This window comes from Nuphar pumila, chromosome 6 (assembly GCF_984573655.1).
Source record: "Nuphar pumila chromosome 6, dmNupPumi1.hap1.1, whole genome shotgun sequence".
In the NCBI taxonomy this organism is placed as follows: domain Eukaryota; kingdom Viridiplantae; phylum Streptophyta; class Magnoliopsida; order Nymphaeales; family Nymphaeaceae; genus Nuphar; species Nuphar pumila.
The window spans coordinates 2,508,180-2,569,168 of record NC_143254.1 but is presented as its reverse complement, the minus strand read 5'-3'; the positions used below and the strand labels follow the sequence as shown (position 1 = coordinate 2,569,168).

The 60,989-nt window shown below is 39.0% G+C and overlaps 3 protein-coding genes across 6 annotated transcripts; 2 read left to right on the top strand and 1 right to left on the bottom strand.

Annotated features, from left to right (window-relative positions):
- Positions 1–19,094: 19,094 nt before the first annotated feature.
- Positions 19,095–24,113, top strand: LOC149833657 (uncharacterized). 4 transcript variants are annotated; one of them, XR_016432466.1, is made up of 6 exons: positions 19,095–19,337; positions 22,856–22,931; positions 23,009–23,071; positions 23,425–23,634; positions 23,746–23,802; positions 23,910–23,956. XR_016432466.1 is itself a non-coding variant. In XM_090009800.1 (6 exons), exons 1-6 carry the CDS (start codon positions 19,156–19,158, stop codon positions 24,000–24,002), a joined length of 516 nt encoding a protein of 171 aa, XP_089865926.1. In that variant the 5' UTR covers positions 19,095–19,155; the 3' UTR covers positions 24,003–24,113. The 4 variants fall into 4 exon arrangements, 2 of the variants coding, with proteins under 2 accessions (XP_089865926.1, XP_089865927.1); XR_016432467.1 differs by having other exon boundaries at positions 23,899–23,944; XM_090009800.1 differs by having other exon boundaries at positions 23,590–23,634; positions 23,910–24,113.
- Positions 24,114–32,437: 8,324 nt separating this feature from the next.
- Positions 32,438–45,998, top strand: HEB2 (condensin-2 complex subunit H2-like protein). The gene is made up of 11 exons (XM_090009192.1): positions 32,438–32,609; positions 32,697–32,796; positions 34,564–34,667; positions 34,749–34,894; positions 35,066–35,504; positions 35,616–35,776; positions 35,855–36,028; positions 36,109–36,201; positions 44,996–45,097; positions 45,177–45,335; positions 45,426–45,998. Exons 1-11 carry the CDS (start codon positions 32,438–32,440, stop codon positions 45,801–45,803), a joined length of 2,028 nt encoding a protein of 675 aa, XP_089865318.1. The 3' UTR covers positions 45,804–45,998.
- Positions 45,999–47,532: 1,534 nt separating this feature from the next.
- Positions 47,533–48,066, bottom strand: LOC149833655 (putative invertase inhibitor). The gene has a single exon (XM_090009191.1). It carries the CDS (start codon positions 48,064–48,066, stop codon positions 47,533–47,535), a length of 534 nt encoding a protein of 177 aa, XP_089865317.1.
- Between the last annotated feature and the right edge of the window lie 12,923 nt (positions 48,067–60,989).

Sequence of the window (60,989 nt, the reverse complement as noted above, 5' to 3'; positions counted from 1 at the left end):
ATTATAAAAATATGTTACACCTCCCATGTGTGACATTATAATTTACATACATAAGACACAACTCATTTATGTGTTCTTCTGCAATCAATACATATTCTTATTTCATTTCACATAAAAAAATTAACTGAGCTGCATATAAATAGTTGTAATTAATTAAATGATCATAAAAAATTGTTTGCATCTTACAATCTCTTATGAGTTATGTATATAATACAAAGAATTATTTATACAATCAAATTAAGCAATTAATTAAAAAGATTATTATGTATCTACACGCATATCATATATGCATGAATCATATTATTATTTTTCAAATTAAATTGCTTTTGCATTAATTGTCATGCTATCAAACATTTTACTGAAGCACCACTATCTCGGTACATTGTGAGCATTTGTACCTCTAGGGAGTGCCCATTCAAACATTTTATTTTATAATTTTAATTCTAGCTAGTAAGACGTCGACACCAGAGTCAAAAAACCTTCATCGAAATTCCTATGTAGCATTTCAGACATTTTAGAAATAACTCACAATATATTTATAGGCAAACATTAAAAAAAAGACTGACTAAGGAGGAGAGGCTGGCAACAGTGAAAGCATGAAGAGAGGAGAGAAGGAAGTATCAAGTGTGATCTATTGTTAAATAGAAAAAGGTCCTTCCATGAACTTTGTTAATTTGATATGATCAATGCTCTATCCAACTGTCTAGGGATATGATCTATATCTAGTAAAAAAGTAGGAGCTCAAAATTTTCTTGGCAAAGCAGTAATCTTAAAGCTCACATATAGAGCATTAATGATTTTCAATCATTTTTTTTCTCCTGGCCTAAATTATATACTATTGTTACTTCTTTAAACACTCAATTTGGTGGTTTTTCAAGATATGTTTGCAGATGTCTTTGTGATCTTAAGGGATTCCATATATCTGACTAAACTTGTGACTTTTGAAGTCACAACTTTTACTTTTTATGCCTGCATGCTCATCATTGAAATTGTTTTCATTCAATTTCACCTATCATTTTTGTTATCATTTTCAAACTGGAGGATTGACCAATAGGCAAAAGGAGCACAAGAAGACAATACCCCTAGCAGCAAAAAAAGCCAAGGTTGCACATTCAAGGGATGAGAAGAAGAAAAGGCAGAGGCAATCTGGCAAGCAATCCAGAGGGAGGAAAGCTTGGAAGTGATATTGACCTCAGCCTTTGGTTTAATGCCCCCAAACAATTTTCAGTCCAGTTTATCAAGGGCATCAAACTTATTGCATAATCTAATTCAGTTTAAAAGCCTTAAAACAGTAGTTGCAGAAAAGAGCTTTGATCCTATCTGCAGAAAGAGTGTAGGCTATGCATTCACAGCAAACAAGAAGTACCTGGTTGAGCTTTCGATGGATCTCGAGCTACACCTTTTTTTTTTGTTTTTCTAAAGACCAACCATAAAAAGTTTGAGTTTTTGTTAAAAGTGCCTCTGGTTGATATTTTCATCCCTTGAGCACATGACCTTTTATTTTTTAATCTGAGAAGCAGTGGACAATTTTAAATTAGGACGTAGTTTTCTACATTGGTGATCAAGCACCTCTTATGGAGTTTTATAAAGTTTTTGCTTTAATGTTATTCTTTGAGCTTGACTTTATCAATTTTTGTTCATATTCAAGGTTAGAATGTTCTTGTTCTTTTGATATTTTTCTTTCTATATGACAAGTGGAGATTTGAGAATAGTTGCCCAACTTACAAGTGTTGTTATAAATCTGTTTGTAAACAAGGTTATGCAAACCCGAACTCGACCAAATACTAGCGATCATGTATAACACAGTGGTTGTCATAGCTGAGTACTTTTTTTTTGGATAATTGAAGAGGAAAATGTTAGATTTAGAAATCAACTAAAGAATAAAGGATTGCAATGCATGTTCTTGCTAAATCGTTGAAACAAAAATGGAAATCAAAACATGATAAGAAAGCGTACCTGAATCCATAAATGCTCTGGTAGATCGATAATGTATATGATCTTTCAGAACCTATATACATAGCTCTTTTCCTTTCTTTAAACCTAATGAGAGAGGGACTAAATTCTCTTTCTGATAATGCAGGGTATGAAAAGATGACCATTACATAAGGTTTGAGAACCATAACCTAATGTGATTAGGAGTCTGTCTCCAATTCAGCTCATTACAGAATTATAGACCAAATAGGTCTCTCCATATGGTATACCATACCATATGAGATATCACATGGCCCAACCGGATTCAATCACATAAACCAGGCCTGAACCTAAGACAGTCTTACAATGTGTGGTTCAACGTATATGGGCCCACACATTTTTTCCAACAATCTCTCATTTGGGCTATATACGTAACTTATAATAACATATTATAACTTTATGAGCTCAAAACATTGTCTTATCAATTGATATCTCTACCAATCTGGTCCATTGGTCATGTCAACATAGAACTAAAGTGGTCTTTATTACAAATAACGTAATTGGACTCATCAATGATCACGTATATCAACATAACCAAATGATATGGATCAAGTATGGATGTAAAGCATAGAAATTACATGCAATATGATCAAACAAGCCTATTTTGAATCGGTCCTACCTGAAAGCTTTAGTGAGATCACAACATAATGAGTATAGAATGAAACTGAAACTTTAACTTTATACCAAAGTGGCAAAAAGAACTTTATTATATCATAGAGCATTTAAATACAAACTCTCACTAAACCAGCATATCATAAAATGATAAAACACCCATTCGAGTAGTATGCTCATAAAAGACCTTGAGTGGCAAACCTTTAGTAAGTGGATCTGCAATCATAGAGTTTGTGCTAATATGTTCTATCGATATCTGACAATTCTGCACTCTTTCTTTAACAAGTAAGAACTTAATTTCAATATGCTTCGACTTCGAGAAACTCCTATTGTTATTGGAATATAGCATTATTGAATTATTGTTATAAAATAACTTTAGCGGTCTTTCAACATTATCCAAAATCCACAGCCCTATGACAAAATGATATAGCTATATTTCATGGTTGGATGCCTCATAAAAAGCTACAAATTCTGCTATAATGGTGGAAGAAGCAATGAGTGTCTGCTTGGCGCTTCTTCAAGAAATAGCTCTTTCATCCAACAGAAAAACATAATCTGATATGAATCTGCGAATGTCTTTGCATCCTGAAAAGTCAGAATCAGAATACCCAATGATCTTCAACTGATCTGACTTTCTATAAGTGAGAATATACCCTTTTGTTCTCTGTAAATACCGCATAACCCGTTTGACTGCTTTTTAATGATTCATACCTGGGTTACTAAGATATCTGCCCAACATTCCAACAATGTACGTTAAATCTGGATGCGTACATACCTGAGCATATATAAGACTCTCCACAACTGATGCATAGGAAATTTGTTTCATAACCTTAATGTCAGACTGGTGTTTGGAGCACTAAGCGAGACTAAACTTGTCTCCTTTACTAAGAGGAGTATCTCCTGGTTTGTAATCCATCATGTCATATCTTTTCAGGATCCTTTCGATATAGCTCTTTGGTGATAATCCAAGAGTACCCCGAGAACGGTCTTAATGTATTTGGATTCGTAATACAAAAGAGGTCTCCCCAAGATCTTTTATTTCAAATTTTTTTGTCAGAAATCTTTTGGTTTCATGCATTATGCCTATATCATTAATGGCAAGCAATATGTCATCCACATATAAAATCAAAATAATAAATTTACTCCCACTAAACTTATGGTATATATATTCATCAACCACATTTATCTCAAAACCAAACGAGAGGACAACTTGATGAAATTTATGATATCATTGATGAGAAGTTTGCCTAAGTTCATAGATAAATTTTTTCAGTTTACAAACCATTTTCTTGGCATCGCTTGAGACAAAATATTCTGGTTAGATCATATATATTGTCTCATCGATGTTCTCATTAAGGGATGCAGTCTTAACATCTATCTGATGCATCTCTAAATCATAATAAGCCACAAGTACCATCATAATCCTAAAAGAGTCTTTCGTAAAAACTAAAGATAAAGTCTCTGTGTAGACAATGTCTTCCCTTTGAGTAAACCCTTTTGCAACAATACGGGTCTTATATCTTTTTACATTACTCTTTAAATCTCTTTTGATTTTAAATATTTATTTGCAACCAATGGGTTTCACACCTTCAGGTAATGGGACAATATCTCATATGTCATTTTCTCTCATGAATTTAATCTCCACATGCATTGCTTCAATTCACTTTTGAGAGTTAAAACTTTTTGTGACTTGATGAAAGTTAATTGAATCATCTTCTCTTATGATACTATCACCCTCAGGTTCTTGTAGAAAGATAATATAATCATCTGAAATTGTCCTTCTTCTCTCTTGAGTAGATTTTCATAATGGCACTAGTTCTTGAGGTATTTTATGAGGTTGTTGAGTTTGAACTCCAGACGTAAAAGCTTGATTTTGAATAGGAAGATCTGAAACATTGTCTTGATCCGAATTTATAGAAACAATGTCAAGAATGAAAATCTGATCATTATCATCTACAACTGTAGTAAGATAAAAAAAATTCTTAAAAAATAATGTATTTTATTTTATCACTCCTCCCAATCTCAGCACCCTCAAAGAAGCATTTACCGTTTCGAAAAAGAACTTATTCATAGGGTCATAAAACTTATGGTTCCTGTATCTTTCAAAATACTCAATGAAATAGCAGCTAACCATTCTGGAATCCAGTTTCTTTTCATATGGCCTGTAGGGCCTAGTCTCAACTGGACATCTCAAAATATAAAAATATTTCATACTAGGCTTTCGGCTTGTCCATAATTTATATATGGCCTTGGCTATTGCTTTAGAGGGTAACATATTAAAAACATAGGCTGCAATTTTTAATGCTTCTCCCTAAAGGGATTCTGGTAAAGTAGAATGAGAAATCATACTCATTACCACGTCCTTAAAAGTCATGTTTCGTCTCTCAAGAACAACATTCATGATAGGAGTGTCTGACATGTTATACTAAGGGACGATCTCACATTTCTATAGAAATTTAACAAAAGGCCTTGGACGTTGTTTACCTGATCCATCATATCTACCATAGTACTCACCACCACGGTCAGATCTGACGGCCTTAATTCTTTTGCCAAGTTGATTTTCAACTTCGATCTTAAATGATTTGAACACATCTAGGGATTGAGACTTTTCAGGAACTAAAAATAGGTACACATAACGAGAATAGTCATTTATGAATGTAATAAAATGTTGTTTACCACTCCAATAATTTGTAGGGAAGAACCCATAAATATTTGTATGAATTAGTTCTAAGATGGTTTGTTCTCCTTTCTGCACCTAATTTCTTTATGTTTGTTCTTTTTCCTTTTATACACTCAACACAAACTTGAAAGTCAATGAAATCAAGATAATCAAGAATCTCACTCGACACAAGCCTTTCAATTTTTGATTTAAAACTATAACCTAAGCACTTATGTCATAATAAAGTAGAATTCTCATTTGTTAATTTTTGTTTTATACCATGAGAACTTAAATGCAAGGTTTTATTAAACAAAACAACAGTATCAAACATATAAAGGTTATCAACTGTAGATAAAGAAACGGTCCCAATAAGATTTGAATCAAGAAACAATTTAAACTGATTATTTTCAAATAAACAAGAATAATTGTATTTGTCTAAAATAAAAATAGAAATGAAATTATGCATCAAAGATGTCACAATAAATATTTCTTTCAAATCTAAGTAATTTTCACTCTTTAATAGCAACCTAAATGTCCCTATTGCTTCAACTTTAATTGTTTTGTCATCACCCACATAGATGAATCTTTTAGCATCAATTGGCGATTGGCAACTTATGCAACCCTGCATAGACAAATTTATGTGAGTGGTAGCACCAGAATTCATCCACCAAGTGTGTTCGGTCAGAAAAGTTAAATTAACTTCAGAATAAACCAAAGTAAAGAGCATATCTTTCTTCTCATGTCAAGCATGATACATGGTACGAACCTTCTTCATGTGACCCTCCCCTTTACAAAAGAAACAACTAAACTTTAGGTCTTGATGTCTTTTATATTTCTTCTGCGATTAAGGATCAATTATAGCTTTCTTAGTCCTTTTTTCTTAACTTGTCCTTAGAGGTTACTGTTCCTCTCTTGCTTCATCAAATCTTCTTTTTATACACAGTGTGAAATGAGCTCATTAAGAGTCTATTTTTCCTTCTAGCAGTTATAATTGACCTTAAAATAGTTGTATTATGCAGGAAGGGATATCAAAACCAAGTGTATGAGTAAGTCCTCAGAAAACTCTAACTTTAATACCTTGAGTTTTGAAGTAAGATGGAACATCTCCATGATATACTCCCTAATGTTCAATTTGCCCTTATACCTCATTGAGACAAGACTCGAAAGTAGGGTACTTGTCTTATCCTTTTTGTTTTTTGTAAAACGCTTTTCAATTTCTTCAAGAAAATGTTTAGCATTTACCTCTTCGGACGTAGTGCTCCTAAAGGATTCAAGAATTACATGTTTCATGATCATTAGACTCATGCAATTAGATCGATCCCATTGCTCAAAGTTCTTTTTATCCTCAGTAGAACTCATATTCGTAAGAGTAAAAGATTTATCTTCTTGTAGTGAAAGATCCAAATTCATACATCTGAGAACAATCATAACGTTCTCTTTTCAGTACTTAAAATTGAAACTACTCAATATAGGGATGGAATTAATGTTTGCATATATCGTAGAAGCAGAGGTATTAATTGAATAAAGCATAAACAAGCTCATGATTAACATAAATTTTCACATTGAATAACATAAAATAACATATTTAAACAATGGTGAACTCCGTTACAAGATACCCAACACAATATTGACACTTAGTCTTTGGACAGAAGTGTTAACTTTTAAGTGGTACTCTTAATATAATAATTAAAATATGGACAATTAGTCTTGTCAAACAACGAGTCCTTCTTTAGACTGACTCGTTATTCAGATGAAAAACTGAATAACTGTCTCATATTTATTACTGAAAGTAAATATTTGAGCTCAGCCAAATAGTAATCTTCCTTTGGGCTAATCACTATTCGCATGAACCACAAATATATAAACATCACAATATTCCAAAATGAACTAATCTACATAACAAAGGTTACTTTGACAACATATTGATTCAACTAATTCAATTTAGAATATTGGACCCAAAATCAGAAATAATATCAATGTTCAAATATGTCAACACAAGTATATTAATAAACACAATCATAATTTGTATAAAGCTGAAATATAACCGAAGATGACCCTATAAAAAGACTCATAATGTGCACCAAATAGCTCTAAATAATAATAAAATTCTCATAATTTTTTTTATTAATATCAGAGCACATGCAAGGGTCTGGTCTATGGAATGGGACCAAGCCCAACTGTGGGTGTAAAACCCTGAAAATTTTGAGACTTTTTGCAATAAATAAAATAATGATAAAGGATTGTTGTGTTCGTATTCGTAGTGTGTTAGTTCAGCTTTTTCAGAGAACGAAGTCATAATCGAATGAGAGGACTATGAAAAACAATCATACCTAAAGGGGAAAGAGTTAAGAAGCAAAAGAGGAAGAGACGTCTTAGGATTTGAGACCCTTATCCGCGGAAAAAGCCCAAGAGAAACGTCTATGTCAGGGATTTAGACGAATGGTCATAAGTGGATAAGAGAATTTTAGTTGCAAGAAAAAACAACTAAAGAGGAGTTGGTGCAGTGGTCAGGACAATAGACTCACAGGTTCAATTCCCTTGGGTGACATAACGTTTTTATTATAGAAAACATTTTTGTGTAATTGGGTCATTTCGCCATAATGAAGATAAATACATTAGTGTTGCAAGATATTATAACGAATCACATCCCAGTGCGCTAGTGGGGCTCGTTGCCCCGTGGGAAGAAGGACCATGGTTTGAATCCTTCTGTGCGCCAAGAACTTTTGCAAAAACATGGGTCTTTTTGAAACCAAGCTACAGGAGAGAAGAGAGGTAAATAGAATTTGGTTGCAAGGAATTGCAATGAAATCAATACTCGCGTACTGGTGGGGCTCGTTACCCCTTAGGGAAGAGAACCCCAATTCAAATCCCCCTGTGCGCCATTGCATTTTTTGCCAAAGAAAGCTTTTAAGAGAATTTTTGAAATTCGAGATGGCTCATAATCCTCATTTAAGGACTTAAATGGAGAAATGCATTTTTCCAAGAGAAGGGGAATGAACAGATGGTCTTGATGAGAAACCCAACAGCCAAAATGGGAAGGACCCCCTTTCCCATGATTTTCGAATGGGGAAGGGGAAGACTCTAAAGAGGTAATAAAGCCTCCCATGATTTTTGAAGTCAATGAGAGTTACAAGACCTCAATTAAGGAAGATGGTGGCTAAGAACAAGGAAATAAATACCATCATTTTCTGAAGAATCCACCTGACGTCTAAAAGAGGATAAATATAATTTTAATTCAAAGATCTGCCATGAAATAACTAATAGTACATTGGAGGAGCTCTTTACCCCTTAGGGAGGAGACCTCAATTCAAATCCCCCTATGCACCAAGCATGAAGATTATTTTTACAAAAAAATATATTTTTATAAATTTTTGAAAAGAGAGGACGTTACACATTCCCATTTAAGACGATTTTAAATGTGGAATGGGGTGACGTGATCATGCATGTATTTTACATTTTATTAATCATTATTTATGCATGATCCATGGTAAAATTGCCTTAAAAAACTATTTTTATCGTTAGTTTTGAGAAACTGCATTGAATTGAATTTTATCAGAAAATCATGTTTTTCAAAGCTTTCCCTGCATTTTTAGTGTTTTTATTAGATTTAGAATTTCTTAATTATAGTTTAGTTAGCTTAGGTTTGCATTGGCAAATTTTTAATTAGTTTAGGAAGTTTGATTTTGAGAAAATAAAACATGTTTTTCTAAATAAGGTCTTTTTGGAAATTATTAAAAACTTTTGGACTTGTTTTGAAAAATCTGTTTTAACCTAATATTATATTATAAACAGTATAGTCAGCAAAGAGAAGACGTTTTTCCAGCCTAGGGAAACATGCTCCCTCTATCTTGCCTCTCTCTTCTCTCTTCTCTCTCTCTCTCTTGCCCTCTCTCTCTGAAAGTCGATTTCTCCTTCTCATTTCTTCTCTTCTTCTTCTTCTCCTTTTCATCAAGCTTCGGATCTTCTCTTCATCGACAACCTCTTCTTCTTCATCGGAATCGTATGCACGTAGCTGGAATCACCACCCTCTTGTTCCCAATCCCTCCATCGGAAGCAAATCACGATTTGCCCCTTTTTCTCCTCTTCCCTCCATCGTAGCTAGATTGCATTGCATTCCATCATCATATTTTTTTTTTAAACTCGCATATTGCATCTGGATCTGCATGTTAGATTAGTTTTATCATTTGAAAATGAAAAAAAAACTAAAAAAAAAAGATATGTTGTTTTGATAGTTTAGCCGATTAGCAAGTTGAATAGTGTCTTCTCATTTTTATTGCTTTATTGATTGTAGAACAACATTTTAATTTCTTTTTATTAGTCAAGTTTAGATTCGACATAGTATTGATGATTCGTGTTTTATTAGTCAATTGTCGTTTTAGATTAATTTAATAAATAATTTTTAGTCGATGTGCCTGCATTGATCTCATTATCATTTTTTTTTTCTAGAATAACCTAGATTTCATTCTGTGTAGTTTCTATTATCAGTCACATAGTTAATTTTTTTTGTTCAAAATTTTTTTTGTCAGTAGATTAAACGATAGGCATATTATTTCTAGAAATAGTTGTTTGTGCTTAATTCAAATCGGTGAGTCATTTTTTTTTTGTTTTCAGCATACAACGTCTTTTTCATTCACTGCATTCTAAATTTTGTTTAGTCGGTTGACCTTTAGCCAAGCTGCATGTTATTCTCTGTATTCGTTTTCCTTCCAGTTGGTTCATCATGTTTCTTTTTGATCTTTAGTGATAATGACATGTAGTTCTATTCGGTTCTTAATACATTAGCGTTATTTGATTCTGTTGCTGGGTATACATTAGTTGGGTTGTTTTTGTTTATTGTATTGACGTAGCTGCATTAATTAGTCATTGTTTAAATGTTGCATTGTTTAGTAGATTCATTATATTGATTCATCATTCAATTAGTTCCTTAGTAGTTAATGGCATTAGTATTTATTAGTTACATTGCTTCATCCCATTGTATTAGACATTAATGTGATCAGTTACTAGCTATTTCATTTATTTCATTAGACATTTAGTTATTTTATTAGTTGTTGATTGTCTTAGTTGTTTATTTCATTAATTATAAGTTTGAGTTATTTTAGTTCATTAGTCATAAGCCATATGAGGTAGTTTAATTTAGAATAGTCACATAGCCTACGTAGTGTATGCACGTCTTTTCTTAATTACCATTAGATTGCTCGTAAATTTAGTATTAGTATTTTATAATTAGTTCATGCCTTTATTTCCATCTGTTGTGATTTTTCTTCATATTTTTGTTAATTTTCTTGTAGATTTCTCATTTTTGCTGCGTGTTTTGTTTTTGTGTTTTGCAGAAAAGCATTTCGATGTGCGGGAGAACCCTTTTTGTGCTCTCAAAATACCCTTTGAGGTCCCCTTAAGCCCTCAGAAGTATCCTCAGAGGGACCACAAAGTGATATGCAAATAAGAAAAGCAGAAGAAGGGAACACATGGGAACAAGGACTCAAGCACTGAAGACACCTTTTTTTTAGTTTTAGATTAGGTTTTCATTTTTAATTCAATTCAATTATTGGGTCTGTAATAAAACTATTTATTTATTTTGTTTAAGCCCTCTACATAGGGCCATACTCCCTTAGTTAGTTAATTATTGAATTAATTCTTTTTATTTTGGCAATAAAGAGTAGTTTAGCTTGTGTGTTTGAATACAAGTATTTCTCATTCCCTGAGATCGACCCGGACTCCACCACTCATGCGAGCCGGTTTTTATTATTTGGTGTCTGGCTTTCACTTAGTTTTCATTAAAAATATTGGTTTAAAATTTATTTTTCAAAACTCACACCATGGTGCACAATGAAGGTAGGTTGGGCATTTTTCCCAAACGGGAAGCCCAACCAAGAGCATTGAAGAGGACTCTTGGAATTCGAATGGTGGGCTGGACGGTTTCTCAATGAAGTAACAAAGAAAAAAAATGAATTTTTTTGAAGAGGCTACATGGGGAAATGAAAAGGTAACATACGTTAATAAGGGGGTTAGAAAAATGAGTTTTTGGAAACTCTCCCCTCCTTCTCTCGCTCTCAAGCATTCTCCCTTTCAAGCCTAATCTCTCTCAATCCAAGTGTGAGATACCAGTTCGCTTCCATCATTGATTCTGGGGAGAAGCTTGTGCGAGAACACTACATGTCACTAGGCATATGCATAGGAACATAATGCTCTTACCTCGTGGACGGTTTCTCAATGAAGTAATAAAGAAAAAAAATGTTTTTTTTGAAGAGGCTACATGGGGAAATGAAAAGGTAACATACATTAATGAGGGGGTTAGAAAAATGAGTTTTTGAAAACTCGCCCCTCCTTCTCTCTCTCTCAAGCATTCTCCCTTTCAAGCCTAACCTCTCTCAGTCCAGCCGTGTGAGATACTGGTTCGCTTCCACCATTGATTCTGGTGAGAAGCTTGTGTGAGGATATTAGACGTTCGCAAGGGGCAACACTTCATCCTCGGATTCACGTCTACACGAGGTAAGAGCATTATGTTCTTATGTGTATGCCTAGTGACATGTAGTACCTTTCTTTCTATCGCGTACAACGTCGTTGACTGAGTATGCTATGAAACATACCATTTCTTTTGGATACGTATGTGTGTAATGGTATTTACATTCCATCAAAATTGTTATGTAGACAGGGTAGGGTAAATATCATGCTATGGATGAACACACTCATCTACAACGGGTTTTGATCGCGATGAAAGTAGATCATTGTGTTTTCGCTCCAGTATCCTAAATATAGTGTCGTTCTACTGAAAATTTATTTGGATTACATACCTATCTTGGTTGTTGTCCGGAGGTTGGTAGGGATAAGATGTTTCATTTTTTTTAAGAACGAAACCAATGAGGAGTAGGTATTTTATCCTCTGTACTATGGAAGTGCATGTTTACAAACCTAAAACCCTGAACTCCATATACACGACTGCATATTCTTGAGTTTGGTTGCCCTTACGGTGAGGCACACGGGTCCTACTTCAACGACTTGTACGCCTCCTGTTAGGGAATAGACAACCGTCCTTGTTAAAATGACGATTGAATGAGAATACACATTTTGGACCCATGTCAGTACAGTCCGAGTGCTTAAAACGTTTTCTCAGGGAACCGTATGACCCTGTAAACCAAGTACCATCCATGCAGAATAGATGTTAAACCTTATCAAATGTTAGTTTTTGTAAAGTCTAGAGTTTTTATGACGTGTTTCAAAAAAAAAGGAGAAAAATGTGATATACATATATTAAATGATGGAATTGAGAATGGGTTGAGGTTCCGGATTGACCACCATTCGATTCATTTTCCTACTGTGGTATTGTGCTCAGACCGAACTATGAGGATCGGTCTGATCCAGTTGAGGGTCGACAGACCTGGTCTGACGACAGTGGGTGGGCTGAGAACCCTACGTTCGGCATGTTAGTGTTGTTGTTACGCAGCAGTCTGGAACCCCTCCAGCGTCTGCACATTGGTGCTGGTGCAGTCTGTAGACGACTGATGGTCTGCTAGTGTTGTTGTTACGCAGTAGCACTGGAACACCCAGACGTCTGCACGCTGGCATATTCTGTGGGAAGCCAATGACCTTGGTGCGAAGAGGGGCACCTTGCGTCCTGTTGTACCTGTGTGACTGGTGGGTTGCAATGACTCCAACCTGGTCTCGTCGCACCTATCAACGAGTTACTGCAGGTCTGGCCTGACCCGACTAGGGTCTATTGACCCTACATGGGGTGCACACTATCGTGCCATTGGCATACAACCCATGCAGGGTATCCCAGCTAGAAGTTCCATGCTCAAAATGAATTGCATTGTTGTCCTAATTGGGGTCTGCCGCAACCCCCAATTTGCTTTTAATATATATATATATATATATATATATTCAAGAAAAAAAATATTGAGGGCTAACCAGTTGGGCCTATCAACATCCAACCATCTACTTGTGCACACATATATCCCTGATCACGCCTTGTCAATCACAACAAACCTGTGATGCTGCGTTGAATAGGGGCAATACCAGTTGCACACTACGTGGGTGCAGTTGATGATTGGCACTACAAGCACATTGAGCATATGGAGGTTGCTAGGAATTGTCAATATAAGTCCCCTTAGGGCGAGACATTTCATGTTCAAAACTGCAACACGCGTCATCTTGTAATACACATATAGGGGTCGGCTTAACTTTAACACACAACTCGACAAAGACTATTGTTGTTGTCCTTCTGTCATGTTGTCTTATTGAACACCATAGTAACCGATTATGGTATGTAGCAGTGGTAGCAGTTGTAACCATGGATGTATAGTAAATTGGGTCTATCGACTCTACCAAAGCATCACAACCCCGACAAGTCATTCTACCCATATACAACTCAATTACTCTTGGAATTTCATAAATTTTATTCATAAATGCCATACCCCAACACATGCAAATCTATTAGAATTATAAATCAGTCATCGCATTAATAAGTGTCATACAATGACAAATCCTAATATGTTATGAATGTAAATTGTCACTCCACTTGTGATTGTTCTACACCCGTGTATTCGAATCTCCTATGGTAGTTATATAAAAAAGAAAAAAAGAAAGAAAGAAGAAAATTCACTTTGTGCATCAACAGTATCGCATTGGCAATTCACTATAGTATACATACCACGAGATGGTCGAAAACTCCTCATGGTCCACATACATGGGTCACGGCAAAGCCACCATAGTACTCATGTTTAAATGGTATGATTAATTTCTTTATTATCTGTTTATGAAAATATGTGTTGGTGAATAAGCCAAATGAATGCGAGGTTAATGACATAATCTTGTTGCATATGGTTTTGGGGTGTGGTTGACATAGGAATGATATAACCCAGGTTGAATGAACCGCCTATGGATAAATATAGGATTTTGTAATAATTGCACAATATATATATATGTGTGTGTGTGTGTGTGTGTGTGTGTGTGTGTGTGTGTGTATAGGGGCATGATGGTCCAAGGTTGAAACTGAACACACACAACTATTGTAGTATCGTACGGACACTTATGATGCTAATCGATTTGTATAAAAATTGAATTATGATTTCATGTAAGTGTTAGGACATGTTCTGTGTCAGGTGATCTATGCTTGTTTTACAAAATTTTGCAAAATAAAGGACATTTGGCACGCCATGGTCATGTGAAAACTTATAATGTAGCTGGCAGTTCCACATAACTCTAAAAGTACCATACGAGTACTTATGAATTATTGGAGTTGGGTTATGCCATGTTGTGGCACAACCAGTGGGGTACGATAAGTATACCCTAGCACTAAAAACAAAAACTAAATTAATACATGACGTAAATGAAAAATCTATATTGTGGGTATACCGGAAAGACGATATATGTTACCAGTTTTTATTTTGGATTCTGGGTATACCTAAAAGATGGTATATGTTACTGGATTTTTCTCAAAGTTCTGGGTACACCTTAAAGATGGTGTATGTTACTGGATCCAAACAAAACAAGAATGAAAAATATGCACATATAAAATAAATAAAAGATTCTGGGCATACCTGAAAGACTGTATATGTTACTGGTTTCTCGGGATACTGGGTATACCTGACAACAGTATATGTTACTGATTTCTCAGGGCTTTGAGTACACCTGAAAGATGGTGTATGTTACTTGACCCATGGTCTACCTTAGAGAGGGTAGATGGTACAAACTCCGTGGGACATTCTGGTTTTTGTGAGAGCTAGGCGTCTCACCCAGTCCCCAGTCCTCGAAGTTAGGGGGGTCAAGACTACCAATGCGTCCTAGGTGGTAGGTCCAAGTCTTCTGCAGAAGTACAGGGTGCATCATAATTCTAGTTCTAGCCTTTGGGGAATGCTCTCTCGATCACAAACTGTCCCCTTTGGATCTTCGTACGGCTAGTCACGCAGGATATTAATTGAAAAAGCATAACAAACCTCCGTATGGTCTCGATCTGCTACTATATCAAATGCATGTGCATACCCATAGGGTAATTAACAAGATGAAACATAAAGTGAATGCATTTATGAAAAATCTTCAAGTGGTTGCATAATGCTTAATGTTGCAAGTGTTAGAGTATGTTGTGAATCATGTAGTGCATGGCTCAGATCATTTTTTCTTATGTGAAAAATGTGATAACTTAGTATGTTGAACCTTATTGGTTATGTTTTATGCAAATTTTACATAACATGCTTTAATTAAGTCAAGTGTACATCCACATTAGTTCCAAAGTTGTTATTGCTTATATAACTGTGTAGCACATATACTTATATACATGACACTGAGCACATTCATATGGATATTATGCTTCTTACTCAGACGGGGTAGTTTGACCCCTTCTGAATTAATATTTTTAGGAAATAAAGAAAGGCGAGCGATTGCGGTCGTCGCTGCGGACAGTGCCATGTAACCATATCTTATGCGGATGTTCTGAGGAATTTTAACTTGTAATGAATCATTAAGTGGTAATGAATAACTTGTAGTATTTCAATGCAAGAGTTTATTTACTTAATGCAGTATGTGCTATTGCTTGTAACCCGCCCAAATAAAATGGCTAAGGATTTGATAAAGATTTTTCGCTGATGTTTAAAAAAAAAATCCAAATTTTTCAAGTTAATTATTTGGGGCGTTACAGTGGGTCATATTCGGTCTGATCTAGCATGGGCCTTACCCGAAATCAAAATAGCCTAAATGGGTTTGGCTACCTGCAGGTCGGGACCAAGCCTGACTCGCGGCTCAAGTAGAACCCGACCCTACACGGGTCAAACCCATGCTTGAACTAGTTTTGTTCTCGCAACCTGATGGGGAACTGAACTGGTTCGGCTTCCTTATGTTGTCTTGGCATGGCCATCGACTGAAGGGCCGAACACAGCCTGGTTGTGAGGTTGATCTCAATCTGAGACCACCTGTAAAGTCGAAAATGACCTAGCACCAATCTATGAGGCCGATCTTAGTTTGACACCACCTGTAAGGCCGAAAATAGCCTGGCGCCACTTTGATGGCTGAAAATGGCCTAGCGCCACACCGTGAGGCTGATCTCAGTCTGACACCACCTGTAAGGCCAAAAACAACCTGACACCACTTTGATGGCCAAAAACGGTCTGGCGCCACCCCATGAGGTCAATCTCTAACACCACCCGTAAGGCCAAAAACAGTCTTGCACCACTCTAATGGCTGAAAATGGCCTGGCGCCACCTTGTGCGGCTGATCTTAGTCTGGCACCACCCGTAAGGCCGAAAGCAGCTTGTTGCCACTCTGATGGCTGAAAACTGCCTAGCACCACCCTGTGAGGCCGATTTTAGTTCGACACCACCTGTAAGGCCGAAAATAGCCTGGCGCCACTCTGATGGCAAAAAATGGCCTGGCACCACCCTGTGAGGCCGATCTTAGTTTGGCACCACTCGTAAGGCCGAAAACAGAGTGGCGCCACCCTAATGGCCAAAAATGGCTTGGCGCTATCCCCGTGAGGCTGATCGATGCCAGCTTGGCCTTTGCTGGATGCCGAACCCAGCACAGACGATGGTGGAGACAGAAACTCAGCCTCGATTGCTTGCCAAATCTCTCCCTGGGTACCACCTCCCTGATCACCTAACGATAGTTAGGCTAACCTGATGCTTAGACCACCATCGTCGAATGTCGATCGGCATCCAGCGAGGATGATCAGATAGAAACCTGTGGGCACTCAACGAAAAGAAACAACGGGAAGGGTCAAAACGGCCTTTACCCTTCAGTTCTGCAGCTATCGGGTGGAGATTGAACGTCTCCAACTCCGGAACACCTGACGATGGTGACTGAAGCGGACCAAATGCCCCAGACATCATCAAACATCATTCAAAGAGCGACTCCAAAGGAAAACGGTGAAGGGCTGAACGGTCCTTCCGTCCGATCAACAATAAATACAAGAAGGGGCCGATGGCCCTTCCCGTCCGACGGTCAGAATAGGGGCATGCCCCTCTGCTGCCCGACGGCGATCTCGCGATCAGAATAGGGAGGGATTATTGACCCTCCCACCCATCTGAAAACCCCAAAGGGAAGGGTCGATCGGCCCTCCCTATGTTTGAGCATATCTAAATAGTGCGAGAATAGCTGATTGACCCTCCTCTATCTGCGCCCGAAGTCGATCATGATGGATCGTCGCCCCAAACAGAAAAACACAAAATAAACAATAAGATTGTATCTTTCAATGATTCAACTGGAACATGATAACTCTGATACCAATTGTTGGATTTAGAAATTCATCGAAGAATAAAGGATCGCAATGCATGTTCTCGCTAAATCAATGAAACGAAAACGAAAACCAAAATCAAAATATGATGCAAAAGCGTACCTGAATGCATAAGCGCTCTGATAGATCGAAAACAGGTATGATCTTTCAGAACCTATATATGTAGCTATTTTTCTTTCTCTAAACCTAATGAGAGAGGGATTGAATTCTCTTTGTGATAATGAGGGGTCTGAAGAGAGGGTCGTTATATAGTGTTTGGGGACCATAACTTGATGTGATTAGGAGTCTGTCTTAAATTCAGCCTATTACAGAATTGTAGGCAAAATAGGTCTCTCCACATGGTGTATCATACCATATGAGATATCACATGGCCCAATCGGATTTGATCACATAAATCGGGCCTAAACCTAAGACAATCTTACAATATGTGGTTCAACGTATGTAGGTTCACACGATTTTTTCAACAGAAAACCCTTTCATCCCCGACCACACGTTGGCTGGCCTTCGGTTGATAAAACCCTTTAGGTCTCCAATGCCCACAGGAGAGTACAATCAGCTTAGGCCTTGCAGCCAAGGGTTGCGTTCCATCAATTTGATGATTCACAAGTCACCTCTACCAGATGAGCGAAACCCTAGTGGGCATAGCTAAGCACCATTTTGCTTTAACCCAACAATGACTCATACGTAGAGCGTTTTCACACGGGGAGGGTGCGCCTTTACCACCTTTAGTTTGCCGCAAGGGAAGGCAACAATGTCAATGCTTCCATATGTCTATCGTGGTCCTTCAAAGTCTGGTTCTTATATGTAACTTTATCAGATTTTTATATATGCTGATAAGTTCGCGAGATTTTTCTTTTAAAAGCAATTTTTCAATTAGTTGTGAAATTTTTTTCTTTATCAAAAAAATTTCAATAAGGTATTGTGGCATTTCTATAAAACAGATGTCACTAATCGGGGCTCCGATTGTCTGGTAGGAACAGCTAGTGCACGTCACCTTGTGTTCGGACTTTGCAAGTTCAAATCCCAATGGTGTTTTTGTATAGTTCAAAAAAAAAGAAGAAGCTATCTCCAACATTGGGACTTTTCATTGAAAGATTGTGATTATTTATTTATTTTTAAAGTGTTGTCACAATATCGCCTATCTTTTAATATATTTAAAATAACAAAAAGTTCTCATTTATTGAGATATTTTCATCGCCAAGATTTTCCCCATAACGGGATTCTGTCGTAGGGCATTCATGTCCAAGTCCCGACCCGGTTTGCTTTAGGACCTGTCTAAGGATGTAAGCAATTCAGATTCAGATCGGATGTGGCCAACACTAGGATGTTGGCTTGACGGATTTGAAATATAATTCGGATTATGATGGTGAAAAACTCATACCCGATCTGTTTTTTTACATATAAGCCGATTCAGAATATCCATTAAATTTAGATATTCGTCGGAAGCAAAAAAAAGCCAAAACCATATTTGGCATCGAATTATAGTCGGATATGGTTTTGGCTTACCAAATGCAACTAAAACGGAATCGAATTCCGTCGGGTATCGGATAAAATCCGATTACCCGTTTGGCAAACAAATTAGCCAAGCCCGTTGTCGTAACACTAGCCCTCGAGGCCTCGACCCATCTTCCCCCGATCGCGGCTTTAGAAGGAATTTTGGGACGCCGTTTCTCTCTTTCTCTCTCTTTCAGAGATGGCGGTGTCGTCGTCGCCATCGCCGTCGTCGTCTCCCGATCGGAAGCGCCGGCGCAGTGACAGAGAGAAAGGGCCGTCCAAGACGCGCAGCAAGCAAAGGCACAGGGCGAAGCGGAGCCGCAGGCACGACCCTTCCTCCTCTTCCTATTCTTCTGCCTCCTCTTATGAGACGGATAACAGGTTATCCTCCCAAGAATTAGGGTTTTCTTGTTTTCTTTTTCCTTTCCGTTGTCTTGAAGAATCTGGCTCCTTCTTTCTCGTTATTTTACTGATTGGCTTCGTCGATTCGTTTGTGTTCTTCGTGGACTTATCTGTGCGAGGATCTGATGCCTTAGTTTTTTCCCTTTCTCTCTGAATGGTTGATCCGCGGTGGATATTGGGATTGTCGTGTGTCGGTTATGCGTTAAGTACTATGTGCGCCATAAATCGATAGCGGCCATAGAAGGAAATTTGGGTAAATTTTGGTTGGGGGGTGGGGGTGAGGTTATAGAGAGATGGGAAAAGGTTTATGTGGTTTGATGAGAGAATTTGGACTTGTTGATATAGATATTTCTCAGCTGACGGTTCGAGTTGGATGGTTGCGTTTGGTTTCCGATGAATACGTTTGTTGCCTAATTCGAATGATGAGCGGAAAACGTCTGTGAGGAATGGTGTGGTTACAAAATTGTTGGAACAAATTTGGAGGTGCAAGATTTGTGGACAAAAGAAAAATGCCTGAGTTTCTCAATTTGAAATTTGGCTGCAATGGTTGACAACGATCGCCTTAACCCATGATCATTTTTTAGGATATAGTTGAGATGACTTCAAAAAGAAGTTTCCCTTTGTTGCATTTAAACTTATTTGAATCATCTGATGCTGTGGTTAAACATCAGAAAGCTGGAAAGTGAGAGGTGTAATCTTGTTTTTTTGTTTGGATTTGTTACTATTTTTTGTTAGCAAAGTTGGTTACTACCGTCTTCGAAAAGATAAAGTAGTCCATTTTCTGGTTTTACTTGTTGGATAAGAGTTGAAATGCATTATGTGGTGAACTTAATAGATCTTGGTTAACATAGACAGTTTTTATTGTCTGTTTTGTTAATTTTCAAATTTCAATTGTATTAATGAAATGTAAATTTCTATCTGGCTGATTTAGTAACGTGAACGGTTATGAATTGTCTAAGACAGAGGTAATTTGTTCCTGTTGAGGAATTTGAATTTCTTTTTTTTTTAGTAATTGGACCATGAATGATTATTCATTGTCTGAAAAAGGAGATTCTAGATCTAGTAGGATGCTCAAAATTTTCCTTCACGACTTGTTAAGAACTTCAATGGTTGTAGTTTAGGTCAGATGCCTGCATGACAGGAAATTCATTTAGGTGTATTATGTAAGCCTATGCAACTATCAGGACTTAGTTAAACTATTTTACACGCAAACTTAGAACTGACAATGATAGGGAGTGAATTTTAATCGAGGTATTTCCAAACTAAACAGGGGTCCAGGTTTGTATCAGCTAGGTTGGAAAGTCCATTCCAGATCCTAATTTCAGTTAAACTTAGTCTATAGCTTTGCACCAGCAGGGACAACTGCTAATCCAAAAACATTCCTGTCCCTTTTGCACTGTATATTGAACCCTATGGAGAACTTTATTTCTAACCCTAAGCTGCTATGTCACATGGGTGCAGGTGCGGCACTTTCAAAAAACTTGGGTGCGGGGGTGCGGCAAATATATATATATATATATATATATATATATATATATATATATATATATATATATATATATATATATATATATATATATATATATATATATATATATATATATATAAAGTTCAAAAGTTACACATAAATGACCCTAGGTGCATTGACTGCACCCAGGGTCAGGTTGACTGCATTGGGTGCAACGCGGGTGCGGCACCTAGTTGGAGAGTCCCTATGACATAGCTAAGCTGTCATTCTTTATTTTCTGTGGAAAAGTAACTAAATCCTTTAGTTTTGGATGAATGTCATGTCAGTACTGGTGCTTCATGACCCAATGTCAATTTGACTAACCTAATCCACTTCAAAAAATTTATGTCTCGTCTTGATTTTTTTGGCTTCAAGTTATCTTTAGCAGCATTTCTATGTTGGATGTTGACATGTATAATCCATGAATTGGATCCTAATGCATATAAATACAAATGGTCTAATAGGAATAAGAATTTCCAGGCACATTGGTGCATTTCATTTCTGAACAGAACAATTTTCAAGTAGTGATCAATCGATTATTTATTTTGTTTTCTCTTCCTTTATTTATTATGCTCCCTATGATTGAGGTTGGTGTCAGAGTTTGACCTGTGATCTACATGAACATTTTATGCAAGACAACAATATTTTGGGTGTAGTGTCTCTCCAAGGTATATAATTTAGTGTTGCTTGGTTGTAAATCAATTTGGAGAATGGGATCATGCACACTTAGGCCTATATATCAAACTTGGTCTCTATGTCCAGTCTAATGTAAACCAATGCAGCATTACCTTGCCCTGACTGTTACAGCCAGCTGCTTTTCTCAATTCTCACTCTAGCCAATTGCCATAGTCGTACATGTATTCTTTTCAGCCAGCAAAGCCATAAGTTTTAATACTATCGATTATAAGCCATTTGCATTTTAAGCATTTCTGATGTTTGCATAGGCAACCGCTTGAACTTTGCATTGCTAACCTTCCTTTTGATGTATGTCGCTTTGTTGATCAATTAACATTGAGTGTTTGTGCTTGCAAGTTGTCAATTTTATGTTGATCAAGGTCCATGATGGCCTGATGAGGCCTGCTGGAATATCAAGGCCAGACCTGGGCTGTTAAGAACCATTGCCTAGTCTTACCCCGGCTGCCAACTTTTGCTCCTTGCCTGCCAAAATGAAATGTAGGCGAGACCTTGATTCCTAATTGTACCAGTGCAGAGTACATGTAATTTAATTTGGAGTTCAGTCATCTTTACACCCTGAAACCCATGGTCCTACAGAATACTAGATACACTGCAATTGCTAATGTATCTTATTAATGTGAGGTTCTCCATGTCTTTCAAGAGGATAGAAAGTAAAATATATGCCACTCAGTAGCCTCTTACCCATGACTTGTGATCCCACCATACATCTTGGTGCTATACGTGCTATATAAACTAACATCTCTATTCCCTCCACAAGTTTCCAGCACCTTTTAGGTCAGGTGAAGTGATGCTCCTGTATTTACCAAAGTTGCATGGGCTGGAAGAGTGGCCTTGTTTTCTTGGTTCCAGTGCCAGCCTTGCACTGTCTTCATCTGCCCTTAATTTAGCTGATGATCTCTTTCAATTTGAAGCATTCTACCCATCATTAGTGGACAACCGTGAGAACTTAGGCAAGGAACTTATTTAAAATTTTAGCTTATGTTAATTGATTGTCCATCAAAACCTTGTACTCAAGAGTAAAATTCTAAGATGTTTGATTTTGTTCTACATCCCAACCTGTCCTTAATCTTCAATTCCATGTTTTATATCTTCTGTAGCATTCCAATTTTGTTGGATGTCTTTGGAGAGATCATGCTACATTTTATATGCTAGTTAAACTTGTTTTTTTTTTTTTCAAGTCTGTGGATCTTGATTGTGTCCAACAAGTCCTGTTATGTTCACTGAAATGCAATGCCAATTGCCATGGGGGCACACGAACATTTTTAACTGGCTGTGCTTTTTATGATAACTGTAGTGGAAGCTCATCAGATAGTGAAGATGAGATGTCTAATCGTCCAAAGAAACACATGTCTAGTAGCCGATCTAAGAAGGTGATATATTGTTGTCCTCTTCAGAAAATCATATTTAATCTGCAGATTCGATCTCCTCTAATTTTTCCTCTGTGTAGATCAAGGACAAGGAGAGAAGTAAGAGGCATCGGCACAAGCATTCTAAGCAGAAGTCAAAGGAGGTATGCATTTCAAAACGTTCTATGCAGTGCAAGGGTTTTTCCATCCTCCATGACGCATGATAGAAAATTTTTGGTGTCTGCGCTAAATGGTTTCGGATCAATATCCAAATTTCTTCAATCAGTCCCCTTCTCCCTGAAAGGCATGATGATTTGCCTGCCTCATAATCTATTAGGCATACATTGGACAAGCAGAAGCAGGCTTGTTTAAATCTAGTGTTTTGAGAAAGCTCTGAGTATTGGAATTGTCAGAGTTGTAGACCAAAGTGATCTTCCTCCTTCTGGGTTATAATCCTACCTAATAGGCATTCATTTCCGATTTTGTGTATATGACCCTGTAATTATTGTTCATACAGCTGTATCTCTTTCATGTAATGGTGCTTATATATTTTGCTGCCTCCATTTGGGTTGGCTCTTTGAAATTGGAGCTGTGGTCTGCAACGTGGTAAAATGGTGCTGGATTGGCTGGCTGGCTATTGTTTTTTGCTTGGGTTTTTCTGGGCAATGGGAGCATTATATAGAAACCACAGGATAAGAGGCGCAGCAGTCCTGTTCAGCTCTCAAAGGTTTTTCTACATATCTCTGTGAATTCCATCGAATCACTTTCAGGAAATTTTGCAATTCTTTTTCTGACACTTGAAAAATGCCACTAAGTTTGTGTTGTTGCTTTGATTCAGTTCCTAGGGCGTGACAAAGATGATGATGTTCGCCGAAGTGCTGTATCTGGTAAAAAGGTACTGCGGCCTCTACTTTTCCACTTCTAATGCATTTCATATGGCAAGATTTTCTGTTGTGTAAATTTCATTGTCAATAATGAGACTGAATTTTAGTTCCGCATTAGATTCTATTGAAGCTGGAGAAAACCAAAGAGGACAAAGAAGCAGAGAGCAAGCGCAATGAATTGCTGAAGTTTTTGAACGCTAGCTACGATTAATGTGAGAAATTGATGGCTTTTGCCATCTGCTGTACAAGTTTTACCATTTTGTTTAACCGCAAACGGTGTCATGCCGGACAATATTGTCGATGATACAGTTTTTTCATCTTTTATTTTTCTTTTGGTATTTACTTGTGTGTTTCTTTTAGAACCTATGTAAAATGTTGTGTATGTGATTCCTATATATGAAGTTACTTTGTCTTATATGCTCCTTATCTGCAAATTGACTATGTTTCAGTTTGCCCTGTTATTTAAAATGCTAATTCGGGCGTAAATGAACAGAACTATAATATAATTGGATCCGTATTTCAGCTTTTTTGAAAAGTTTTTTTTTTTGAAAGGCAAGCTGGGGTTAGGCAGAGCCTTACCAGTTATACATCTATACCATTGGGTTTTGAACCTGCAACGTCCCAACACAAGGTGACGTGCACTAGCTGCTCCTACCAGACAAGCAGAGCCCCATTGGTATTTTTTTTTGTTTAAAAAGTTTTTATCTTAAATATAACTTTTCATATTTTGAATAATTCTCTCAACGAATGAATGAATGAGTTTTCTTGAAGGCACGGTTTTTTTTGTTTCTCAAAGATTTATTGGAAAAAACGTGCCAAATATCGAGATGCTTTCGAACTACCACAGAAAATCAAAGACTTCACAAAAGTGTTACGATATATTGAAAAAATCAAGATTTTATTGTTAAAGCAAATTTGCCACAGAAAAAACTGGTATTTTTGTTCGTATCGGCAATTTCTCGATCTTCTTCATCATTTTCTATTTTTTAATGAGATTTTCTCTATAAAAACACAATAAATTTGTGAATTTTCAAAATCCTTCAATAAATTTGGAGGTCCACAAACTCAACTCTTCTTATTCCCCCATTTCTTGTAACACATGCTCATAAAAAACGGTTCTACTCATTTAGCAGGGATGACTTGTCAACGTCACCAATTTGATTGATGAGACATCACAAGTTCAAAACCCATAAGTGGCATCCATTGCCATAAGGTCAAAGCTGGGTGGCTGTGAGGACAATCAGAGGCCAGCCAATGTGTGGTGGTTCCCTTGGCCTAACAAAAAGAAATAGCCCAAAACAATGGCGGTCTAGTCTGGACTTTGGAGGACCATAGTGACAAAAGTAAAAAAACATGGCAAAATCTTGGCAGCCAAAAACTTGCAAAAATATTTTTTTTGTCAAATTTTCAGTAATAAAAAATATATATGTAATATAAAAATAACTTTATAAGTATAAATGTAAATATGCATGTTTTTTTTTACTGTAAATAGTCAATAAAAACATAAATGTTGCATTTAAAACGTGATATTTATGTTTCTGATGAAAAATACGAAAATTTGAAAATATCTCAAGAAATTGTCGTTTTTAACTTTCAGGTGATCTTTTGCAATATTTTCACGAGATTTTCACAAAACTCGCCGGGTTTGTCACTACCCGGAGGATGTGTCAAGGAAGGAAACGGGGCATTTTAGTCATTTATGCAGTTTAGGGTTTAGGAGGCGTGGCAACCCTTGGGTGGTGAATGGTATAAATATATCTTCAGCTATTTGAGCGTGTGACGACGATTGGGTTAGGGTTTTGCCAGGAGACACCTAACGTGGTGCTTTTTCTTCTCTTGTAATTTTGTTAGCTTTCTCTTTTCAAGTATTTATCACCTTCTTTCTTTAGGTTACGTTTTGAAGGGTATTCCATTCGCACATAGTTCTTCTTGAAGATCCAGCCGCATGATTTTCAAGATTTTATGTGTGCGTACATCAACAAGCGAACCTCTCTGCTTGAGTCTTCTTCCCTTTGCGTACGGGAGATGCACTCCAATGAAGGAGGCTCACAACACCCAGCCCTCTCTATTTTTTCTGCTTTTCCAGATCTCTGTTTGATTTTGGTTCTCTCTTTCTTTTCTGCTTCTTGTGTATAATAATAGCAAACAAGATTGTATTGGTTGCATTCAGGCTTCTTGCATTGTTAATATGGTCCAATAATGAAAAAACTTGCATGATAATGAACTTGTTCACCTGTATTTCAACTGCTAAAAGATCCATCGTCAGGTATAAAGAAAATTTCTTTTGTAACATCTTTAAGGCCCTGTTTGCAAAATGCATCAACTCCTATCCCTGTTCCATGATTTCAAACAGTCCCTAAATCAAGCTATGAGATCGTCTGCTCAGCCTGATATATCAAGATTGGCTTTGCTCAACTAACCCAAAAGAAAAGGAGGAGATTGGGATCGTCTTCTCCATGCGCCCAGATCAAGATTGTGGGTGAAAATAGGAAGGAAAAGTGGTATTTAATTTGGTAGGTAGGGAGGGCTTCCAAGGCAGCTGGGAGCGATGTTGAAACTGAATTCGGCATAGGATTTGCCAACTACCACTTTCCGACGGTGTTAATCGAGACCTCTGTAACAAATATCACTTGATTTATAATATCGTGAGAAATTGCCTGAAAGTTTAAAACAGCAATTTTTCGCCAGATTTTCAAACCGTGACAAATATCGTGACATTTACGGTTTTATCAGATATTTATCGTGAGATTTTTATTTTTAAGTGTGTTTTATTTATATTTTTTTATAAAAATTATATTTATATATTTTTTAATTAATTTTTTATGGCCGAGATTTTTCCTAAAAAAACACTAGGTTCATGAAAATTTTCAAAATCTCTCGAGTTTTTGCCGTTTTTAACTTTTGTCACTATGGTCGAAACGTGAAACGGCGAATGCCATGCCAGTTCCACGTTTTCCTGCTTCTCCCTTCATCCCAAACAGCCACTCAGACACCTCTTTTTTCACTCCGACGGTGAGATCCCAAATGGGCCCATAATCTATTGAGCAATAGATTAACAGTTATTTAATTTGGTTAAATTTTCAAATTGGCACCAAACTTTTTTCCTAATTCACAACTACACCAAAATATTCGTAGATTTGAAATGGATCACCTTCAAAAAAAGGCCCAACCCACAAAGATTTCTTCTACCTAATGTATGTGGATTGGACTTGAGTCCAAAGTGGTCAGATCTAAGGGAATTGGATTCAAAAATGAGATAGAGAAAAAACTATACTCAACTATTGAGGAATAGATTAACAGTTATTTAATTTGGTTAAATTTTCAAATTGGCACCAAACTTTTTTCCTAATTCACAACTACACCAAAATATTCGTAGATTTGAAATGGATCACTTTCAAAAAAAGGCCCAACCCACAAAGATTTCTTCTACTTAATGTATGTGGATTGGACTTGAGTCCAAAGTGGTCAGATCTAAGGGAATTGGATTCAAAAATTAGATAGATAAAAAACTATACTCAATCCACATCCAATTAACAAATTATAGCCTAGTGCTGTGACTAAACGGGCTCAGATTAGATCAGATATCGGGTTCAGACGTGGAGGTTAGATCAGATATCAAACAAACATACAAAAGCAACTCAATTACATCCTTAATCTCTTATTAGCCTGCTGGATATTGTTCAAAGCCAAAGCAATCAATTGACATTTTTTTTTGGACTTATAACCTGAAGAAACCACACCCAGCACGAAGACCTGGTCGGGCTGGGTCAGCCTGTCATACCTTTGGTCATCATGCTGACAGCGTAAAACTCCGAGGCTAGGACCACTTCTCCCAGGACCTATGCTATGCTTTGGCTTGCGCAGAAGGGCAACACCCATACCCATCTAGCAGCCAAGACCCCACCCCCCTACGCCAACCCCCCTTGGGGCACCAATTGACATAAACATGCAAATTTAAGAATTTCACGAGCAGATAGAGTTGGGAAGGACAAACCACCAGATTGGTTCCCTTCACAAATGTATTGTTGGATGCAATTGTTTTATATTGCAACTGGTAAAGGTCTGGTTGACATCATTTTGCCTGTCCACAACAACAATAATAATGCATATCTAACTTGCCAATTATCAGACTGTTTGGCTTAGCGAACTTGCTGATTATGGACAATTTGACCAGATTAGAAGCAGGTCGAGTCTGAATTCCCAAGTATGATGCTGATTGCTAACTCAGGTTATTTACTAACTCGAGTAAAATGTTTGAAAACTAATTGATTTTTTTTTTTTTTTAAATGGCGAATATCATAGTTCGCTGACCCCAATTGTTTTGGGATGAAGGCGTAGTTGTTGTTGTTGTTTGGCGAATATCATAGTTGTTAGGACTTAGGAGATGGGACTCCAAATAATAGCAGACCTCCAATTGGTAAAGCCATTGACGTAGGGAGACCCATGGAAGAGTACACCAAGCTTTGACCATGTGACATGAGACAGTCTTTATGGGTTTTGAACTCGTGACATCCCGTCAACTTATTATTTTATTTAGTATTGAAGTTGACATACCCATGACTATATCCACATCCAATCTATTTTTTAAATGTTAAAATGGACATGTTTTGAACAGGCAACTAAGGGGAAGCAGATCAGGTGATCTGCCAAGTCACTTTTAGAATATCCAAAGGACCACCATGGGATGAAGCAATGGACGGTGAAGATGTCAAATCACTTTACCTGATCTGATCTGCTTTCTAACTAACCATATCCTACTTGTTTTAAGCCTAAGTATGAGACTGTACGCCACACACTCCCTTTTGGATCAGATCACTGACCGCACATTTGTTGGCTTGCAGTTGGTTAAACTCTTGAGGTCTCTCTTGCCCACCAAAGAGTAAACTAGGCTTCAACCTTGCAGGGGTGCCACTGGTGGGTTTCAAACTTGTGACATCCTATCAACTTGGTGACGTTCACAAGTGGCTCCTACCAGATGAGCGAACGTGTGTGGTGCATTTCTCTGCTTATTGTTTTTGAGGAAAACTTGGTCTGACACTCAAAACTAGATAGCGTCATCCATACAGTACTTTCGAGAGTCGATATCTGCTACAACTGACTTATCGGGTATAGGTCTACTATAAGAGAAACTATACCCATACCCGATAAGAACAAAATGACCCTTTTTGTTTTTTGGTTAAATATAACATAGATATTATCTATATACTCGGCTCAGTAGGAATCGTCTTTTGGACAGTAAGAATTTGACACGTGCATAGGTTTTTTGGACAATGCAAAAGTTTACAGCTGTAACCGTACTAAAGGTGTCAACGGGTCAGTTTTAGTTGGGACCCAGTGGAATCAAGCTTAGACTAGATTTTTGGGTATGGTATCAGGTTTAGACTCGGGTTTAATTGGGTTTACTATAAGAAAAACTATACCCAGACCGGATAAGAACTACATGAACCAGACCCAGACTATACCAGGTAAAATAATATTTTTTATCATTTTTACATTGAAAATTTATGAGTCTTAATCAAAACTTGGGTTGGGCCCGGTTTGGTACAAAATTTCACAAACTATACCTGGGTCCATGTATTAGTCTGACCTTCAGGTCCGGACTTGGGCCTTCTTATTTGCCATCATAACCGAATCCTATAGGGTTTGGTCTGGATAAACCCGACCCATTGACACCCTAAACAGCACTGAATTTTTTCAACTAAAAAAATGTATTCTTTTATTGAAAAAATGATTTAAGTATCAGTTCTCACTAACCAACTGGCGCTTCGACCATCTGGTAATTGTGCAAGTCACCTTGTGGAGGGATGTTGCAAGTTCGAACCCCACTAGCATACGAGTGGTTGAATATCTTTCTAGTAGTATGAACAGGACTCTGTCTTCTCGGGTTAGATTAAAGGTTGTTAGTAAAAGGGAGGGGGCCTTAATTCCCCAAGCTCTGTTATGAAAAAGAAAAAAGTGTCAATTCCCGTAAAATCTAAATGTTGCACTTTTATCATGATATTATCGGGACAAAAAGCACGTTTTTACTTTTATATTATTTATTATATCATTAGTAATTTTTATATACATTTTTTATTTTTAATACTTTATATATTCACAAGTTTCCTTGAGAGAAAACAGTTTTTTTGTTTTCAGTAACAAGTTTTCCCTGGACGAGATTTATGACAATGGTCTGAAGAACGGGTGTCAACGGGTTGGGTTTGGTTCAGACTCAGGTGAAACCAGACTTAGACTTGATTTTCGGGTATGGTATCGGTTCGGACCCAAGTACAATTGGGTCCACTATAAGAGAAACTATACCCAGACCCGATAAAAACTACATGAACCAGACACAGGCCATTTTTATATTGAAAAGTGCAGGTCTTGATTGGAACTGGGGTTGGTCCCAGGTCTGGTATAAAATTTCACAAACTATACCGGGATCCATGTATTTTGGACCTTCAAGTCTGGACTCGGGTTTTAATCGGGTCTTCTTATTTATCACCATATCAGAACCCTATAGGGTTTGGTTCAGGTCAGATCCTTGTAAACAGGACCCGTTGAAACCCCTAGTCTCAACTATCAAGGTACAATTTATTTGTAATGGACTCTATGGGTCAGTTTGGTTGAGTCCTCCCTAGAAGGGCATAAATGGTTATGATGTAGTTAATACCACATACGACTAATCAGATGTTGGCTAAACGGTTTCTATTTTGGATTCAGATTAGGATGGTGAAAAGTTCATGTCAGATCCACTTTTTTTACATGTAACGTATTCAGATGTCTGTCAAATTAGGATATTTATCAGATTAGGTAATAGAAAATCAAAACTATATTCACATCCGATTATAACTGGATATGGTTTTGGCTTACCAAATGCAACTAAATAAAATCAGATTTGGTTGGATATCAGATAAAATCTGATTTGACATCCCGAGTGGCGACTCTCGTGACTCGGCTTATTACGAACTTGATCGTGATCAATTCGTATAGTTCGTGAGCCAAACCACAAGCAGCTTGTTTAGCTTAAACGAGTCAAGGCCGAACACAAGGTGTTCAGCTTGGCTTGGCTTGATAGTTTTAGTATAGATAAAATTGATAATTTTTTTGGATAATATATATTTTGTGTAATATATAAAATAATTAATGCATAAAATATATATTTAAAAGATGGATGAATGAAAAATATATACATAAAATATGGACTATTAAGTGTAATATATAAAAAGTTATATATATTTTAAATATAATATATAAAAATGTATATACTATAGATAAATAACATGGAATGTTTTTACACGAGCCAGCTCGTGGTCGGCTCGTCTTGGCTAAACATGAACACGAGTCGAGCGCGAACATGCCGTGTTCTGTTTGTTAGGCTCTTTTACCAACCCTACCTACGGGTGCAAATGGATCCGGTTTGGTGGTATCGCCAAATCTAAACTGGCAAACAATCCAATTCGGTTATTGCGGATTTTTCATATGTAGATTGGGTTATATTTTTTTGTTGGAACTATGTTCAGATCCAAATAAAACCTAGTACCTTTGTTTTGCTTTTAAGACTTGTTTGCAACCTTCCTCTCAGGATTATCTGATTATCTCACAGAGCTGTCAACGCATCCGGTATTGGGTACTTAACCTGACCCAAGCCCAAATTATTGGGTATGGGTAGAAAGTAACACCCCATTGATATTCAGATAAACAGTGGCAATCGGGTCAGGTTGGCGGGTCAGCATACCTCGACCCGAACCCGAACCCGTCCCGTTTAATAAACGGGTCGGCTGTGGCAAACACAAACACAAACCCAACCCGTTTATTAAACTGGTAACCCGACATGACCCGCCAACCCGTTTAATAAATGGGTTGGGTCGGGTAAACGGGTTGGCGGATTGGGTTCGGGTAAACGGGATGACCCGCCCACCTAACCCGTTTATTAAACGGGTCAGCCGGGTTGGCATACCCCTAACACTAACCCGACCCGTTTAATAAACGGGTTAGGGGGGTCAACCCGTTTATTAATTGGGTTAGTTTAAGCCAAACCCGAACCCGCCTAAGAAGCGGGTTGGCGGGTTGTGTCAGGTTTTGCCAACATGAGGACCAGGTTTGGCTCATGATTTTTGTTGGGTACCTGACCTGACCCAGTATTTTATGTCAGGCACCTGACCCGAACCAAGTATCTATATATTTTCTTAATAAAAAGAATTTCTAAAATTATGTAGGTCTCGGTTTGGGATTCTATTTTCGTGAACAGACAAAACCCAAACCCGGTTATTAGCTATATGGGCGGGTCCGGGTCAACCCTGACGGGCCCTGACCCAGTCAAAGGATTCGGACCCATTCGGGTAAGAGAGAGAGAGAGAGAATGAAAGACAGCGAGCGGGAAAGCCATCTCAAACAAAATCAAGAACTCCCTATTTGAATCTCTCTCTCTCTCTCTCTCTCTGGTTCAGTGGTCCTACTTAGGGCTTCTTCTCGCTTCCAATTCCAGGTGTTTCTCTCCCTTCTTCTTGCGCCCTTGGGTTTTTCCGATCTCCTTTTCTCTTCGTTCTGTCTCCCTGGGGCTTTTCCCCTTCTCGCAGCATCTTTTCGCCCTAGGGTTTCGATTTTTGCCCCTTTCCGACCTGTGTGGCTCGCATGGCGGAAAGGTAGCGCTCTCCGTCGGTAGAGATGAACGATAGGGAGAAGAACGAGGGCCGCTTCCACATCCTCCAACCCAACCGTGACCTCGAGTCCAATTGGGCCGTAGACGTCGCCAAGAAACTCGAAGAGTACCTCCTCGAGATCTGCTCCTCCGGCGATCCAGGAAACGATGGCCGTCATGCCGTTAACTTCGCCGAAGGTTGGGATCTTGTTCGGTTCTGTTTGATTCTCCTTGTGATTGTGTTTTTTTCGGAACTCTCTAAACGATGGTGGTTCCTTTCTGCAGCTGCATTGCTGCTGCAGGGTTCGATCCAGATATACAGCAGGAAGGTGGAGTACTTGTATTCGCTGGTTCTACATGCCCTCGAGTTTATTACCCAGAAGAGGTTTGGTTTTTCTTGTTATTCTTTTGTTTTTGGTCATTCTGATGGCAAAGTTTCTTCTGTTTTTGGTTGGTACTTGCACCACCTTTCGTTTTTTAGTAAAATACCTTTATTTTCTTCTCTTCATCGTTTGTTAATTATTGTTTTTGTTTAAATTATGGATCAGATTTAAAAATTACCAATGAGGGTGGTGAATCCTCCCTTTTTATCTGCACGGAGAAATCAAGTATTCTTTTTCATGTACCCATAAATTAATTGTTCATTTCTCTCAGATAAGGTGGATCTGGTTAGGTTCAACTTATGCGAAAATAGTTACAACACTGCCCTGTGGAATCTCTTTCGTTGAATGTTTCAAATAGACGTCTGCTACATCTCCTTGGGGTCTAGGCTAAAGAAACAGGGGCTAATAGCCCAACATCCTCGTCAATATTCTCGTCTTATTGGCTAACTGTGGCATTTGGTGCTGGGGGAAAGCGGAGACAAATAATCTGCGATGTGGCTGTTATCAGAAAAGACAGCTTAAATGGCCTAATATCTTTGAAACATGCAAAAAGAGAGTAACATAGTTGTAGCCATGTAAGAAGGATTTTATGGTTTATCATGTATGGAATATAATTTCTTCATTTTCATCAAATTGAAAGTTTGATATTGAAGTTTAGTACATGATTTGATGAAGCGACTTTAATTTGTTTGCTTCATCTTGGACTTCTTTGGTGTTGTATGTTCACTAAGTTGAAAGTATTTCTTTTACTCTTTTGTATGTCAAAACGTTTTGGAGGCAATGTTAAAAAAGACGTCTATATGCTTCCTGACCATGTTCAGGTCATAGAACCTAAAACGTCTTGTTTTGAAATATGGGTCTGGTTCCAGAATAGAGGAGTTTTGAAATTTCTATACAAGTTTTACTGCCAAGCATATAATAGCTGCTATCTTTCCAGTTATTTATTGCCTTTTGTTGTTCTATGGTTCCCTTTTTATTGTATTGCTTCCACTTCTAAAGGCATTTTCATGTAAAGAAAAGTTCCCTGTCTGTTTATGTGTCTGATACATGACATATGAGAGGCTGGAACTACTAGCCCTCCAAACAATTCTTGTTTCCATTTCCCTTTTTTTCTTCAGTTGTTTTGATTTTATGGGCATTTTACATTATATAGATTGGAAGTGTCATGCTTTGTTTTTTTTCCTGTTTCAAGTATTCTATTATTAAAAGTTTCACCCAGTTATGATCATATACATGCATTGGGTCCATATAATGACTGCCGATAGTTCATATCTGTGATTTGTGATGTATGAATTTGATACGTGAAAGGTGGGCATTTGAGGTCAATGCATGTTCTCTTGTTACTTTTGTTGTTTGTAGTAAACATTATTTTGTGTGTGCCATGTCTGTTTAGAATAAGTTTGCAAATTCTACCAAATTTGTCAAGTTTCAACCTTTTATGATGACAAAGAAAAAAAAGGAGGCTTATTGGAAAATTTCAGTTACAAATTTGAATGCAGCATAAAATCATGTAACCCTTGTTCTCCAGCAGTCATGCGTTATCATGTGATACTTTCCTTTCATCCAAGGAAGAAATTTCTTGTGTAGTGCTTGCTCATAGGACATTAAATGAGAATCTTCCTATGTTTCTCCTGTACTGCATGTTTGTTGCTTCATCTTGTGCATGGTTAAGGATGCTGAGGTAAGTATTGGTGTGTAATCTTTTTATATAGTGAAATAAGTAGAATTCAAATGTCAGTTGCATTTATTATTTTTGGCATCTTGAACAGACAGGATGTTCAAGAAAAGAGTTCTATCCATCCTGATGGAACTGATGCTGACACAATAGTTGATGATGATAATGAGGAATTTTTGTGCTTGGATGATGTCCAAGGTAAAAAAAAGGAACTATAATTTATGCCAGTTTTTGTTTTGCTGGATCATCTGGTATGGCTTAACATTTTTCATTTGGCAGTTGAAACCAATATTGACCTGGATGATGATTTAGATAATGATGATCTTTCATTTAGTCATCCAGTCAAGCCACCTGCCAGCTTGCTTGTGTTGGAAGGCGATTGTCTGGATGCTACAGGTGATGCGGGAGAATTGGCATCTTATCAGGTAGGTTGAGTTTGTGCCTTGCTTGGAGTACTGCTTGATAATTTCTTTTATACGCATTGTTTAAGTAGTTAAACTGTGATGTGTGAACACAGATAGACATCAGCAGTTTTTGTATATTGATTAAAATTTTCTTTCATACATATTGTTTAAGTAGTTAAACTTTGATCACAGATAGCCATCAGCAGTGTTCATCGGGATTTTCTCCTATTGGACCCTTGTGATGCGGAGGCTATTGATAATTTTTTAAAGGCCAATGTATGTTCAAATGCTCAAACATCTAATCAGAGAGGAAGCTCAGCAAGGTCTAAGTCTCGTAGAATTTTCTTTCAATCTCCATTAATAAGATCTGGGACTGCACAAAAATCAGGGCTTGGAAAAGGTGAGGATGTTCAGATGAATGGAGCTGCAGGAGGCACCTGCAATTTTGAAGAGAATAATGATATTGGGCCTGGACTGCAATTTAGTCATGAATTTCCAGATAACAACACATATGCTGGAGAAGGCATATCCGGAGGTTGTTCAGATTTAGAAGAAGATTTAGATGATGATCCATGGGCACCATTGAATCCACATGAACCTGGAACATTGAAAATTAAGCCATTCAAAAAAGGTGTATCAATGTTCTTTGCTCTTGCTTTAGTCTTCATTTTAGCATAACTTCCCTTGTTCTTTCTATCTCTTACTATTAGAGCTTGAATGTTTACCTGCAATTACTTTGCAGCAAACTTTGCATGCCGATTGAAGTCCTCTGCTAAGCGGAATATTGGTTTGGCACGATTTCCTCTTGCTAGATTACATGGATCAGTAAGTCCAGAATTTGCAGATGCAATGGATGCTGTCGAAAGATTGCGGGCAACTCAATCTCCTCTCCCTTATCAGAAGGTTTACTTTCAGTTGTTTCTTGTGATGTGTAGAAGTTTGGTACTTTCATTGTTTACTGATGCATTGCTTGCGTTGCAGCTTAGACAATCTCTTGTTTCTGGTATACATGAAGCTTCGGGTGCTTTTGCAGACCCTAGCAACTGTAATGACGATCATGATTATGTGAATGATCTCCATGACTTTGAAGAGGCTGATGCTGGGTTGTTTCATGACAGTTACATGGATACAGATGCTGCTGCATTCTCTGTAGCGGTGAGCTTGTTTGGAGTTTAATTGTCAAATGTTATGCATGTGGGCATTGACCTCTTTTGTTATGTACTTATGTGCTATAGGACAATGTTGGTGTGACAAACAATACTGATTCCAATGCAAAAGAAGGCCTAAATGATATTGCAGACCTTGAAGAATTGTGCCATTCTCATCTGGTAAAGTTAATCCTAGGAAGATACTTGCATTCTTGTTATATTGGATTATTAATAGTATTTATTGTTTTGGTTTCCCGTATTTAGTACTTAATAATCTAATTGATGTCCCTTATAGTATGTAAGTTTGTAATTATTCTGATGTCCTGTTTGTTAGGTAGGAATATAGATTAATTTTTAGTATACCTTACTTTCTGAAAAATAAGAATATTAGTCTTCATATTTTTTATATTGAGGCATTTGAGTTTAATTTTGTGAGGGTATCTTGAATATTTGTCATAACCAGCAATAATGGGCCAGTTATCTGTAATGCCCCAAAATTTCAACTTGTAATTATGAAATTTTTTTAGAGAAATCTTTTGAAATTCAGAGTTTTTAAATTCATAATTCTGCGGAAACAGGTTTTCTTTTAAAAAAGAACAAGTTGACGCTTCTGGGCGCGTTAGCACAAAAATCCAGCAACAATCATTTTTAGCAAACAATTAGTGAGCAAAAAGTATATTTTACAACAACAACAACAACAACAACAACAACAACAACAACTACGCCTTCATCCCAAAACAATTGGGGTCAGCGATATGAACCAAAAAAGAAATTCATTTTGGGTCTTCCACATGAATCCTTTTCCTCCAATCATTTCTATCCAACGCCATGTCCTCGGTGAGGTTCAAAGCATTCATATCCTTTCCTATCATCTCCATCCAAGTCTTCCTAGGCCTACCCCGACCTCTTTTAACTAATATATTTTCCCATTTCTCCAACCTTCTAACTGGAGCATCATTAGGCCTTTGCCGAATATGTCCAAACCACCGTAAACGATTCTCTCGCATCTTATTTTCAATGGGTGCAACACCTACCTTCTTACGTATCTCTTCGTTCCGAATCTTATCTTTTATTGTATTTCCACACATCCATCTAAGCATCCGCATCTCAGCTACACTCATTTTTTGAATATGATGTCTCTTTGCAGCCCAACATTCCGTACCATATAGTAAAGCGGGTCTAATAGTCGTCCTATAAAACTTTCCCTTCAACCGCAATGGCATTCTACGATCGCACAGCACTCCAGTAGCACTTTTCCATTTCATCCACCCAACCTTTATCCTATGATTTACATCTCCATCAATTTCTCCATACTTTTGAATGATGGATCCCAAATATTTGAAATAATCATTCACCGGTATATCTTGCTCACCAAGCTTCACTACACTCCCATCACTACTTCGTTGCTTACTAAACCGACATTCCATATATTCAGTCTTACTCTTACTCAACTTAAAACCTCTAGCTTCCAATGTCTGTCTCCATAATTCTAACTTAGCATTAACCCCAGCTCTAGACTCATCAATCAAAACAATATCATCAGCAAACAACATACACCACGGTACATTTTCTTGAATTGATCTCGTAAGCTCATCCATCACTATTGCAAATAGGAAAGGGCTTAAAGCAGATCCTTGATGTAACCCAACCGTTATCGGCAAATTGGTTGTCACCCCTCCACAAGTGCGGACATTGGTTACTACTCCTTCATACATATCTTTAATTATACTAATGTACTTGAGAGAAACACCTTTCTTCATCATTGTCCACCAGAGAACGTCCCTAGGTACTCTATCGTATGCCTTCTCTAAATCAATAAAAACCATATGCAAATCTTTGTTCCTCTCTCTATATCTTTCAATAAGTTGTCTAAGAAGATGTATAGCTTCCATAGTTGATCTTCCAGGCATAAAACCAAATTGATTCTCCGATATCATGACAACCTTCCTCAACCTAGACTCAATCACCCTCTCCCAAAGTTTCATAGTATGACTCATGAGTTTTATACCACGATAGTTTGTGCAATCTTGTATATCACCCTTATTCTTATATAAAGGCACCAAAGTACTCTTCCTTCACTCATTAGGCATCTTATTTGTTCGCCAAATCAAGTTAAAAAGATTTGTCAACCATTCTAAACCTTTCTCTCCCAAGCATTTCCAAGCCTCGATAGGTATACCATCTGGGCCAACTGCCCTTCTTGATTTCATTTTCTTCAAAGCCTCTGCAATTTCTTTCTTTTGAATCTTACGCATGAAGTCACGATTTATCTCATGAAAAGAAATGGAGAAGTCTCCAAGATCTTGAGCATGACTATCATTAAATAGCTTATCAAAATAATCTTTCCATCTCTCCTTAATCTCCTCATCTTTGACTAAAACCCTTTGTGTTTCATCTTTGATACATCTAACCATACCCAAATCCTTCGATTTCCTATCTCTCATCTTTGCAAGCCTATAAATATCCTTCTCGCCTTCTTTGGTATCCAACTTGTCATAAACCTCCTTATATACCTTAGCCCTCGCGTTTCGAACAACTCTTTTAGCTTCCTTCTTTGCTATCATATACTTCTCCAAATTCTCATTATCACGACTCTTACTTAGATTTCTATAACACTCTCTTTTAACCTTAATAGCTAATTTGACATCCTCGTTCCACCATGATGTATCCTTACCTAGTGGTGCACCGCCTTTAGACTCACCCAATACCTCCTTAGCTACTTTTCTCATACCACCCGCTATCTTATTCCACATTGATTCTGAATCCTCCTCGAGACACCAATCAACTTCCTTAACTACCTGCTCTACAAACATTTCTTGTTTAGCTCCTTTCAGTGCCCACCACTTAATTCTAGGATCTATCCTATGTCTATCCCTTTTGCGGCATTGTCTAATTCTAAGATCTAAAATTAAGACTCTATGTTGTGTAGCTACACTTTCTCCTGGTATAACCTTACAATCGATGCAACAACCCCTATCTCTCTTTCTAAGTAGGAAAAAATCTATCTGACTCGTATTAACCCCACTTTTAAATGTTACTAGGTGAGACTCCCTCTTCCTAAACCAAGTGTTTGCTAAGATCATATCATAGGACAAACAAAAATCTAAAATCCTTTCTCCACTTTCATTTCTTTCTCCTATACCATAGCCTCCATGGATATTCTCAAATCCATCTCTACTAATGCCTACATGTCTATTAAGGTCACCGCCGATGAAAATCTTTTCTCCATAAGATGTCTCTTGTACTACTCCATCTAAATCTTCCCAAAATTGATGCTTAATGGAATCATCTAAACCTACTTGAGGTGCATAAACACTAATAATATTAATAATATCCGTACCTAATACTAATTTAATAAGTAAAATTCTATCACCCTTCCTACGGACCTCAACTACATTATCTATAAACTGACGACTCATAACAATCCCTACTCCATTCCTATTCCTATTTATTCCTGTATACCAAATCTTATATCCCCAAGGTTCTATCACTTTAGCTTTCTCACCTACCCATTTGGTCTCTTGAAGACATAAAATATCAATCTTTCTCCTACACATAACATCTACTAACTCTACCAACTTACCAGTTAAAGACCCTATGTTCCAAGTGGCTAACCTAATTTTATGGTCTTGGACTAACTTCTTTACCCCCACCCGTCCAACAAAGTGAGGGAACCCTTGCCTATTTGACACCACACCCGGGCGCCGGTGTGACGTGTCGCTTCTGGGCGACGACCTAGCAACCCTTGCACATTTATCACTGCCTCCGGGCCTAGAGAGTACAGCGCGTCGCTCAGTAGGGAACGCCCCAACGAAATTCTCATATTGGTTCATTTTCATAGGATATGACAAAGTTTTTATGCTGGCTGTCACAGGCCTACCGCAACCCTCCTCCTTTATCCGGGCTTGGGACCGGCAGTGTATAACTACACAGGCGGAGTTAGCAAAAAGTATATTTTACTGATAAAATTTTAGTATGTACAGAATTAGTTTTTTTTTTTCCGTGAACAAAAGTACAAGCCAAAACAAGTAGCCAAGACGCCATAGAGGAGAGTGAGGTCTCGAGCCATGTTGCATCGCGCCACCGACTGTCTTTGGTACCTAATCGTCACTTGCACCCATAAAAATGGGCCGGTCTCGCGAAAAATTGGTAGGAGCGCAAAAAGACAATAAAGAACAAAAAGCTAAAAATAAGCAGAATAAGTAGTTATAACAGTAACAGAGCTAACCATGCATGCCATCAACTATCACAAGCAGTAAGTAAAGTAAAACAAGTAACTAAGCTCTAGAACAATCAACTATATTAACATCACCAAAGTGTATTTCTAACCGTAGTGTGAGCATGTTATATTTTTTTCTGATATTAATTGTCTGTACGAGTAGACACATGGCACAAAACGTAGAAACAACCGAGATCAATTCGGGGGTCTATTATGCTATGTGATTTATGATACTTCGAATGATTGACTGAGTTCGCTCATAAGGGAACGGCCTGTGACCAAGAGAGTAAATCCCCAAAGGCATAAGTGGCCTATGAATGCATCCAACTTCTGCAGAAGTGTCAAGCAACTACCACCTAGTATAATTATGGTAGCCCATTTTTTCTAACTCCGATGACTGGGAAAGTCGGGTCATTTGCTCGTAGAGTGGTCGTTAATGACTTGTTCATCGGAGTTTTCGTATCATCCATCCTCTCTCTTGATGAATCGTGTCGAACGGGTATGACGAAGATTTCTTAACCGTCGTCTCACTCTACGTGCTCTAGTCCATTAGACTCAATCAAGCATCTTGCCTTTGAAGTCGCATAGTCACCATTTTGTGAATTTCAATAATTGTGCCCATTGCACACCATGAGGTTCATCAACCTCTCGTGCTACTCATCCTAGTGCAACCCAACGTCACTTTCTAAAAATGCGACTATGATGGTAGACAAGTGTTACTCAAAGGCACCCCCAATACGTAACAAGTCCAAGCGTGTCTTCATTCACAAGAAATTTAAAATATGTGCAGGACACGTTTTTCTTGAGATCAAGGCATCGATACTCAATTTCGTATCTTATCGAAAAGAGCGAATATTGGTACGCGTGGTTGCGTGCCTTACAAGGTTTTTCCCATAAAAGAATCGTAAAGGGGCAAAACCTCTCATCCTGCATGGCAGCTCAAAACTAAGATAACTGAATGTAGAAACGAAGTAACAATAATGCAGCAAGAGCAACACGTAAGGCAGTGAACAAAGGCATGAACATAAATGTAAGCAGGAAAGTAATGAAAAGTAACGATTGGGTACGTAAAGCGCGGCGGCGACAATAGAAGAAAAAAGAAAGTAAAGACGGTAAAGTAAAAGGCCTTGGCGCATAAAGCGCGGCGGCAGCAAAAAAAGAAAAAACATAGGAAGTAAAAAGACGAAAAATAAAAGCTTGGGCACATAAAGTGCGGCGGCAACAGAAATAAAAAGTAAAACGACAAATAAAATCTTGGGCACATAAAGCGCAGCGGCAACAGAAAAAGGAAAGTATAAGAAAGTAAAGAGGACAAGGATCACGAAACCGCGTCCTTGTGTTAATAGACATACATATATATTTTTATACGTATACATATATAATTGTCCTTTGCTTTTCAATTTTAGTTATCTTTTCTTATTTTAGCTTTTGTTCGTTCATAATTCTTTTTATGCAACTTTCCCCTACCTTGAGGGGTTGCGGTTTTGTGCACGCTTGCGAGCGTAAGTACGTATGTGCTCGGGCCACGGGGCACGAGCGGTCTCCGTCGCGAAATCTACAGAAATACGATTATGTTAGTATGTTTAACATAAAATGGAATATAAAAGAAAAAGAGGTAGCGACAGGAAACATGTCGCTGCCAAACGGGAGAACGAAGAGGGGCCTTGCCCCTGCTTGTCGAGAACCAGAGTGGGCAGGGGCCCTGCCCTTGCCCGCACGCTAAAAACGCTGAGGGTGGCAGGAACTTGGCTCCTACTGACCCGACGGACAGGCAGGGGGGCCCGACCCCTGCAGGGAGGGCAGGAGGCAGCAAGGGCTTAGCCCTCTGCCGACACCCAGAAAAAGAACAAACATGATTGGGGCTCAGCCCCTGCCAAAAAAAGCAACAAACAGCAGGGGCTTGGTCCTTGCTAACAAGAATAGGAGGCGGCAGGGGCTTGGCTCCCACCGGCTTGTTAGACGGAAGGACACAGAGGCAGGGGCCCTGCTCCCTGCCTGCCGGAAAAGAATAGGCAAGGGGCGGAGCCCCCTTGCCTGTCGAAAAAGCACAGAGACGAAAACTCACAAAGAGGCAGGGGGGCTGATGAAAAAAAAAATACGGAGGTGCCCCCTGCCTAACAAAAACACCAGGGTGGCAGGGGCCGAGACCCCTTCCCGACGAGAGGAGCGAAGAGGAAGAAGGCAGACGGAGAAGAAGAAAAGCGAGAGGCAGGGTGCGGTCCCTGCCAGAGAATCCATAGGCGGCAGGGGCTTGGTCCTTGTCGGCTGGCCGAAAACCAATAGGGGATCAACCCCCATCCGGCCCCAAAACACAGCGCAAGCAGCCACCCCATCGCTTGCCGACAAAAGTGAAATACGAGGAGGAAGAAAACTTGAGGGAGAGTTTACCTGAGGTCCGGCGAGGTGTAGCCGACATCAAGCTGCCTCCAGCGAGGCGGCATGCAGAGGGAGCAACGGGAGGACGAGGGGGAAGAGAATGGGGGGTCGTCGGTGCTCGATGGTCGCCGGCGTCAACAGAGAGAGGGACGAAAATGGGTGCGCGAGAGGAGAGAGAAAGGGGTGAGGGGTTTTGCCCCCTCGCCTCTTCAGTCTGCGTCTTTTAAAAGACTCAAGCAAACAATCCAGAACCCGGGTTGGGTCCGGGTTTGGATCTAATCCGGGTTTGACAAGGCGGATCGGACTCGGCACGTGTCCGACATGTGTCCAATACATTTTTTTAAGTTGACTTTACATTAGGTCTATCATCAACTAATCAAATATGTTGTGGATCAATCTTTTGAGTTAGAAGGAGAGACTGAGTTTCTAATGTTCTTATGTTTAGGGAACGCAAGGTTGAAGGGACTGGAACAACACACAATTATAGGAAATGAGACACTTTTCAATAAGCAAACTGATGTTGTTCAAGCCTGATAAAACATATATATGCCTAGATATATTGTTTGTATTGTATATGGATCCCTATGTAGTCAAAAGCGCTAGGCGATGCCTAGTCGGTGGACCCCTAAAAAGATTAGGTGGACTAGTCGGTACCTTAATTTAAAAAATAAAAAATATGCAAATGAACTGCTAAAACTGGTAACAAACATGTATGCAAGTAAAATCAATCAACAATAAGCAAAAGATAAAAAAAAAACAAGTTGAACATTACAAAACCTGCCCAAATATTAAAAACAATTGAATTAGAAAAACAAACAACTATCAACAAATGTCAAATAATTCTAAAAATAATCTAAATTCTTAAAATAAAGTGCTAAAACTAACAACAATCATGTATCCAACATAAAATTATTCAACAAAAAATGCATGAAGCATAAGATATTTTTAGCGTCAAGCATAGTAAACATGCTATATAATTTAAACATAATATCAAGTCTTAAAGATATTAAAATAGCATCCACGTCGTTGATGCTCTATCAATAAATCTAAAATAAAAGACAACCAATTAACCTTCAAATAAAATATACATATGTATATTCATTCAATGTCACATCCACACACATAACAATTCATTGTCACATCTACATAAACAAACACACATAACAAATTAATTAAAAAAGAAAAGCAACAAATGCACATAACTTAAGCAAACCTAAAGGTCAAGTCCAACACACATTCACAAAATCAGCAGCAACAAAAAATAGGGACATAGCAATTTCAACAATTACAGAACTAGGGAGCAACAACAAAAACTTGATTGAGAAGAAGAAGAGGTAGAGGAATGGGGGGGGGGGGGGGAAGAGGAAGAGGCGGAGGAAAGGGGAGAGAAAGAGAGAGAGGAGAAGAAGAAGAGGCGGAGGAAGGGGAAGAGAGGCGCAGGCTGTATGGAACGAGGGAGAAAAACTCCTGCTTTTTGCGTTAGCGAAAGTTTTTCTCCCTTTTTTATGGTGAAAAAGTCGGAGGGGGAGACCCTTTTGACATTTTCTCCATGATAAAATCAACCCAGCTAATTTTTATTGCACATTCAAACGCTCTCTAGGGGCACATTCAAACACTCTCTAGGGGGGGGGGGGGGCAGGCTGCGTCAAACAAGGGAGAAAACCTCTCCCTATTTTTTGCATTGGCGGGAGTTTTTCTCCCTTTTATGGTGAAAAAATCAGTGGGGGACCCCTTGGGCATTTTCTCCATGATAAAATTAACCCAGCAACTTTTCACTACACAGTCTAAGGGGCTATTTGTGTGCTATAGAAAAGGCACATTTTCCATGGAAAAGAAAGCACCTTTTTTCGGCAAATGGAAGTGGACGCTTCAGCTTGGAAAGGCCCTCTCCTATTCTTCTTCTCTCTGACCCCGATTTGTTTTGAAAACAAGGTCCTGTGAGGGTGGTCCGACCTTCCTTTCACAGTAACACTTCATCTAGAGAAATAATAAGGCTTTTCAAGATGTTAGTTTGCCCTCCTTTCTTATTTAAAGTCTTCTGAGGTTGGAACTTATTGCCTGTGTATCAATTAAATGGCCTAGCTGGGATTTTGAGTGGCAGCATCAGACTTGATCCCTGTCATCTTCATGCTCTTTGTAACGTGTGTGTATTCTTGTCCCCATGCTTTAATAATAAATTCAGCTTTTGGTAAAAAAAAAAAGATTTCCTCTTTCGATCAGCATTACCCAAGTGGTAACTTTTTTCATGTTTGTTTTGGAGTGTATTCTAGCAGCATGAAATTGGAGCATTTTGTTGGTTGAGCTTTTTGTACTATTTTCAATTGCTTTGATATTTTGCTATTTAAGGATATGAAGTTAACTGTCTCTCTTCTTATAAAGGATGCCCTTCTGGCCAGCATAGCTGAAGTTGAAAAGCAGACAGAATTAGCCGCCCATGTTTCAACATGGAAGCAGAGAATCGAACGTAGCTTGGAAGAACAGGTATTTGTTACTGTGGTTAGTGTCCTTGTTCAGAGTCTGATATTTGACAGTCTTCTATATCTTCTTTATCGGTAAGCAGGAATCACACCTTCCTTTTGATATTCATGAATATGGAGAAAAATTCATGGTCAGATTGTCGTCAGAAACAGATTCTCGAGGCAGCAGGTCATTTGCTGACCTGGTAGGTGGTCAGCCAAAGTACGAAATTGCTCGGACGTTCTCGGCACTTCTTCAGCTAGTAATTCTCTTACTCTAAGCTCATTCAAACTAGCTTACAGCTTGTTACCTGCTATTTTTTTTTTCTGCTGTTAAATCTTTTCTTTTTCAGGTGAATAATGGTAATGTAGCACTGGAAAGAGGAACATCAGGCAATGAATTCGTCTGTTTTACAGCAGTAAATCCCTTTTACGTGAGACTGCTCTCGAATAACAGAAGGCATGAAGAAATGCTCAAGTACAGGGCACCTTCCATGGCTGGAAAGCATGACACAAAAAAGAAAAGGATAAATTCTCCGAAAAAGAACTTGGATGATCACAGCGATTTCACAAATGAGAACTCAGCAACATTACTAACATCACCAAAAAAATTCTCTCCTTCCTGTGACAAGTTGTGTAAAGCTGCAAAGGGTTGGGGCATCAGGTGTACCCCGGAAGGCAAGAGAAGACGCAGAAGCCAGTTTATTAAAACTATTGCCTTTGCTAGGTAACCCGACCACTTATTCCCCATGTCAACTAACGGCAGTCTTAGAGGCATAGGTGTACTTGTAGGCCGTGAAACAAGTAGCTTAGAATTAATATTTTCCTAATCCTTTTGTTTTCACTGCATAGTGTAATATATATCGGGGGATTTTTCCTGATTCTTTGTTCTGCTTTGCATCTGTAATGTAGTTGAACTGTTATTTAATGTATTCTAAAAGAGGGAAGTTAAAGAAACTTGTTCATTTTCTGTACTCTCTATAGACTCTGGTGGATTCATGTGAATGGTTGGGTTTCTCATCCTCTTTGTTTTCCAGTAGTCAACTTGTTTCCTTTGCTTTGATGCCATACAAGTTCACTCATTTTCTCTATATGGAAAACAGTTGCTGTAATCTAGGATCTACATGTATCATCAGATTTTATTGATTTAAATGCTAAAGAAACGAGTGGAACAAGATTCACAAGGTTCATGTTTGCCAGTAAGTTTGTGTGTACGTGGTGACCAGCATGCGACAGGGCTATATGGGCTAAATTCTGCCTTTTTAACATGGAAAGCCTATATGGGCTAACTGTTATTTAATATAAGTTACTATTCTCCATTACTAGAGTACGAATTATTGTTTTAGTGTGCACACTTAAACAAATATTGGAGGTAAAAAAAAAAAGCCAATCTTTCACTCTGTCCTTTGCTTATACTTTTTTTTTATAATTCAAGGGAAGAAAAACCCATCACCGACCTCACATTGCCTGTCCTCTGGTTGCTAAAACCCTTAAGGTCCCTCCTGCTCACCAGGGAATACACCCAACTTTGACCTTGCAGCAAAGAATGCCACCCGTGGGTTTTGAATTTGTGACATCCTGTCAACTTAGTGACATTCATAAGTTGCCACTACCAGATGAGCAGAGCCCTTGTATAGGCTCCTTTGCTTATAGTTGATAAATAAGGGATAATATTTGCTACCCTCGTGGGTAAGGAACCTATTAGTTGGAACTCATAGGGAAAAGTTATTTTAGCCAATGACATCTTCAACATGGTCAAAATGGTATTAGCCGTCCTTTGGATCATATTTTTTCTACATAAAATATGATTTTTTAATATTGAAAAATCAGTAAATTATGAGCCATTGATTTTTCAATCCTTGAAAGTCTGGGATACACATTGGAGAAGCATGATTTCTGAGTGCCTGTTTCTATTAAATCAAACACGTAGATCACATCTGTAGTGTCAAATATAAAAAAAAAAAACTCAAAAATTATGAAAAAAGTTTAAAGTTTGTCATTGAAGGGAGCGCAATGCTGTAAGAATCGTCTTGGACCTTGAGCAGGGATCACGCGATTCCTATTTAGGGCTGAATCGTTTTGAATCGCCCAACTTTCAACCACAGAAAGTCACGTGTTAACAAAAATTGAAATAATATTAAAAACTATTTTGACCATTTTATAATTTATTTGAAAATGAGCTGGTTCAGGTCGCTTTCGTATAGAATTTATGCCGATACGATGCGAATCGGCTGATTCGCAACGATAAGGACCACATTGCCTGTGGTTAGCAATTATCCTGATAAATAAGGTGTGTGTCACTTAGCCCATGCATGTCTCTGAAAGAAGCCTAAAAAGGTGCTCATAATCATAATCTTTATATCAATTACGGAATTTTGGATCTCAGAACACAAGAATACAGCCTTGGGCGGCGAAGACCAATCAAAGGAAACCCCATATGAAGGAAGACCTCATCGGATTTCAATGAAGAAGCTTGGTGATGTCAATGGCATTACTGCAGAGCTTGGTGAGAACGGTATTCCTGCGCGTCACCAGCTCCTCGTTTATCTTGTGTTCTGTGAAGCCTTGCTGGCACGTCTGCACGTCGGCCATTGCAGCGGTAACCCAAGTGTTGATGTTCCCATACGTCTTGGTATTGAATGCTGCGATCGAATCGTCGAGCTGCTCGATCACGTCTGCGTACTCTTCCAAGCAGTCGCTGAGGCACTGCTGCATGAGCGGGTCCGCGGTCGATTTCTGCAGCTTGTCGATCTGCTCGTGCGTCTCCTTGGCGTGAGCTACGCTCACCTTGACCGCTAGAATCGCAAGCTGGGTCTCGTCTCCCGCCGACTTGCTCGAAGGATCGGCGCCCAGTGAGGAGAGGCACAGCTCCTGGTGAGTGACGTGGTTGCAGACCCGATGGAGCAAGTCATTGTTGTCACACACACAAGGGATGACACCGTAGGAGAGGACAAGGAAGAGAGAGATGGGGAGCAGGAGACGAGAGGAAGCCATCTTTCTGCTCACGGACTTTGAGGGTGTCATCTTCCCTGCGTTTGTTTGTTTCTGAAATAATTAATGTATAGGAGTTATATGTTGAGATGAGTAGCTTTAAATTTAGCAAGTTTCTGTTATACCCTTATCATCTTGGGGTGATCAAGAGGGATGTCGATCGAGTTGTTTTTCAGGGTACGTGCGAGCAATGCGGTTAGCCGTTCAAATGCGTTTGGCATGTTCCTCTCTCCGCTACTACCGGAACAATCGATCATGAATGTGACGCATGCTAGTTTTTAAGGTCTTGGTCGCCCGCACGGCCAGCAGGGTAGTGGTAAGGGTGTTGAGATGAAGGCCTTGGATCAAACCGTGCTGACGCAGGCTTTGTGCATTTTTTATCGAAGAGTGAAAGCTGGGGTTAGGCAGGCAGGACCCCTACCTGTTTATTGGAAAGAGTAAAAGGAGAAACAGATTACAGAGGGGGAGTCCAATATGGATTCATATCAGACTAATGACGATCAGCATCCGTGATGGCAGAGGCCTCTTGCCGAGCTTGTCGTCGCTGCTTGCAAAGTGCGAATAGGGTCCTTGGTGTCAGAGAACCTGCGTGATCGGAACACGCGAATTTTGTCTTTGGGGGAGAACACACAACACCCCTAGGCTATGCGGGGGACGCCGGTATTCTCCACATGTTCTTGCCGTGGATTTGTGCATTTTGTTTGTTTGAATCATAGTTTTTTTTTTCTTTCTTTTTTTGGAAAAAAAATCTCATTTAAGGACCAACCTTTTGCATTTACTCACTCACTTTTCTGAACTTTTCATTACAGGACATAGGGTTCATCGGAACTTATGTCACAGGGACACGCCATTTTGGCTGTGTCCCTAATGGCACAAGCGAACATGCTCGGAGATGTCGTTTTGTAAAAAAACGCACACTTCATTAGCATGCGCTTTTTTTATTGTACTTTGGAGCGGTTTGGGGTTAGTTTTCAGAGTGAAGCTTAAAAAGCGCGCTGTAACAGGACTTCGCATCACGTAACATTCACTCCCTCTCATGCGCACGCACATGCAGACAGAGAGACAATTTATGGAGCCTAAGAACTTCTTGATACATCATGCCAGTGCTAGGAACAGAATGCAGACATCTCCAAAATCATCTCTATCACCGTACCCTCAATGAGACTTTATTGTTGCAAGGGGTTTTGATCAAATCTGACCTGTAGATTGATCTACATGGTCTGTTTAGTAAAGATTGGCATTTGAATTACTTTTTTCTTAACGAAAAAGCCACCGTCAGGATCATAGCCTTAGTCTTATGATCATTGTCCTGACAGTGTAAAACTCTGTAGGCTTATCTTTTGGTCCCAGAGAGTCCGTCACACTTAGGCTTGTGCAAGGGATGACCCTTATGAAATTTGAACCCTAGCGGCTTAGGCCCCATTCCACTACGCCAAACCCCCTTTGGGGCTTTAAAAAGTGAGCTCAGAAGCGTCAGACATCGCCATATTTTATTACTAAATCTGACATGTTTGGAGGATCTTTCAATTATTTAAAAATCAACAATTATAAAATTACTAAAATGTTATCATCCTGACCTTCAATTTTATTTTGTTCTTGCTCTATGAGGAGCCAGCTGTGGGAATGCCCCTAGTGGGACCCGTTGGTTAAGAGTTGCATTCAAATAATTTCATTTTACTAATCTCTCGGACAATGTTTAAAGAAACAATGTTTAAAGAAAGGACACATCCCATCCTAGTAGTTATGGTAACCTTCGTCTTCTCTCATTTTTAAGAAAAAAAATGAGAGCATCCTTTTGCAAAAGTGGATCTTATTGTGAGTATTCCACTACCTGATGTAAAAAGTCACAAATTTTTTTTGCCGAATCCAAAATAACTGGGCAAATTCATTAAGGGTACATTTTGGTTTCTCCTTTAAACAATGATTCTCAATCAACGTGATTCAGATTCACATGGGTGATTCTGAATCTCACACAAATTAGAAAGTGAGTCATTGCACGGGCAAATATGTTTGGTTGAGACCCATGTTATTAATCATTTTTAAAGGAGCAACCAAACTTGCCTTTAAGGTATCTTTGATGGCTTGTCCAGGGTTGAACGAAATGGACAAAAAGGACATTCTGTTCGTTCTCAATATTTATTTGGATGGTACTCAATTCCAAATATTCATTATTTGATGACGACGTGCAGACAATTTGGACAGTCATGGGTCGAATTACTTTGACGACCAGCACGAATATCCCGATGGCGAAAGCCACAGCGAGAATCCACACCAACGGCCCGGCTGTCTTCTTCCCTTGACGTATGGCCGAAGGAGAACACTGCCTTACAAGCCCGAATTCCCAGCGAACGACAATGAGTGGAGCTGCTGGAAGATCGGCCTCGACAAGGACACCTTGCCCAAGAGAAGAGGAAGGACGTCGATATCGTTTTTGGTGAGAAGAGGACGAATGCCACGGCGATTACCAGCAAGGAGACGACAAGCACCGGGGAGAAATCCTGTCAGTCCGCTGGAGGTTGACGATAGACACCCTAGGTTTGGGACGTCGTCCGGTCATGGCCGGAGAAGGGAAATGGAAGATGCTCTATCGTTGGTAGCCGAGAACCATCGGGATTTTCAGGAATGGAAGGAGGCGTTCGAGCGGAGCTTCTTGCGCATGGACAAGGAGGTCTCCGGCCAGGTGCCCACCGGAAACGCGTGCCGCTGCGAGATCGAAATGCCCCCACCATGAGGTCGTCGGCTCGATGGCGATGGTCGCTGTAGTGATGGCAAGCGAGATTGTTGTCGCCAACTGCGGCAATTCCTGGGCCGTCTTGTGCTGGAACGGGACCATCGTCCCCCTTTCTGGGTTGATTCCAGTCGGCCAACATCCCCCTTTCCGGCGATTCTCGGGCCGTCTTGTGCCAAAACGGGGCCGCTGTCCCCCTTTTCAGGTTGATTCCAGTCGGCCGCCGTCCCCCTTTTTGGCGATTCTTGGGCCGTCTTGTGCCAGAACGGGGCTGTCATCCCCCTTTTCGGGTTGATTTTAGTCGGCCGCAGTCCCTCTTTTCGATGATTATCGGGACATCTTGTGCCGAAACGGGGTCGTCATCCCCCTTTCTGTTGTCCCCCTTTTCGGGTTGATTTCAGTCGGCTGCCGTCCCCCTTTCTGACGATTCTCGGGCTGTCTTATGCCGGAACGGGGCCGTCATCCCCCTTTCCGATTTGATTCCAATCGACCGTCGTGCCCCTTTTCGGCGATTCTCGGGCCGCCTTGTGTCGGAATGGGACAAGCCGAATGAGCTCCTCCAGATCGAAGAGGCCGGCAGACACATCATTTACTGGGAATTTGAATGCGTTTGGGTGGGGGAGAAAGAGAGATGCATCGACAGGCACGGCGTGTCCGTCGATGCATTTTTTTAAATTTGTTCTGCCCGTTCCTGTTATTTTTGTAACAAGGGATTTGTAGAACCAAAAAAGACATTAAATAATGGACGTGATGGACCGCGTTCCGCGCATCCGTCGCATCCCATTTGTTAGAAAACGTGAACCTTTTGTGATTTTTGTCCTCAGCAACGCCCCAAACGTGCTGTCAAACATACCCGAAGTATCTCGCTTAGGAAGTACGCTCTTAAGAATGAAACTATTGGATCAGATCATCAACAAAAGTACGCTCTTAAGAATGAAACTATTGGATCAGATCATCAACAATGTTGCAAGCCTGCAAGTAAGGCTGGGTTCTTGGGCCAACAAGATACAAATTTAGGCCCCACTCTAATCAACCTCATGTGATTGATGTTACGAGCTTGCTTATGAGTTGTTCGGATCTCATCTCTCTTTGTTTAATATATGTTGCATGTGTAGGGGTTTTGTACAATCGGGACTCGAACACACACTGTAGCTACAGTTCGGGGAAGAAGATGCAACACCCTCTCGCAAGCGAGTGTACAGTGGTGTACGGGTCCCGTACACCCAACTGAGTGCCACACAACGCTCAATCGGGATCCCGAACACGCTATAGCTACAGTGCGTGTTCAGGAGAACATATAACCTCCTCCGCTTGCCGAAGCAGGTTATATGTCCCCCCCCCCCCGAAGATGGTCGTTAGCTACATTGCGTGTTCGGAGGTCCCAATGAGCGCAACGTATGTAAGCACGTGCAGCTCGTATCCTCATGTTTGTCAGCATGGAGTTCGGTGTGGTTGCAAAGACTTAAGTACCCTTTCCTCCATTGGTGTCATAAAATGATGATTTTAGAAAAGGAGAAGTTGCAAAGACTTAAGTATCCTGAATATGGTTATTTAAGACCTAGTCCCTGCATTGCATGCATTGCATGATTATCCGAGAAATGAATCTCCCTTCAAGAAGGTTATGAACATCAACCCTCTCTCACTCTCTCCCTTCTATTTCTGCCTCTGTGCACATCCAACAGACGATCCTAGACTGTGGAATGGTTCAACTTGATGAGTTGTGGAGCCTGATTTAGAGTTTTTGCCCTTACAAGAGGGGGGTCAGGGGCTCCCCCCCATGCGGGTCCTATTGCGCAGTCAGCGGGAGGGGGTCCAGGAGGGGCCGCCCCTTGGGAGGCAGCACCCCCCAGAATAATTTTTTTTTGCGGGGGGCGGGGGGGGGGGGGGGGCTTGTATAAATTCTTTCTTTTTTTTTCCTCTTGTAACTGTCAAAATAGAGCAAAAAAGTATTTTGTTTGATCGTGACGTTCATATGTTTCCTTCGGTTGTTTCTTACTCGAGATTTTTGTAACACCCATTCCCGCGATTTTCTTTTTTTTTTCACTATGCGATTTTCATAAATCGCTACTCGATTTAGCGATTTTCCATTTTTTTTGCTATGCGATTTTCGTAAATCGCTACTCGATTTAATAATTTTTTATTTTTTATTTTTTTTGCTACGCGATTTTCATAAATCGCATAGCAATTTGCCATTTTTTTGCTACGTGATTTTCGTAAATTGCTATTCGATATAGCGATTTATGAAAATTGCATAGCGATTTGCCACCCTCGTAAATTGCTATTCGGAGAGCACTGCGCCAAAGGTCGAGATGAGGACCTCGAGGTGCCAAAACCAGAGGAATGCTTGCCAAGACTTGAGGGTGCGAATGCTCGTGTTGAACAACATCAGGGTGGCCTAAAAGGCATAGCTCTGATTGGAAGTGTTGTCGACGTAGGGGTAGACAAATTGTACTTTAAAAGACTCTATTGTAGGTGTCCCTCAAAGGCGGTAGAGGGGCCGCCGCAGTCAGTTGCCCGCTGGACGAGGGCAATATTCTGGGCACTGCTAGTAGAAAGAGGACGACGATCACCATCGAATCGCTGGCTCTTTGCCTCCCTTAATACAGTGTTTCACGGAGAAGAAAGAAGAAGAAGATGACGACGAAAAGTTTAAATATAAAAGAAAGAGAGAGAGTTTCAGGTTTGTTTCGTTGTTTGGACTTTGAAGAGTTAACATCATTCTCGACTTTCTAGATGGAGGATAATTTTGTCCTTTTTTGGAACCGTCGTTTCAATTTTTTGAATGAAGGACATTTTTGTCATTTTTTAACCATCATTTCATGGCGAGAATAGCAAGAAAGAGTACTTAAGTCTTTGCAATCGCACCGGACTTCGATGCTGACAAACATGGGGATACGAGCCTTATGTGCTTATGTAAGTGGCACTCATTGAGACCCCCAAACATGCGATGTAGCTAAGGGTCGTCTTCGGGGGAGAACACACACCACCCTCTCCCGCTTGCAGATGGATCGGCTTCAAGCCAAGGCTGAGCTGAGCATGCTCTAGATCAGGTCACGGGTGACAGCCCCAATTTGGGTGTTTTATTTAAGGTAATTTACATAAAGCTGCCTAACTTGTCAGCTATTTAAGGGAAAATTGTCAACTTTTTATTGTGGTTTGTATAATAGAAAAAAAAATATCTCCAAGTTTCATGATAATAACATTTGTGGTATGTATAGAAGCAACCTTGACAATATCTTTTTGTATATCAGGAGATATCAATTTGTTATTTTCTGGAGCACTTTTCAATACAACTTTATTTATGTCATCATTGATCTTTGCAAATATCTTTAACAACTCAATATAATTTTCTCTATTAAGAGATTCTTCAGCTTCATCATGCCCTCGAAATGTCAATCCTTGACTTAACAAGTATTTGATTGCATTAACAGTTGCCCAAAGGCGAAGTCTATATCCATCTTTCTGTCGAACACTTTATTTATAAAGTATAGCATCAATATGTTGTTTTTGTTGCATCAAATTTTGACACTTCATTCGTGATGAATTGTGAAAACCGCTAGAGCTTCCAACATGTTTATCAAACCTCTTCTTGTCTTTCTAGTTATCAAATCTTTCAGATACGAATGCCTCTACACTAATCTTCTTTGTGCTTTTTGGCTTGAAAAGATAACACTGCAAACAATATGTTTTATGCTTACTTGTACTATACTTCAATCAATCCTTATACTCATCATACCAAGCTTGAATGAACCTTCATTTTTTGTGGTTTAGCTGAAACGTACAATCTCGAGGTTGACAAAGACCTCAGATCATATATGTTCTACGAACATTATATTAGATATTAGGATGTTAACTAGAAATAGAAGGACAAAGTGCAAGGTTTGCAGGTAACTTTGATTCATCAATTTTTGTTTTGCTTATTTTCTGACTTTGTTCTCCTTCTTGAGTTACAAAAGATTTATCAAAGACTGGCCTTTTCATTATAAACTTATTTATTCCTATGCAATAAAAAAAAACAAGACAATGTTCTATGAGCCAAATGTCATTGCAAAAAAGGATCAAGCAAAATGAAAATGACAATCTTCTGTGAGGCTAGGTATCAAAGTATGTTTTGTAACTAAGCAATGAGTATCAACAACATGATATGAACTGAATCTAAAGCTCTCAATCATCAAGTGAAATTAAAATTCTAGAGAAAGTGGTAGCAGGTACCATAAAATTCTCCAAAGTCCAAACCCGATGTGATTTTTGGATCTTCCTCTTACATGAAATAATTAGTTTACCTCATATGAAGTAATGCCAAGTAAGTCCAAACCCGATTTTCAGTTTGCAAGTTCTAGCAAGTAATGCCAAATCATTAAAAAGATAAAAAAAATTATCTAAGTTCTGCAGGTTTCAAGAAGATCACATAAGAGAAACATTCAGACTGTGACTATAGGGGTTTTGCCCCTGTCGACGATCAAAACGACAGAGGGTAGAGCCCCCTGTCCTGCCGAAAAGATTAAAGGGGCAGGCGACAGGCTCGAGGACAGGGGTGAGGCCTCCTGTCCTGCCGAAAAGATAAAAGGGGCACCCCCTGGTCCTGTCAGAAAAATAGAAGTTGGGGTTTACATGTGGGAGGCATCTGTGCTCATCGCGGCAGGGTTAGCGTGGGAGATCGGCTCACCAGAAATCACAAAGGTGAAAACAAAGAGGATGAGAGGGAGCTGGCGACGCTGGGGCTGTCAGAAGCTGCAACGAGACAGAGAGAGACGAGAGTTGCAATGAGAGGGAACGAGAGAGGAGGGAAGAGGGAGCAGGTGTAGAGCTCTGCCCCTTCCCTCTGATGATAAAGAACCCCTCGGGGGTCTGAATAAGGAAACCTCGAAGGGTTTCCTTTCATAGAGTAACGCAACGGCCGACGATGGCCGTTACGGGAGGTGAGGAGGAAGGGGGAGGGCAGCGCAGTGAAAGGCGTTGCGAGCCCTTCCCCGCGACCCTACTCACTTAACCATATTGGATTCTCAAATCCGGGTCAGGTCCGGACCCGACCTGGATCTGATAAGTACATTTTTTTTTCACGGTTATTACAGTTGGGCACTGAGTCGAGTTGACTCGGCCGAGTCCCGAGTCGACTGAGTACTCTACAATGTCACACAAAACACAGAAAACAGTTGTACTTGTGGTTATTTTTTGTGTTTTATGTTTCACATAGAAAATCATTCCACGTAATAGCATTTTCTTGTATTTTGTGTGGTTCAAGTACTTTTTTTTTAATTTATAACATGAAGGAGCCCCACCTGACATGAAGACCTGGTGGTGTTGGCTCAGGCTGTCATACCTACTGGTCGTTGTGCGGGTAGCATAAAACTCTGAGGCTAGGACCCCTGCCCTCGGGGCCTATCTACTCATTGGCTTGTGCAGAAGGGCAATACCCATGAGAATCAAACCTTGACTGCCGGTGTAGAAGCCAAAGCCCCACCCCACTCCGACCCCAAGTACTTTGTAAAATATTCAGGGCTGAATGAAACTGCACTAAGCCTTCAGCAAGTCGAGTCAATGATGAACGTTCTAAGCTCGATTAGGCTTTCTACCAGGCAATTGAGACGGATCATGATTCACAAGCTCAATTCATTTTTCATATTTTTGAAATATTTTTTTTTGTTATTTTCATTTGACGGTGCAAAACCAAATGCCATGGGAATCGATAGATCAGCTTATTTTGTTGTAGTCAATATCGTCCGCTATTTTGTTTTGTTGTGAGAAATCCACGTGCTGTTAAAATCCCGATAAATTATTTAGGAATTCAAAAAGTCTCGTCCATCTTGAAAAATATCATAACGTGTAATAGATTTTTATACAGTTCTACCCTCTGGCTTTGGAGGCCTACCATCGACCCCAAATTTGGTCAATCAGGTGGACCACCGACAACTGATGACCATGCTTCTGCAGTAAATTGTCCCTTTATGAAAGGCAGCATTTGGGGATGCGAATAACTAAAATGAAGCCAAAGCATCGGTGTTAATATCGAGCAAAGCAATAAACAGAAAACGATGGTACTGTACTACTAATTTAACACTTTCTCTAAAAACTCTATAATTTTCACTAATCTTTCATCCAAAATCATAAATACCCAACATTATTTGATTAGTTTTACTCTTAGCAACTGTGAATTAATGAGTTATTGCAGTAAAATTGTACCATCCGTCCGCTAGTGCAAATTCTTGCTTAAATCAATAATCACACGTCTTTTTTTTTATGCTAACCTTTAGAACTTTCATAAGGTTATTTGGGAACATTCAGTGAAACTGAAACCATTAATTAAAATCGTAAATATATGATCGCAATCCAGAAACTTTTATTGGGGGTCAAACATAAACCAATTTTTTTTTTCTTATGAGTTCCAAAAAAAAAATGAAGGGATGAGGCAGATGATGCTCCAAGGATACGAATGCTTTGAACCTCACAAGGAGAAAGATTCATGTGGGAACCCAGAATGATTTTCTTTGTTGGTTCATATCGCGGACACTAATTGTTTTGGGATGAAGGCGTAGTAGTAGTTGTTGTTGATGAGGCAGATTTTTTTTTTTTTTACCTATGTTAGGAGCAGCATTCTGGATGCGGGGCAGGCCCTCCCCAGTCCTAATGTAGGTTTGTCTTTGGTGGTGTGGTGAAGTGGGTGCCCACTGCCCACACTTGATTAGTTAAAAAAGACACCCCAAGAAAATGGGGAAGCAATTATATATATATATATATATATATATATATATATATATATATATATATATATATATATATATATATATATATATATATATATATATATATAGGTCAAGGAAAAACACTCTTATCATCCACTGCACATGGGCTGGCCTCTGATTGTTAAAACCCTTGAAGTTGCCCTTGCCCTTTCCCTTGCCCATCTAAGTTTACACCCAGCTTCCACCATGTGGCAAATAAAAACAGACCAATTTCAAGGAGCCTTGAACAGAAAAACTGTACAAGGCACCTGGATGCCGTCCATCATAAAGATGAATGGCACCCAAAACTCATTCAAAATGGTCAATTTTAAACTAGATGAGCTCAACTATATGAGCTCCACAGAAAAACTGATGTCGTTCACTTTTTAGATGAATGGCATCAATGGCAGGTAAATGGATGGCTGAGAATCATCCAAAACAGAGTGCTTTTGGTAGGTGTTGGATGTTCGTTCTTTCACACTATGAACGCTATCCAGGTGCTTTGGACCAATGTTGTCAGTATAGATGCGTATCAGCCTGTATCATCGCCAGAAAATCGATACGGTACTGACCTGAATTGTTTATTTTTTAATAAATATAAAAAATGTCTTAAATTTAATTTTTTTTAATATTATTTTAATGGTTTTAACATGTGTCGCATTCTGATTGACATGTAATATTTTTAAATTATTTTTTGGCTGATTCAGAATGATACATGTATCGGCCGATACACCTGTCCGATTCCGATAATGACAACATTGCTTAAAGGCTCCATGGACCTGATCCGATCCACCCTCGGGTGACAAATGACGCCCCTAAAGAATTTTGAACTTATGACATCTTGTCAACTTGGTGACGTCTCCCTCTTATATGCGTATTGATATATGCCCACTAGACCCACTGTTTGGATGGACAAGACACGGGGATCCTGCCCATAATTGAGGTGCGTTAGCCGTGCAATGGCTCTCCTTTTCCCACAACGGATAGTTTTGTCCCCATCGTTTTCAAAGCTCTTGACCAGATGGTTGCCCAAGACCCAGGAAAAGGACTTGATCCAGAGAGAGACAGAGAGTCTAACTCTGAATACCGAGGTATCATCTGCCTCTCGTGTTTGCTGGAAGAGTACATTTTGATGGACAGCCATGTGTCTGGTATGGGATACGCATCTTTCAGATTTGATGCACTGATGTGTCTGAATAAGCTTCCCAACTGCTCAGATGATCAGGAATACATACACACAAAAAAAAAAGAAAACAAACTTGTGGGCCCACATGCATTTGATGTCTTACTGTTTGACTGAGAGAACACCCACATTCTCACCTAAGACAAACAGTCATTCCAGGAAAATACAGTAGTCAGAGAATGGTGAGAACAAAAGATAACAACCAAGGTACAGTGAGAGAGAGACCCTCTCTTCAACCTGCCCTGTCCTCCATCCATTTGCCTCTCTTGTGCAATAAGAAAAACGAAGCACCAATCACCACAATCTAGTCTAATCTCTAGAGGAAGTTACTGAAGAAACCATCATATCACCATTAAAGGAGGGAAACAAAACGGGAAAGAAAAAAGGGATACCAATCTTGTGTTGGCCTTTAACCAACAAGAGAAGAGGATCAAAACAAAAAGAGGGTCAAAAAGAGAGGGACCCCAACACTATAGTGCTCAAGTGTTAGGTGACCAAGTAGATTGGGGTGGAGGTGGAGAATCGATGGTGGTGGGCCATATTGAGCTCCTTGAGACTCAGATAACTCCTCCTCTTCCTCTGCTCTTCCTCCTCCGCGTGCGGGAGTCGCCGGGAGGCTTTTTCTGGGAAGGGACACCTCGCCGGAGCCATAAATGGGGCCGGAATAGTCCCTAACGGCAGAGGAAGAACCACCCAGATGGATTACTCTCGTGCCGTGGGATAGAGGCAATGACGTCTGGGGCTCGAGCCTCTTCCTCTTCCAGAAGAAGAGAGGACTCCGTTTCCACCATTTTTTTTTGCTGCTCTTCTTCTTGCCTACTGTTCGGCCTTCTTCTTCCTCTTCTTGGTGCGGGTTCTTCTGTTTGGGGGTCATGTTTGGGGGGTTTATTGGGGTTCTGCTTTGGAGGAATGCCGCCTCTTTCTGGTGCCGTTTGGACTCCTCGAGTACCTGACGCGTTATAAGAGAAACAGAGCATATGGGTATACGCATACATACGCTAACAAGAAGATGAGAGAGAGGAAACCTTGAAGTAGTCGATCTGAGGATCAAAACCATAGTCGCCAAAATGATATTGAGAGACGGGGAATACAGGATAATTGGTTGCCATCATCTTTCTGTTAATCTTCCATGGGACTCAACGGAGCGAAAGCTGGATCAGTATATATATATATATATATATATATAGATAGAGAGAGAGAGAGAGAGAGAGAGAGAAACGTCTTTTTTCTGTGTATTAACCTTTAGCGGCTGTCTAAAGGTAAAGGTCTCGGTGAAGAGTATATATAGGTGAATCTAAGATATATTTTCTCTTACGAAAATAACTAAAACATCATTAAAATAATAACATCTTTTAAAATGCAAGGTTACTTTTTGAGCTAAAAAATGTAACTTTGATAGCTTCGTAAAGTTACTTTTTTGAAAAAAATGTTTGACTTTTTAATTCAAAAAACCTAAATTGCTCATAAAATTAACTATGCATTTTAAAAAAAATACCATTATTGTAAAGGTGCTTTAGTTATTTTCAAAAGGTTGAATTTATTTAATGTTAAACTCAACTAAGGTGCTCGTGAAAGCACCTACTCCCACTTAAGAAAAGCCTTAACTTTCAAAATTTTGAGTGATTTTCTCGCTAATCTGACCCTATACAATCATTATTCAGTAAAAAACAAGTTTTGGGTCATGTGATTACTGAACACATGTAGTTTTTTAAGATCTTCAAAAATTAATGGCTCACAATGTACCAAAACTTTATAACTTAAAAAACTTACTTTGATGTCTAAAAATAATAAATTCTACCAAATAAATTGTGTTAAGTATATCTATAAGGTTTAAAGTTTAATTGAGAAGATGCAACCTCCAACTTTGACTTCTAGAAGGTGATAATAGGTGCTCACAGAGCACCATAGCATTGCTATATATATATATATATATATATATATATATATATATATATATATATATATATATATATATATATATATAAGGAAAGGAGACCATTCAATCAAACAAAGGTCCAAAATGTACACGCAACCATCATTGAACAACTAGCCTTCTTCAATTATTGAGTATCTCATCCATTAGACATCTCATATTTGTTTTTTAAAATGCATTTGATAAGATATATGCTTTACATGACATATATACATGTTTTTTGAAACGTGAAAAAGCCGCAACTCACAATCATTTAAAACTTTACAATATAAAGTATTCTAGCGCTTTAAAAAATGTATCACTGAAAATTCTTAATTCAAAACATGTCACTCACTAAATGAATGATAAAAAATCGTAAAGTTT

Bases quoted from the DNA above. Each gene is read 5' to 3' on its own strand.
- LOC149833657 (XM_090009800.1), top strand. From the start codon at position 19,156: ATGGCGGTGTCGTCGTCGCCATCGCCGTCGTCGTCTCCCGATCGGAAG. The intron at 19,338-22,855 runs GTTATCCTCCCA...TGATAACTGTAG, and splicing joins TCTTATGAGACGGATAACAG to TGGAAGCTCATCAGATAGTG. The intron at 23,072-23,589 runs GTATGCATTTCA...AGCATTATATAG, and splicing joins CTAAGCAGAAGTCAAAGGAG to AAACCACAGGATAAGAGGCG.
- HEB2 (XM_090009192.1), top strand. From the start codon at position 32,438: ATGAACGATAGGGAGAAGAACGAGGGCCGCTTCCACATCCTCCAACCC. The intron at 34,895-35,065 runs GTAGGTTGAGTT...CTTTGATCACAG, and splicing joins GAGAATTGGCATCTTATCAG to ATAGCCATCAGCAGTGTTCA. The intron at 35,505-35,615 runs GTGTATCAATGT...ATTACTTTGCAG, and splicing joins AATTAAGCCATTCAAAAAAG to CAAACTTTGCATGCCGATTG.
- LOC149833655 (XM_090009191.1), bottom strand. From the start codon at position 48,066: ATGGCTTCCTCTCGTCTCCTGCTCCCCATCTCTCTCTTCCTTGTCCTC.